Raw genomic sequence first — 72,089 nt, 5'->3', positions numbered from 1 at the left:
TCATTCATAAAATGGATCAAATGAAATAATACAGGTTAATTACCGAGCATACTAATATGTTTGATAAGTACTCAATAAATATTTGTTAAGTCATGAATGTCTCTTCCCTTATCCTTAGCCTAGTTTCAAAGCAGCAGCTCTCCATGTTGAAAGACTGTATTTTCGGGTGCCTGGGTGGCTCAGTGGGTTAAAGCCTCTGCCTTCAGCTCAAGTCATGATCCCAGGGTCCTGGGATCAAGCCCCATGTCGGGCTCTCTGCTCAGCAGGGAGCCTGCTTCCTCCTCTCTCTCTCTGCCTGCCTCTCTGCCTACTTGTGATCTCTGTCAAATAAATAAATAAAATCTTTTAAAAAGAAAAAGAAAGACTGTATTTTCAATAATAAAAACTGCTTAATTTGGTGCAGTAAACAGAAACAGATGGCTTTCTTCTTAGGAACATAATCTTAAAGCAGTCTGGTTGACCAGCACACCCACATCAATCTGGTTGACCAGCTCACCCGCATCAGGTAGGAATATGATATGGCAGAAATGCTGTCACTCTGCAAACTGAATCATGCAAATCAAACTTTTGCATCAGGTAGTAAGAAGCATTATTTCAAGGTGCATCCGATTCCTCATCTTGCAACTAAAGCATAAATTGTAAGCCTTCCTGGAATAAATCTTGACAAATCAGGATACAAAAACAGAGACATTCTGAAGAGTTGTTGTGTAGAAGGTGGAAGAGGGTGGGGGTGTTCCAGGTAAGTAGAGCTTGGCCAAGTTTCTATCAAAGAAAGTGACTGACTTCTACTGAAGCCACTTCAGATTCAAGAAGTCTGTCATTCTAATGAGCAAACCACACCACAATGACGAGTCCTTGAATACATCCCCTGGGGAGGTTAACCTATCATTTCATCCACCCTTGATCATTGGTTCCATTTGCTTAAGTCCCAGGAGACTACAGCAAACGCGTGTATCAAGGCGTACGAGTGAAGCACACAGTCAAAGATCTACTGGCAGAAAAACGATCCAGGCAGACAAGTAACTCAAGATTTAATGTAAGTCTCGATTTAATTCATTCTGAAGTCTTTGCAAGCCGAAGTCCTCTTTCAAGATTAGTTATTCCCCTCTCCGTTCTCTAGACACCGGGTCTCACTTCTCCAGTCTGATGTTAAGGGTCATCGACATGTTATTCTAAATCTGGTAGAGACAGCTTAGAAAAGCCTCTCTGTAGCATGCAAAATCGGATTAAAACATCCTAGTTGCAGACGTCTTCCATCTGAAGCCTCTGCCTGCCCTCCATGTCTTCCTAAATAGCTCCGCCCTGCTTCAGATGTTTCAGGAGTTGCACCCAGATCTCCCAAATTGATTCTAGAATGGGAGTAGTGGTTGGCTACCAAGATGGGTTTGTGATTGCTTAGTCTGTTGATAACACGTAGCCACATGAATGTCCTGTGTCGTCACATGTTGCTGGGTGCAGGACACAAGAGCAAACATGGTAAGCATGTACAGCATCGAGAACAGGGGCTGACATAGAAGGCAATGGTTCTTGGGGGCGGGCGGCTCTGCTCAGAATGTGGGCTCAGGGTTCAACACCGCTCCACAATCAAACTGCCGGGATGCATTTCAAGTGAACCAACTCCAGATTCTATTTCCTCCCACCCAAGAACTTTTATTGCACATCTTCTGTCTTCCTTTATTTTAAAGCACCTCCTCTCTTCTAGTTCAACAAATGGAGCTTAGTTGATAAAAATACAATTGGAGTAATTTGCTCCTTGTCTGTTCCTAGCGCAGTGTTTCTTACTGTCCGCTCAGAAGTCATGGGGTGTGCGTTTCAAATATCCATACCAATTTAGTCTCTTGAGGGAGAGAAAGGAGGGGATTCAAACTTATTTTTTTAGATTTTATTTATTTATTTGAGAGAGAGAGCATGAGCAGAGGGGGGAAGGGCAGAGGCAGAGGGAGAAGGAGACTCCCTGCTGAGCAGGGAGCCCATTGCAGGGATTGATCCCAGGACCCTGAGGTCGTGACCCAAGCCAAAGGCAGATGCTTAACCACCTGAGCCACCCAGGCACCTGAGAGAGGGAATTCAGAGGCTATTCCAAAGGAACCACAGCTTTGTGGAAGTAACGTGGATTGGCCACAGCTACAGCCAAACCTGTGAGATCTAAGGACGTTCTAGTCATGTTGCAATGGGGAAGGCAAGAATCAGAGATCAAAGTCATAGTCAAGGAACAGATGTTGTATCTGCCCAGTGTGAGTGAGCTCTCACTCAGCCCTTGGCATCATTGTCAATACGTCATTCAGTGACAAGGCACAAGGCCAAACAGAATTACAGAAAAAGACAAGAAAGCATAGTATTTCCAAATGGGAGCTATAACTATATTCTTCTTTGAAAAATTACCTAACATTTTTTGCTTAAGATCTGTGACTATCACACAATATGTTTACATTATTTTTTTTGACATTTCACTCTTTCAGAGATGTAACAATATAAACATAATTCATAATGGGCCATATTGTTTGATTTTTTTTAAATTGCAGGTTCCAGGTCTCTGTCCCATGTTTTACTAATGTAGAGATTTTGAACGGCAGCCAGAGAATGGTCATTTTTAACTTGCTCCTTGGGTGATTCCTTTGCACATCTGAGTTTGAGAACTTGACCAGAGAGCAAAGAACAGAGGTTTAAGCCTCACACAGCCAACGTTCTTATCTCCACCCAGATCACAGTTTGTTGAGCTACTGTTGTGGGCCTAGTGACACTGACAATGTTATAGTGAAAAGGAGACAAAATCTGTGTTCAAAAAATACAAGACCGCATAACAAACTCTAGACTAAAGACAAAGAACCAGACAGCACAGTCATGTGATGTGGGGAGTACGGTACTATTTGCATAAAGACAGTTTAAAGTGCACTTCCCTGTGTTGTCTCATTGGATGGACACACTAGTCCTGTGAAATTGATATTTACACGGTTTCCCATTTTACAGATGGAAACATTGAGAAGAAGAAGAGGCAGGAAGTGATGGTTCTCAGGTTGCACAGTTAGCAGGTGGCAGGTCTTCTGGCTCCCAATTCAATATTCCTTTGAAAGGGACAGATTGATGCGGACTGTGTAGAACAATCTGTGATTCATGCTGCCTTAGTCCCTTTGGGCTGCTATAACAAAATACCACAGATAGGGTGGCTTCTAAGAAGTGAGCATTTATCTCTCACAGCTCTGGAAGCTGGAAGTCTAAGTTCTGGGGGCCAGCATGGCCAGATTCTGGTGAGGACCCTCTTCTGGGTTGCAGACTGCTGTCTTCTGATTACACCCCCACTTGGAGGAAGGGCCTAAGGAGCTCTCTCAGGGCTCTTTCATAAGCACGCTAATACCATTCATGATGGTTCCCCCTCATGACCTACTCAGCTCCCAGAGTCTCCAGCTCCTAATATCATCATGCTCGGGGTCTGGATTTCAACATGGATTTTGGAAAGATACGAACATTCAGACCATAGCCCATGCAAACAAGGGAAATTAAAACACAGGAAAATATATCATGTGGAAAGAACTTCCAGAATAAGAAAGGTACAAACCCACTCTAACTATGGTACTCATTCTCGGGAACTGAGTGCATGGGCAGCATGAACTTAGCCTTGTCTACAGGTTCATATATATTACCTGAGATCTCAACACTCATGTCTTACTCTCAGCCTTGCTCCAATGCCCTGTTAAATTTAGGTAATTAAATACATATTTTCCCAAAATATGGTTATTTGGGCTTACAGTGTCTCCATTATAAATTGATTTTACCGTCCACCTGTTAACCATTATTCTAGAAGATCTATATGTCTTAAGAAGGACACCATATTCCTAGGAAGACCTGTTTCCGTCCTTGTGCAAGTGCAACCTGGTGAGCAGAAATCATGGAGAATCAGGTTGCTAGGGGGCACTCAGGGTTCTAATCACATGGGTAATACTGAACCTCCCTTCTCTTTTTCATGCCAGTGTCCAGGCAACAGTGAGTTGAATGTCTTAAACAAGTTCAGATGGGAAGCCATCCTTAGGCATTCAAACTTTTCTACTGACAGCACAGGTAATAACAAATGAGAGGCCAGCTTGAGGAGACTGGAGACCCAGAGTTGTATGGTAATACAGTTCTGTCATATAGAGCATTCTAGGCCAAGGGCCCAAATCCCGGAACCTGTACATGTTCCTTTCTATGGCAAAGTCAGTGATTCCGCTAAGGAACTTCAGAGGAGGGACCTACCCTAATTTATCCAAGGAGATACTGCCTTGTCTTATGTTGAATGCTAGCACCTGCCCCTCATGAGAGAGGCTTTGAGAGAGAGACATACATGGCACAGAGGAGAAGACACACAAAACAGCAAGGGGCAGGGCAGTCAGGAGGCAGAGGTTGGAGTCACGCAGACACAAGCCCAGGAATGCGGGCAGCCACAGAAAGCCGGAAGATGCAAAGGGTAGACACTGCCCTTAAGTCCCACAGAGAGCACAGCCCTGCCAACACGGTGATTTGGGCTCCCGGCTCCCAGAACCATACAGATAGATATTTCAGTTTCTTTAAGCCACGTGGGTTGTGACAATGTCTCACAGGAGACCTAGCAAGTCAACACACATATATGATGGAAAGTAAGTCCCTCCGGATACGTCTCCTTCAGGAAGTATCTACTGATGCCCAAGTTGGTGCTCTACTCTCTGTGACAGCACTTCGACAAGCTTACACAGGCTGTGCTAATGCATCTTTACCACACTTTCCTTCCAGAACATCTGTTTTTGATACCATGAAATATTTTTCACATCTTTGCAGTAGGAATCAAAAGGAGAAAAATCCCTTTCACCAAAGAGATTTTCACCAAAGACGGGACTTAAAACCACTTCTGTACATCCTCACCATGAGCCTGTGGTTTCACACTATTACTGTGGACATCTGGTTTTAAATCGTGGTTTTTCTCTTTCTCAGTTTTTTCTGTGTTATTCTTTACCATACTACTCGATCTTCAATCAGGATATTTAAAATATGAGCTATTCACCCACAGCTAGTACCAAAAATATGTGTGTGTATTTACCTAATTAGACTTTTGATGTAGATTTTTGTTACATGCTTTTTTCAATTACATGACTTCAGTTGGGCTTCATAAAAGCAAATCATTGAAAAAGTCTAATAACATCACAAAATTCAGTGAGCTCTCAGTTATCTATAGTAAAGAACAAAAAGGGATAACAAGAGGAAGCAATAAGGCTAATAGCCACAATTTTTTCATTTAGCTTTGAAATTGAGTGAATGATTTGCAGGCTCTTGAGCTTTCTAATCAAGGTTTTCTTAAGCTATCGTAAAGATTCGTTTAAAATCATTGAGTACACAACAACTGGCATGAGGGTAGAAATTTTAACTTACAAAGTAGGAAATGGAGATCAGTCTGGAGTAAAAATTATTAGCAGCACAGGGGTTTACAGGGCACTGTGGAGGACATACCGATGAGCCTGGGATCAGCGTCCGTTGTTCAGTTTCTTTTATTGGTTTATGGGCATGCTAATAATTATCTTGCCCATTCATCAAAATGCTGTAGTGAGGAACAATAAGGAAATAGACAGGAAAGTTATTTTAGATTAATATTCTACATAAACATGAAGGAAAATACATGAAGTTTTCTAGGTTGTTTGGGAAGGCCTGAACTGAAGAACATGTTAAGACGAGACAGCCCAAGTGGGAAATATGTTTGGATTATATCAGTCTTAAATTATAAATATTATATACACGTACAGACCAAAAGTTAGCCATTTCCGTTGTCACGATTCTTTTACATCAACCTCGATTGTTTGCTTTCCAAGTCATAACGACTTTCCTCTTCTGTATTTTCCTAAATCATTACACTTAAATTAGCTGCTGAATTCTCCATGCCAAGAACACATAAGATAGAGCCATATTGTCAGCTGGGTGTCTTGGTTAATAATATTTCCTAATTATTTCTGGAAGGAAAATGTTGTAAACACAGAAAGAAGTACAACAACAGTAACTATTGATGGAAGAATTTGGAGTAACAGAAGGTAAATGGGTGCCATATAGTGCATTTATGGCCTAGAGTAATTGAAAGTGTTTGATCTTTGTTGAGAGATGGCGAAACTCTGTGAGACAGATGTGTATTGCCTAGCTCCGTCCGTAACTGTCTGCCTCTCTATCAACACTGCTGGTTACAGGTTTGTTTGGTTACATACCCAGCTGCTGTTTTGCAGCTCCAATCACAGGCACACGTCAGTCACCACCGAATGCAAACATGGTGATGTCTGTATCTGCAATTTGCATTTGGATTTCTCGTGAAGCATTTAAAAGAAGTAAGGCAATTGGCAACTGTATATTATAGCAGCTCAAGGTGTCTCTGATTCCTCTGAAGCTTTGAAAAACACATGCAAGACATCTCTTCTGCACCAAAAGTAAAGGCTCCTTTCTCAGTCTGTTTCAACCCTTCCTTCTGGCTCGAAGTGATCATGGGCAGCTCCTTTCTTCTCACTGGACCTCAGAGCCCTTGTGAATAGAAGCAGAGAGTTAGGTTCTTCCCATCTCAGGGTTCAGTTTGCCTTGATAGCTCTTCCTGACCTCAGAACATGTCCCACCCACTGCCAACACTATCCCCAACTTCCAAGGCCAAGCTGAAGCCCTTTCTGTTCTGAGAAAGATGAGTCGCCTTTCCACTAGTTCAAGTAGAACTTTGCAGATTGAGTTTTCAAGGGAAATGAGGAGCAGAGAAATCACAGAAAGCACGAGACTGATTATGTAGAGCACAAATGTTCTGACACTAACTTAATGTCTAGTCGAAGACAGTATGGGTGGCACCACAGAGATGACTTTGAAGCCTAGGTCTCCTCTTGTCACCTCAGTTCTCTCTGGGATAGATAAGAATTCTTACTAATGATAGTTATCATTTATCGTTAGGCTCTGATAGAGGGACTTACGAATTTTCATTTATATACTTTACAACATATGCCATTTGTCAACAGGAAGCACACGGACTTGAGAGGATGGCACTTATAGCTATTTTTCAGATCAGGAAAATAAATATCAGGTAGAAAGTAGTGGAGTGTAGATTTGACCCAGGTTTGCTGGATTGCCTTTGTTTTGCCTTCTTAATTTACATCTCTGGTCCAAGGAAGGACTAGCACTGGAATAACCACTTTATCTCAGGCCCTCCACTCAGTGCTCTTGTGATCCTTCAGGTTCCAGGCATGATGGTGGGTCATGACCTTTGACCTCAGCCCTCCTGTCCCTGCAGTGGTTCTTGTAGGTTGTTTACGTGATGCCACACCCAGTCTCAGTTAGAACCATTACCCTCCGTGTCTGTGATGCCCAGACATCCTCAGAAGAACTAGACACAAAAAGTTCTTGATCTCCTTCTAGAGCCTATCTCTAGCTCTGTCCTAGAACTTGCTTCCAGACTGTTGTTCCTCTCTGTCATTCCCCACCACTCCTGGACCTCTGATCTCTTGGGCTCACCATGGCACCTGGCCTCTCTATCAAAAGAGGAAAACACTTCCTGAACCAGAGTCATACCACACCACACTGACCTTACAGACTCTTCTCTGCTGCTCTCCTAGAGATCTCAAGGACCTCCCTCACCCAGCCTACTGCTCACTGCCCTTTTCCTCTTGCCTGTAGCTTCCTCTCCTGCTGTGCCTTTTGATAAAGTGTGGTTTCATTTTTTAATATTACCTAAATACCTGAGAAGCTGGTATCCCATGGCTCACTCCATGGGAATGGATGTAGAATGTCACTTCGCCCTTGAGAAGGCAGAGAGCATATCGGCTCCTCCCTTTCGAGGGCTGGAAGAGACAGAACCCTGAGCCCAGGGAATGCAGAGTTGATCAGCTCAGGTGACCTGCTGTCTCTGGTGATTCACCTCTTATATGCTCTCCAAGTCTCCATGGTGTCCAGCATTCTCTCATAATTTCACACACTATAAGACTCATATGTATATTCCTGATGCATATAACAGCCACTAAGGAAAGGAAGAGTAGTTTCCTTATGCTCTTAACTTCTCATGAAATGTTGGGAAAAGATGAAACAAGCTAGACCACCAATGGTCTCATTTCCTATACACTAAGCCGATTTTTAGTGTTCAATGCTAATTCTGATGCTAATGCTAATGCTGATATCAAAATCAGTCTTTACTGATTTTAATCAAGATATTACCCCCCAAAACCTGCTGAAACTTGGACAATGTATAGGTTGTGCTACTTCTCTTTGGTATTCTAATGGTGGTGCCTTAATAATGAAGAGGCTAAAAGAAGAAGACTATAAAATGATTATCCATGCTTTAAATTTAGGGAGTCAGCCATACCTTCCTTTTTCAAGGAAGAAATCCCAGCCATTGTAGCCATGACTGTCTTGTCAAATCAAAGAACAAAGCACTTGTAAGTGAAATTGAATCCACAGTTAGAAGAAGGATAAGATTTGGGCAGTGGTCCCAAGCTCTGAAGATATACGAGTGCAAAAATGCCTGTACAACTAGTACAAGAAATACCCACGCTCTTCTCTGATCTCTTAAAATTTGCTATAAAAAATCACTTTTTTGCCTCAACTCTCATAAACTGAATCCACCCTACCATGTGATTTGGCTTTATGAAGATTTTCCTGGTTGCCTGGACTCAACAGATGGTCATCAATTGACCCAGTGTGTGTCTTCCTGCTTTGCTAGTGTTTTGTTTTTCTTATTTTTTTAGAAGTAACTGTCCCTCTGTGTTTGATTGCTAAATCTCTTAGGAAAACTGTTATTTTTCTTTAATAAGTGCATGATACTTTTTTTTTCTGAATTGCCAGCAGAAGGACCCTACTTATTTGTAATGTTTTCAAGGGAATCAGTGTCTACCCTGGGAGTGTCTCCCCCACACCTTTTGCTCCCTCTTATATTTCAGGGCTTTGCATATCCTTTTTAAGGTTGCCAGCTAACCCCCTTTATGAGCCCAGAAAGAATTAAAAAAGAAAAAAAAAATGTTTTCTGAGCAGGCAATGCCTTGTCAACTCAAAATGCCCATGTTTGAATACAGAGGTACATATTATGTCCTTGGCATTCATTTGAATGGACGCTTTATCTATGCCTTTCAAAATAGCCCATTGTCTGACTTTAATTAGCCCACTATCCTGCCTTGTTTATAGAATTGAACCACATTTCCAGGGCTCTTTCCACGTTCCCCACCCAACCACCTGCTCTTTCACAATTCCAGAAAATTTTTAAAATAATAACAATAAAGGCGAACCTTTTGCAAGCAACTTATTTTTTCAGCTGTTCTAGTAGTTCTGTAGGTTTTTTTTTTTAATACCACGAAATCTAAAATATTTCCTGGTGGTGAATTCCTTCCCGCAGCTTGCAAAAATCATCATGCTCTGCGGTGAAACAGCCACGGCGAGTCCACGTGGCCAGGCTGAACTTTCTGCATATTCTGTTCCAGCTGCGGTACACAGGACCATTTGTCCCCAAGTAGCTGGTGGCTCCTGTTGTCCTTACTTAGCTACAGAAATACAGATAGCACTCCAAAGGCACACCGGGGTAAAAGAAATGCATTTCACTTTGTAACTTAGGCAACAGAAATCACTTTCTCACAGAGACAGCCTGGACGTCATTTCGTGCCAAGCAGGAGAGTTTTAACAGTAAAATGTCAAGAAACTGTCAGAAAGTGGGAATTCTGTAATCGTGTTAGCTTTCCAAAGGACATAAAATAGTTCATACACCAGAAATGTAAGACACTTGAAATCATAGTTTGTTTTTTTTTAATTTTGAGATTTACCATAAAGATATGCCTTAAATTCTATTTTTTTAACTTTTATTAAGGAGCTGTTTTAATTACCAAAGAATGCATAGTAAAATTCCAAACAGAATAAAGGGTATAGAGTAAAAAATAGAAGTCTGCTGACCTCTCCTGCTTACTCATCCCCTTGTCCTACTTTCCCAGGGTCACAACACTGAGTTCCATGTACAATCTTCCAGAATTTGGCTATGACATTTTATTAAAAAGAAATTATTTTGTTGTACCAGCAAGTCAATGAACATCAAAATCTATGTTCAATATTTACCCGCACTATTACAAACATGCATAAATTCACATTCTCGTGGTAAATTCCCTTCCCCCAAGAGAGAGTCTAAAGACTTGAGGTCTTCAGTTTTAGCTCTATACATTTGAAGGCTGTAAGCAAACGATTTAACCCTTTTATGTCTCTGTTTTATATCAACTGTGTAGTACTTACTTTGCCAGAGGCTGGTGATAATGAAAACCAAGGGCACAGAACCTGATGAGCGATGTCTTTGTGAGATAAATCCTGGGCAATCTAAGGCTTTGTAGATAAAAGGCAAATGTTTTCAAGCATAGATGTGTCAATATTCCTTCCTCACAAATGCTTATTGGACCTATACAATATACTGTTAAATCATTTCAGAATGTAGGGGTTTTTTCTTTGTAAATAGTACAGTCTGAGGGAAACATGCCAGCCCCCTCTTTACACGCAAGCATCAGCAGGGACGTTGGTGATAAAGAAGAAAAGACACAAAGAGCCCTGGGAATTGGTACATCTGGAACAGGTAGCCCCCAGCCCTCAGCGGCACTCACACAGCAAGTGTCAGCCCTTGACAGGCTCTAAAACAAAGCCACCTTGAATTTGATATAAACGTTACATGCTGACCTCCTGACACTCTGCCCCGAGGACAGCCCATCGGACCCCCTCATCACTGGATCTCTGTTCAGTTGCAACAGCCCGTACACTCATCCATCATCCATTCCTGACCCACCATGTTCAGCACCAGATTAAATTTGCTGGAATGCCAATACCGCTATGTCCACATGGCTAATGAGTTTCTAGAAGACCATTGCCTGCTATAGGGCAAAGTCCAAGCTCCTTAGCGTGGCTCATAAAAACCCTTTATAACCCAGCTCCTCCACCCTCCACCACTTCTCTTCAGCCTTCTGTCTGCATGCTTCCTGCCATTTCCATGTCCATGACACACTGGCCACACATTCCAGCCTTTGCTTTTCTCCTCAAATACAACGGCCCATATCCTGTCTGCTTCCTGATTTCCTCTCATCCTTCAAAACCAGACTCAGATCTCTCCCACAATATAGTGTGTCCAGCCTCCTTCCCCCAGTCCCTCCTCGCACCTCGGAGCCTCCTTTCTCTTGCCTGCACCCCCTCATCCTTCAGTGTCCATTTTAAGTCCTCTATACCTCAGTTCCCCCCTTGTCTGACTTCCAGAGTGTGTAGAGCGTGGGCCACGCTCTAGTGCATGGGTGCATGGACTCCAGTATCTCCCCCTGTATGAGGTGCTCAGTTGCCTCCCCCTAGGCAGCAACTCACTCCACCCCACCCCCACTATACGATCTAGCCTGCGCCTCCACTATACAATCTAGCCTGCACTGGAGTTCATGAGCTCTGCACTGTGAGAGACTTTGTCCTGGGTGCGTCTGCACCAGTTACTTGCTGCTGCGTGAGAAAGCACCCTAACCTTAGTAGGTGACAATAACTATTACCTATATTTCTCACAGTTCTGTGGGCTGGCAGGATGTTCAGCTGATGGTTTCCCCGTGGCTCAGTCGTACAGTGGCCCTTAGCTGGAGGTTCATCCATGCTGGGAGTCCAAGATGGCCTCCTTCACACGTCTGGCAGTTGGTACTCGCCGTCAGGAGGAGCACTGGAATTCACTTCCACAGTCATTCATCCTCCAGAAGTTGAGACTGACTTCCTTAAGAGATGATAAGGCAGTATGTCAAGAAGGAGAAGGTGAATGTTACACATCCTCTTGAGGCCTAGACTCTGAAGTACACACCACATCACTTCTGTTACATTCTGTTAGAGCAAGTGACAAAACCATCCTAGACTCAAGAGGTAGAGGGACAGACTCTACTTCTGGGTGGGAGAGGCTGCAAAGCAATGATGGCCATAGTTAATCTACCACAGACGTCTTGTCTCCCAAAGTAGACCCCAGTCTAAGCTCTGGAGTTGTATTTCGTCTCGAACTTGCAACACTCAGCCCCATGCCTCACCCATCAGAGGTGCCCAGGAAGTGACGTAACTTGTTTGTTACATCACTGAGGAGCAGAAATTTGGTAGTCAGAGACTCTGGGTTGAAATCTGGTTCTGGAATTTACTAGAAGGGCAATATTGAGCATAGTACTTAACTTCTCTGATGCTTGGCTTTGGTTTCCTTGTTTGTAAACCTGAGATGATAATATCTAGTTTATAATAAGATAACCTCATATAAAGGACCTGACACATGGTAGATAGATGCTTCCAACTATAGTTCCTATTCATCATGGACTGTTCTTCTTATTTATGGTTAAATTACTATGCAGCTCAGATAAGTGGCCCGTAAATCAAAACCTGCCTCAAACATTGGAAAATGAATAAAATTAGAACAGGTTTGGCATAGTTCATTCATAGTATAAGATTTCACACCAGTCAGAATGTCCCTGCTTCTACCACATACTTTAACATTAACAGAGGCATCTGATTCTCCGTGCCCATTTTCTTCTGGAAGAAGGTATTCCAACCTAACATGAATAACCATGGACTCACTGTGTTACCTCCAGCATTGACTTCATATTCATTTCAAAGTTGAAGGAAAATTACATGACCTATGGTGGGTCTAAATCCAGTTCTTAAAACCTGGTTTTAGGGGCGCCAGTGTGACTCATTGGTTAAGTGTCTGAACTCTTGGTTTTTGGCTCAGGTCATGATCTCGCACTCATGGGACCCAGACCCACGTCAGGCTCTGCACTCAGTGTGCAGTCTGCTTCAGATTCTTTCTTCTTTCCCTCCTGCTCATTCTCTCTCTCTCTCTCTCTCTCAAATAAATATATAAATCTAAAACAAACAAACATGGCTTTAGAATGTTGAGTATAGTATCACCAGCTTGACCCATCTCTCGACCATAGGTGTAATGACAATGAGATATTAAATATATAAAGTGCTATGGATTCCTTTAAAAGGGAGCCCAGCTATTCATAAGGGTCTATGATTATTATTTTAGCATTAGTAGCAAAAATTAAAGAGACGCTTTCTAAACTATGTCATTAGAATTTAAAAATACACATATACCAGGGTGAAAAACCTTACGCCAGTCAGGGATCTTTTCCTTAGTACGTTTCAAGATATTTCTTTAAATAGGCTGACACCCAAAATATTATAGGGTCATAAAAATGATGATAAATGTAGTCAAGGTGAAACTCCTAATCTTATCACTTTACTACCTCGGTGACCCATTAGTTCAAATTAACTCATTTTCATGGAGGGGATTTGGGGCAGCTGTGAGGCTGCTGTGTTAGCTACAGGAAGTTGCAGACTGGCAAATTTCATTCAAATAGAAACCTCTGAATTTGGCTACCTGGCATTGCAGGATCCTGTTGTTTGCAGTATGCAAAATAAAAATTATATACCATCTTATTGGTCAAAAGTTACGGGCTCTTCAATATTATTCCTGAAGGATTCATAGGGTAAGAGGTAAATGTATGAACATAATATTTTGAACAAGGAAGAAACGAATGTAAGTTTTCCCTTTGTATGTGCAACGACAATTAGTGACATGCTAAAGACTCATATTTTAGGCTCTTCTCTCTCAACCTATAAAATCTGAGAATGAGATGAGGGAATGAGCTCTGAAATCTTTCCAGTGAAGTCCTTCCCAGTCCTTACCCAGGGCCTTTAGAACTCAATTCTTTGTTGGTCTGTGAGGCAAACTGACATGGTGCATTATCATTGCCTTTTATATTTACCCCCCTAAATATTTCTTAGGCCACCAGAGAGAGGGCAGGATGCATTAGAGCTAGTAATTTGATGAAAATGTTTTATGTCATAATTATAGTAGTGGGCCATAGGAGTCTGTCAAAATTTGTCAAAATTCATCAAATTGTATGTTTAAAATTTGGGAATTTAATTATATGTAAATTGTACCTCAATAAAGCTGATCCCCAAAATAGTATATTCATGAATATATATATGTATGTGTGTGTGTGTGTGTGTGTGTGTGTGTGTCAGACAGGAGAGTATTAATCTCACTAAGTCTTCTTTGTGAGCTTTCATATAATTACATGCTCTCTCTGGATGTCCCTAAGTCTCATGTATACCAAAAAAAATGTTAAACTATATATGATATGTTTGTATTTTTGTTTTTGAGATATTAAAATGCGTGGGAGGCAGCATAGTGCTTTAGTTAAGAAATGAGTTCTGAAATTCCAAAGATGTTTATTGGATCTCACCCACCACTATCACTATCAGGTCCACCTACTAAATAACGTGGGTTATTTCTCTGTTCTCTAGTCCTTCATCATTAAGATGAGAATAATATTACCTGTCTTTGGGGATTGTGGTGATTATTAAAGGAGATAATATGTATAATACATGTGGGCGTGTGGTTAACAGTTTGCTTATGAAATAACAAGTATGGGTTTATGAATTATTTCTGTTATAATTTAAATCCCTATGAGAGAATTCAGAAATTATGAGAAAATAGAATCTTTTATGCTAGAAAGATATCTACATCTAGTTGCAATATTTAGCTATTCAGTTGTTTTGGTCAGACTAGATGGTCTGGAGGTGGGGAGATCTCACCCACAACAAAACTGGGTGCTGCATAAAACACATTTTAATCAGTTGTTGACCTGGCAGCAAATAAGGGAAATCTTTGAAGCAAGGGGGACACTGGGGGAGAAGTGTTGGCATGGGAGTCTGGAGAAAAGTTTGATCAGAAATTAAGCCATTGAGTGATGAGAAGGTGATCACACCAAAAAGGCAAGTTCCCCTGAGAACAGGTGTCCAAATCAGCCTTATGCATGAACTGGTCCTTGAACAGTAACCAAGGTTGGGGAGCTGAACTTGGGACTCCAGGATCAACCTGGGGAACCTGGAAAGGAACTGGCTCCCTAGAAATATAAGCATAAATCTTCTGGGGAAAGCAGTCTCAAATTAGGACCCCAGATTTTTATAGATTAAGGTTCATCAGATATAAGCTTCAACCAAAGACCACCAAATGCATAAGGAAGCAAACCACTATGAGAGTCAGCATAAACAATAAACAAATTAAAATTTCTAGAACTTTTAGATAGTAGAATTACCAAATACAAAATATACAGTAACTTAATAAATAGCAAACAGTCAACTAGAGACTATCAAAAATTACCAATCAGGTTTTTAAAAAATCAAATGGAATCTATAGAAATGAAAAAATATGTATTCATTGATCATTTTAAAAATGCAGTGTATGAGTAAACAACCAACTAACTACATTGAAGAAAGAATTAGTGAACTGGATGTAGATCTGAAGAAGTCTGTAGCCATTTATCGCAAAATACAGAACAGAGACTCATGGATATAGAGAAAAATATTGGGAAGTTTGGGATATAGAGGATAAAGGTAAAAGGTTTAACATATATCTAAACAGAGTGCCGGAAGGAGAGAATTGTGATGACACAGACAGGGCTATATCTAAAGAGAGGTAAGTTGAAAATTTGCAGAAGTAAAATGAGGTTAATTTGAAGAAAACTGAAGACAAAGGGAGTATATTAAAAAGTAGAGATTTTTAAAAATGGGCAGAAGACCTGAATAGAATCTTTTTTTCCAAAGAAAATACTAGATGGCCATTAGACACATGAAAAGATTCTCAACATCACTTATCATCAGAGAAATGTAAATCAAAACCACAATGAGATACCGGCTCACACCTGTCAGAATGGCTACAACCAAAAACACGAAACAACAAGTGTTGGCAAGGATGTGGAGAGAAAGGAACCGTCGTGCATCATTGGTGGGAATGCAAGCTGGTGCAGCCCCTGTGGAAGACAGTATGGAGTTTCCTCAAAAAGTTAAAAATAGAGCTACCCTATGGTCCAGTGATTCCATGACTGGGTCTTTATCCAAAGAATACAAAAACACTAGTTCAAAGACATACATGCTACAATACCCAGTTTATGACAGGATTATTTACAGTAGTCAACTTACGGAAGCAGCCCAAGTGTCCTTCAGTAGATGAATGGATAAAGAAGATGTGGTGTATATTATATACAGTGGACTGTTACTCAGCCATAAGAGGATAAAATCTTGCCATTTCCAGCAACATGGATGGAGCTAGAGGGTATAAAGCTAAGCGAGTAACAAACAGACTCTTAAATACCAAGAACAAACGGGTGGTTGCCATGGGGGAACCTTTAAATGGGTAAAGGAGATTTAGAGGTACAAACCTCCAGCTACAAAATAAATGTCACAGGGATGGAAAGCACAGTACAGGAAACACGGTCAACAATCTCGTAGTTACGTTGTACGATGACAGATGGTGACTGCACTCACCATGGTTGAGCACTGAGGGATGTACAGATTGACAAATCACCAGGTTGTACATCTAACCAGTAATAACATCGTGTGTCAACTACACCTCCATAATAATTTTTTTAAAAAAGCAGTCAGAAAGGAAAGAAAAATTGTCCAAAGTGTAACTGCAAGGTCAACAGCAATCTTGGAAGCTGAAAGACAGTGAGGGGGTACCTTTGAAATAGGGAAAGAGGGAGCCCCTGGGTGGCTCAGTGGGTTAAGGCTCTGCCTTTGGCTCAGGTCATGATCTCAGGGTCCTGGGATCGAGCCCCACATCGGGCTCTCTGCTCAGCGGGGAGCCTCCTTCCCCCTCTCTCTCTGCCTGCCTCTCTGCCTCCTTGTGATCTCTGTCTGTCAAATAAATAAATAAAATCTTAATTAAAAATATTAAAAAAAAAGAAATGGGGAAGGAGGAATAGCTATATAGTTACAATTGTGGACCTAGCAGTATTATCTTTCAAGTATAAGAGAAAAAGACACGATATTTTCAGACAAATGGAAACTGAAACATTTTCATCATCACCTACCAACATCACCTACAGGAAAGGAATTTTCTCAAGGATTACTTTAAGAAGATGGAAAATGAATCTTTAAAAAAAAAAAGTCTCAAAGAAGAGTAAGCGAAGAAAATGATGAACATATAAGTAAATCTAATACAGATTTACTTCATAAGATGGTGACAATTACGACATCTAACTTGGGAAGATGTAATATAAAAAAACGAGCTAAAATACAAGAGAACACATTCTCATGTAGGTTAGGAGATGCACAGTGAGGGTTAACGTTCTAAGGATTTCGTCCGTGTGAAGACTGAATGCCAGTTTAGTGCTATGAGCTGAATGCCTGTGTCCCCTCAGAATTCATATGTTAGGGACGCCTGAGTGGTTCAGTTCGGGTCATGATCCCAGGGTCCTGGGATCGAGCATCATATGGGGCTCCCTGCTCAGTGGGAAGCCCGCTTCTCCTTCTTCCTCTGCCTGCTGGTCAGCCTGCTTGTGCTCTGTCAAGTAAACAAATAAAATCTCAAAAAACAAACAAACAAACAAAAAACCTTTCTTTAAAAAAAAAAAAAAAAGCATTCATGTGTAAAGCCCTAAGGCCCAATGTGATGGTGTTTGGAAATGGGGCCTTTGGGAGGGAATTAGGTTGTGAGGTGGAGCCCTGGTGAATGGGATTAGTGCCCTCCTAGGAGAAGACACATGAGAGAGATGATCTCTCTTTCTCCCACATGAAGACAGAGTGAGAAGCCAGCCATGTGTAAAGCAGGAAGAGGGCCCCCACCCAGACCCCGACCCCACGGGCACCCTTCCAGCCTCCCGCACTGGGAGAAATGTTTCCTGTTCAAGCCACCCAGTCTACAGCATCTGGCACAGCAGCCCAAACTGATGAAGACATTTGGGGAAATAACGGGTTCTCTTCAAATATTTGAAGAGCCATATATGGAAGAAGGGATGAACCCAATTGTGTATGGACCAAAAAAGATGAGAAAGAAGAAGGTGATTCTTTTCTGCCTGCTTTGTGACAGAAGTGCCCAGAGAAGAAGTGGGCTTTCAGAGTGGGCGCTGGGCTCCGCAGCCCTGGAAGCTAGCTGCACCCAGTGTTAATAATGTGGGCTTTGGATTTTGGCCCTGGTGGGAGGTTGCACGAAGCTCTGTATAAAATCTCTTCCAACTTTTGAGAATCTATAGCTCTGTGAGGGTCAGGAGCTCAGATCCAAAGAACCAGATGTTGAGAACTCTTAATTTCTACAACAGCTTTTTTCCTTGTATCACTTTGTTCCTGGGCATTGTGGAGCTAGAATTTGCAACTGTGTATTTTAGGACTCAGCACACCTGGATACCCTTCCTCCAGAGGTCAGCATTGGCAACACCCCCGCTTCCCCGCCCCAGGATGCGTTCCCCACCCCACTGATCCTAGCTTAGGTGCCCCACTCACTCCGTCTTTCCCCAACCCCAACACTTCCCACAGGACACTGCCGTGACTGCTTCACCGTCAGCAACTTGACAGTTATAGTAGGTTTCCTAGGGCTACAGTAGCAAGTGCCACAAATGGAGGGCGGGGCTCTTAAAGTGATGGAAAGGTATTGTCGCACCATCTGGAGACTAGAAGTCCAAAATCAAGGTGTCAGCAGGGCCAGCTCCCTCCGAAGGCTCCAGGGGGGCACACCCCCCTCTTCCTGCCGCCCGTGGTTGCTGGTTCATAACTGGAGGTCGTATCCCTCAGATCTCTGCCGCTGTCTCCACGTAGCCTTCTCCCCTCTGTGTCTGTGTCTCTGTGTGTCTTTCTCCTCTGCTTAGAGGGACAGCAGTCATGTTGGATTTAGGGTCCCCCCCCCAATTCAGTATGACCTCATCTTAATGTAGTTGTATTTTCAAAGGTCCTGTATGTATTTAAATCACTTGATCTACATTTGCCATGAACAATAAAAAACAGAAGACAGATTAGTCCATTTCATATAGCCTGTGCTTTTTGGCATGTTTACCAGACTCTAACTTTGGTTTCTCTCATCTCTTGTAAAACTTGGTTCCCTGATACTTGAATTTTTTTTTTAAGATTTATTTATTTGAGAGAGTGAGCGAGCACGTTAGCAGGAGGAGATGCAGACGGAGTGGGAGAATCCCGAGCAGACTCCCCCCCGCCCTCCGCCGAGTGCCTGAGATCAGGACCTGAATGGAATTCAAGAGCTGGACCCTCAACTGAGCCCCCCAGGCACCTCCTGACACTTGAATTCTGATTCTCACTTGCCCTCCCGATTTAACCCCCAAATAATCTTAGTATCAGAAAATAAAGCAAATAAAATGTATCCCTAATCTTTTTTTTTTTTTTAATTCAAACTTAACAACTAAAGAAAACACTTGCATTCTCTCTGCCTTTTGCCTTCCAGAGCAGTGCCAGCAACCCCCAGTCTCCTTTCGCTCAGATGCCCGGTGAGTACTTGAGCTCAAGGAGCAGGTGATTAATTCCCGTTTGCGTTCAACTCAGGCTCTGGGGTTTCCATTCTTTTATAACTGCCTTATGGCACTTTGGAAATTTTACTTTTTCAAACTAGGCATTTTTAAAATGTAAAATCAGTGAAGACAGACTTAATTCAGTCATTCCTGAATTCAGAGTTCATTCTGTCTTGAAGGCAGCCTTTCCATCACTTGCCCAGCAGAAGCTTACCAAGCAGAAACATAACCATTAGGCCCTTGATACAATTTTAAAATGTATAAAATTCCAGCACTGTGTTCTGACAGATTGTGCACCTGCTTTAAAACAAGAGAGAGGCCGGTGGGCAGATGGAGGAACTACCATTTATTGGGTGCTCTCTAGAGGTCAGGCGCTTAGATAAGCATCTGGTCTTCATTTCAGTGCATATGTCTCGTTACGCCCTCCCGCAGGGATGGGAAAGGGGCATTCTCGTTCTTAGTGACAGAGTTGGGGACTCCCGTGAACATGCGTGCACACGCACACACATACACACATACTCCTTTCAGAAGTGGCGCAGGTTTTCTCAGCAATCTCAGTAAGCTTCAGAGCTGGGTAAGAAGAGGAATGAGAACCACAGGAGATGCCGCTTATCTGAGTGTCTCGTGTTGTGTTTTCCAATCATGGTTACCATCCCTGGAATCTGCTCCCTTCTATAGAAGGACATTTTTGCAGCTTTTCTTACTATCTCAAATTATCCTTCCCCTTTTTAAGGAGAAAAAAATATATGCTGGAGAGAGCACAGGGTTTTTTTTTTTTCTTGGTGGTAGTTTTTATTCGGAAATTGGAAGTGAAGACGTGAGATCCTGGAAGCCTCGTTTACCTATTCTTCATTTTCTTTTCAGCCTTAATGAGTCCCATGGATATAAATTCATGGCATGAAACAGAATTTTTTCTATTGATATTAATTTTCCACGTGCACATGTTTTTTTCTTCTGTGAAACTATGCTTATGATGAAATCCCTAACCACAGCTTTCCAATTCACGAGCAGATTAGAAGTTTGGGGTTAGGGAATTTAAGAGGAGAGTAGAGTGAGTAGAATTTGATGGAAGTTTCTACACGGAGTTTTGATTTCCTCTGAATGAATGAATAGATTTACATATAATTGTTGAACCCAGTATTATCCTCCTGGATTTACAGCAAATGTGTAAGACACAAGCTCTGCCCCATGGAGGTGACAGGTGGTTTAGAAAGAGGGTTGTAACTCTGGTGTGGGAGTAGTGAGCATAACATCCAGCACCACACCGCGTGGCAAGGGCCAAAAAGCCGTGCGGGTAGAGTGATGTGTGACTGTGTCCCAGCAACCGGTGAGAAGGGTCTTCTCTCCCTGTGGACGAGAGAGCAGAGTGGGTGGGGACAGAGTCCGCAAGTGGCCCACTCTGGGGGAAGGTCAGAGAGGCACCTGCATCCTCTCCCAGCTCAGCCTTTCTGTGACCTCGGGGTGTAGATCTCAGCGAATCAGACCACATCCACCACCAGCTGGAATAATCAAACCATTCACTTGACAGAGCTACAGTCTACGTCCCTGAACGTGTTCTAAATGGTCACGTGTTTCCTGCTACAGCCGAGCTGCTGGGCTGGAAGGCTGCGGCAAACACCCCTCTTCCTTTATGGAACATTTCCACAGGCCTTGCCATAAATGAGATTCTTCTTAGCTTCCGCTCCTTCCCCTGTTTTCACCAAGGGAAACTTTTCGTGTGAGGTATTCTCTTCCCCAACTCTCCCAGGGCCCAGGTGAACTGAGTCAGGGATTCGGCATGGACACAAGAGGGCAGCAAATAACACGAGACTCTTCGAAGCCAGAAAACACATTTTTTGAAGTCCTCTGATTCGGTGGCACAGACGCTCCACCATCCCAAAGCAGGTGAGCCATCATGCTGCCTGCCGGGTACAAGACACATGTCAGAAGGTCAGTACACAAAGGAGTAGGAGCTACTCTGATGTGGCGTGGGGTTACAGCACCACAAGGTTACAGACGCCCAGAAGCAGCCTGTTGTTAACAGTCCTGTGATATGGGGACAGAGCTCGGACACTGAGAAAAAGACATTTTCTTTTCCCTTTAGGACCAGACTTTTCCTAGAGCAGTAACTGGAACACAGGAAATGCACAGTGTGTTGAGTGAGTGGGTGAGAAGAGTGTCCGCACCACGCCCAATGAACTGCTCTCCGAAGGCAGAGTGAAGCCGAAACACATTGGTTATTTGGGCTGGACGGGTTAGAAGAGGCAATGCAGCAATATTTAATGCTTTTCAAGACCTCTCTCTGTTTCAGTGTTTGCCCTGGTATCCGGCCCGCATTAGAAGACCATTTCCCTCGTGGAGAGTCTCAGCGGCCACAGACAGGCCCAGACTTCCCATGGGGACATTTTTGACGGTTTGTTTTCCGTTTGGCAACAGGTTCACCGGTAATGGGTTACTACGGGGTCAGAAGATCGTTCCTCTCTGACTCAGACTTCCACAACACCAGACAGCTCGCAAACGAGGTCTGCAGCTCAGGCCCAGCGGCCAAGCCCTTTGCCTGCGAGGCCCCCACAGGGCAGAGCCACCCGGGCCTCCTGGATTCCTACTTCCCAGAGCCCTACGGAGACCACCGGCCCCCCAGCCTGACCCCCAGCACCGGCTCTCTGTTTGGCGCCTCGCCCCTGCCGCCGCTCCTGCCGCCACCCTTCGCTGGGGACCCCAGCACGCACTTCATGCTTGTGAGTATGCCCGTGGTTCACGGCTCGGGAGCAAGGTGAGGCCCGGGATCGCGCGCACCTGGCCAGTCCCTGCGCCTGGGAACCGGGTGGAAGCAAGCTCTGGCTCACCCTGCGCACCCCCGAGGCTGCTGGGCCAGGACGCGCTCTGAGGGGCCTCCCTCAAAGGTCCCCACCCACCGTGATGGCGAGCGGGTCCATCCTTGGGCTCGGGAGGGGACGACCACACCGCAGGATCTCTACCCACTTTGTTAGTACTCTGCTAATCTTGCCAGATGTTCGCCCATCTTCCTCCCGCACACAAGGAAAGAGCACTGAGGTCCCATCTCCCACAGACCAGGCTGTACCCCGTCAGGGCTGCACATCAGGCCGTTTTCCCTCCCAGTCCCCAGGCCGCCCCTCCCACGATCTTTCTACCCTATAGAATCTGGTTCTCCCTCAATCCTAACAAAGAGGTGAGTTCATAGAGATCTGAAGAATACTAACACCCGTCTTAGAGAAAGCTACAAAGTCTTCAACTACAGGACTGAATCTCTAAAAATGGGACTAAGGGGGGGGGTAATTAACACGATCATGGAGTACCCGCCCCAAGCAGAACTTCCGTGTGCCTCTGTTCACTGAACACGTGCAACAGCTCCGGATAGACTTACTGAAGCCCCGTTTTACAGATGGACAAAGTGAGGTACTCAAAGTCAGGAACGGAGTACCGGGCACAGTCAGGGACTGAACCCAAACCTTTCTAGCTCCAAGCCTACGGAAGCTCCTACCTCTTGGCTCACGGAGGGCAAAAGCCCACTACATGGTTCAGAGACCCCCTCCCTCGTGGAGGAGCCGGAGCTGCCGTCCCCAGGGTGGAAAGGGCACTAGGAGCCCATGTATTGTGAGGCTCAAAAGGAAAGCAAGACATGGAATGTTGGAAATGGTAAAATGCTGTATAAATGTCCATTCTGTTGTTCTCTCATTTTACTCATTTAATGTTGTTTTCTGGGAAAAGGGACTGTAATAGATCTAGGGGGTCCAATGCTAGAGTCAGACACTGCTGGTGTCAAACCCCAGAGGGAGAGCTGCCTGGGAAGGAGGCTGGAACAGCAGAGGGGGGACACCGAGTCCGCCCTGGAAGCCGCGTCTACCAGCAGCCGGTGTTGGTGAGGAAATCTGTCTGCATCCAAGTGTCCCCTCGTGACTAACCCCAGGCACCTTTCCATTCTCCTCAGAGGGACTCATGGGAGCAAACAGTACCTGATGGTCTCAGCCAGCCCGACCCCGTGCTCACCGACACCCAGCAGACCCTGTCGCCCAGCGTGAGTTGTCTCTCCCAGCTGGAGTCGGGGAGCGCCACCCCGCACAGGAGCTCCAGCTGGGGGCCCCCCCTGGCCGGGGCTCAGCCCTACTCACTGCACGCGCTAGAGGATCTGTACCACGTGCCGGGGTACCCCACGCCACCCCCCTATCCCTTCACCCCTCTCATGACCATGTCCAACGACTTACCACACAAGGTGGTGCCCCTCTCCCTGGATGAGGGGGCAGACACGTCTGGACTTCAAGACCCTTCTTCATGGACCAAGGAAGACGGGAGCATGGCCTGGGGGTCGTACGAATGCCGTAGAGCTTACTGACGCGTGTGCCACGGGACTCCGGCCATGCTGGCCTCTGAGCTGGCTTCTGGATTTGGCAGATTGTTTTCAGGGTCTTTCCAGCTCATTTGGAACTGGACGTCCAGAACAGGCCATCGTGCCACCCTTTGTAGAGGGACCGCGGCATTTATTCGTAATCCTCCCTCCCACAGCCCCACTGAAATACAGCCGCACGTGAATTCAGGATATCAGGGACTATATTCTAGTGAGACACAGGCTACGCGTGTGGCATTGGAACTGTAGTAACCCATCACATTTCCGAATTTCTGTTACCTTTGAAATATCATCATTAGCACTCATATTTTTCTCAAATTACATTAAAAAGTTTGTGCAGATCATGAAATAAACTGTTCAGTTTTTCTTAGTTATAAACTAAGTGTGTTCTATAGTAAGAGAGAAAGCATAGGACATAATATAGATTAGGGCACATATAACAAAACTCATTTTATGCCATGTGATTTTTAAAGAGGAAAGTATTGGGGCACTTGGGTGGCTCAGTCAGTTGAGCAACTAACTCTTGATTTTGGCTCAGGTAGTGATCTCAAGGTCGTGGAATCGAGCCCCACATCAGGCTCTGTACTCAGTTCTCTCCCTCCTCCTCTGCCCCTCCCCCCTTTCTAAATAAATAAATGATAATAAATAAATGATAAATAATAAATAATCTTTTTTAAAATTTTAAAGAGAAAAATATTATATACATTTCTTCCTTAGTGACTTGTGAAGGCCCTGTAAAAATATAGCACCACATACAAATGTTTTATTGTCTTTAAAACAGGATGAGGGCAGGAGACTATGGCTTCATAAATACATAGCTTTGATTCTGCCCTAAAGTCTGGGATGTCCAAAAATGAGTCTTATCCAAAAAATGATATGAGCCCAAACTTTCTTTGATCCGTGGTAGCCTTAATCATGCCAGACATAGTTTCTCTGGTGGAAAACCTATAGTCATCAGAGTGGATTCATAAAATGGATATCCTGTAATGAAGTAAGAATAAATAAGGAAAATAGTGAGAGCAGAACTGGGCTGCTGGCCAGAAACAGCAGACCACAAAACACCAAGACGTACAGGGGCCTTGGAGCAGGACCTATGGCCAGGTGTGCACCAACAGCATGATACACAACACATACCATTTGAAGGAAGACCTTGCTGATGGCTCATTGGTTCAAAATGTACAGCTCTTACCATATATAAATGAAGAAATACATCTGACGCCTCCCTCTGTCTCATGTAAGTGTGATCGGGGTACATTCCTTCGCCAGTTGAGTTCACAAAGTAATTCCCATCAAGCCGTGGGCCTGGCTACAGGCCAAGCCAGTCATAAAAGCCTCACACACACTCTGACTTTGCAAAGTGAGAGTCGAGGCCCACAGGTCCCACCCCCACTCCTTCTACTACTTTCCTGACACCTTCCTTTCTATCTTCTCTTATCACATTTTCCTGGCCCTTCTGGTGCCTCTTGGCCCAACACTTTTTTTCTTCCATTTCTTGGGGGCCCTTTGCTCTCATTTCCACTGGTTGTCTAAAGCCACTCAATACAGTTTCCATCACACCCTCTGTTATAGTGTCCCATGCTCTACCATCAAACAAGGACATTAATTCACATTTAGAAGCGACTGATACTCTACCTTCTCCGTGCCTTCATGTCTATTTTCTGGTTAAGCAATTACACTTCCAATTTATGGAGTGCCCACAGAAATGCTGGGTACGGAGCCTCCCACGAGAGAGCATCCCCGAAGGAGCAGATCAGGAAGGAGCACTGACAGTCCCCACATGCTGGGCTCCCCTCTCCTGGGTCCCCTGCCCCTACTTCCTCCCTCCCGCCACATGGTGTCACAGCCTGATCTTTACTTCTCTCCGTATTAGCTCTTCACTAGAAAGGGGCAACTCCTACTGTGGCCAAGAAAGTTGGACTTTCTTAGGTCCAGTGAGACTTGAGGCCTCAGTCCTGGTCCTGGGATCTTCAGCAGAGCCATTGGTCACCCAGGTCCCTACACCTGAAAGAAGAGATCAGGGTCTCAAGAGTCATTTTTCTACATGGGTTGCATACACTTCATAATACAGCCACCTGCTTCTGATCGTTGTTACAGAGTAGCACACCGCACAATACCAGTGTGTAGACCATCAGACTGTCTTTATTGGCTTTAACTTGGGTTTGGTCGTAAAGCTAAATGTTAGACATGCTCGCTTCCCTTGGTCTGCACTTGTCTTCTCACAGATTATGTTCCTCTCACAACCTAAGGGCACGCTGGCCCTCAGGTAAGGAAAGCTTAGCAGCCAGACCTCAGAATGGAGGGAAATGCAGGAAATGCACTGCCATGCACATTCTTCTTAAAGCATCTCAGCCCTTTCACGATGCTTCGCAAAACTGATTTACAAGAATGGAGACATACACAGGCCTGTATGGCGTCTAGTACCCATTTCAGCCACCTGGTCTAAAGGGGATGGAGGTGTGGGAAGTGATGTTAGTAATTCCAAGTAGTAAATGATTTTTAGGCCTTCTAGTTAGTTTGACAATGTGTTTCTATATTATTACATATATTTCGATTTGGTTCTGGTTTACTCTTCTGGGGATTGACAATACTTTGTCAAAAAGTGAAACCAAGCTACAAAATTATGACACGGAAATGAATCCCATTACTCTACCCCATTTCCCACTCGAGTGTGCTCCCTGTCCCTCTGCACGTCGGAGACTTACTGCATCTGGGCACAATAATCCACAATGTCAGCATCAGAAAAAAAATATATATACATCCTCCTCTCCCCTCTGCTTCTTTAAACCTGCTATCCTCAAGCTCGTAACTTTGCTGGGGAAAGCGGGGAAAATCAGAGAACTCAGGTTCACAACACTATCTCTTTTAGGTCCTTTAAGGGTGAAAGTAAGCAGAGATGGTGACGGCAAGTTCAAGTCACCCAAGAAAGCTAGCTAGATAATAATGTCAAGAAGAACCAGAAAGTGAATTTTCTCCCTGCAAAAACTGTGATACACAGTCCTCCCCAAAATCACTGGAAACGGACATTAACAGCGCGTAGCTGAGAATGTTTGTGTTCCTCTTGTAATGTTATGCAAACCCCAAAGAATGAAAGAAAACCACATCTTTACTTTGTTTGTTTTATAAATGCTCTTACATGAGCAGTATGATTTGCTACAGCTCAGTTAATAATGGGATATAATGGTACTCTTGTGGGAGGGGAGGAAATACTCTAGTACTCTGAAGTACTAGCATTCTCAACATGAAACTCCACAAAGGGAGAAGAATTCCTAACCCTTAAAGTAATATACACATGTGCCCACGTACAGATGTGTACACACACACTCACGCACATACATAAATATGTATTACTATTTGAGCACCTGGGTGGCTCAGTCAGTTAAGCGCCTGCCTTTGGCTCAGGTCAGGATCCCAGGGTCCTAGGATAGAGCCCTGCATCTGGCTTCCTGTTTCTCCCTCTACCCTTCCTCCTGCTCGTGTTTGTGCTCTCTCAAGCTCGCCCTCCCTTTCTCTCTCACACACAAAAATAAAATATTTTTTAAAAGGAGTATTACTAGCATCTTTGTGCTCCTTTCTTTAATATGTAAATCTAAATAATATAGTCACAAGAAATAAAACATCAGTAACCCTTTAAAAACTGAAATGAGGGACGCCTGGGTGGCTCAGTTGGTTGGACGACTGCTTTCGGCTCAGGTCATGATCCCGGAGTCCCCGGATCGAGTCCCGCATCCGGCTCCCAGCTCACGGGAAGTCCGCTTCTCCCTCTGACCTTCTCCTCGCTCATGCTCTCTCTCACTGCCTCTCTTTCAAATAAATAAATAAAATCTTTTAAAAAAAAATGAAAACTGAAATGACTACAATGGATGGATCCAAGGTTGAAGTCGCCTCAACATTATAGTGATTCTACCAACCCTACACCAAAATCATACTTTCTTTAGGTCCTATCTTTGGGTTCTGTCTCAAGTATCCTTTGTATTAAAAAAACTACACTGTTCCTTTACAGGCCATATTCAGTAAGTACTGACTCTAGAGAGCCTAAATGTGAAATCAGCCACTGTAGCTAAAAAGTGAGTCTCTGACCAGACTCATCCAGCCAGGACTCATAAATGGCTCAGCCATGTGTCCCCAGCACCCAGCTTAGTTAGTGCCCAGCATGTTCTAGGTGCTCAGCAAAATCTTTGTTAAATTGAACTTAAAATTATACTACAAAAAAGATTCACTCTTTAGACCCTGACTCTATGGGTGACATCTCTCTGGGACTGATATGTGGGAAAACCCTACCACGTTTAGTATTTCACATTAGACATCGTCTCTGCAAAAGCTGATAGTAGCAGTGGTAATATATTTAAGATGATTGGCTTAGTATTTTTAAGTATCTCCAAAAAGGAATACTACTGAACTTCGACGTAGGTTATCTATAACCATAAAAAAATGGTTATATATTCATTTAGTAGCTACATGAACTATAATAGGTTGTTAAGAAATCTTACAAATAAAAGATATTCAAAGTTGGGTGTTATCTCTGCTGGAATTAAAACAAATAGGACAAACAGATACGGAGCCAGAATCCCTAAAGATCAGGTTAAGGAAATCTTCTAATATTATCTGTAAATGATAACACGATGTTATCTTTGATCTTTGCTACAGAAATATCCTCTGCTCTCAACCTCTGATTAATAAGATGTGTGGGTCTGCAATTGGCGCTATCATTGTTAGCGTATTACAGGCCGAAAGCGGGGGACAGTAAGAAATCTTCACAAGTTCCCAAGGGAAGAAAATGTGGACAAAACAAATAATATTTAAGAATGAACTCTTCTGCATTAGGAAAAGTGATAAATATCCCTACTGACCTTCTTCCTAATGAAATATCTTGAGTGGAATCATCTAAACGTTTAATGCTCAATAAATTAATTTAGTCTTAAATGAAAGGTCACTCGATTTTCTTTTCTTTCTTAACCTTGGTAATATATTCATAGGCTTCGAGCCCCGCACCGGGCTCTCTGCTCGGCGGGAAGCCTGCTTCCTCCTCTCTCTCTCTGTCTGCTTCTCTGTCTACTTGTGATTTCTGTCTGTCAAATAAATAAATAAATAATCTTATATTCATAGGCTTTTATCACAGTCATCTTTATAAATTTTTGTATGTCTCAAATATTGCACAAGAAAATATTTTAAGTACAAGGTGAACTTGTCAAGCAGTATCTGACAGTATCTTCCTTATTTGAATGATAAATTATCAAATGCTTCTTCCCTACAGAAGCTTCTTGAGGGAAAGTTAAAACTTCAGATGTTTTATGGGAAGAGACTGAGTTACCACAAATCATTAAACAACCTCCAGCTGTGAGACTTCCTGGTCATTTTCCTACGGACCAAACATTCACTTTGGGCCCAGGAAGGACTTGCTTCTGCCATGTTTCTGGAACTTGATATTCTCCTCAAGGTTTGGTAACAGTGTCCTAAAGTTAAAATGACAAAGGAACTTTGCATTAATAAAGAGAATTTTAGAGTCGTAGTCAAATTTGGAGGAAATAAACTCCCCCTTTCTCCTTATACTGAAAATCTTTTCATATTCATGAAATCTCCTACTTCGGGGAGGGGGGGACATAATGCTCTGCGGTGTCACTTGCATAGGAAAGCCTGCCCCCAAAATTCAGTTAAATATTCCATTTAAAACTTTCAAAATAAATGTATTCTCTTCCCATTATTCTGGGTGCTCGGTAACTCTAAGAAGGTCAGTGACAAACTAGAGGGTTTCTGAGCTCAGTGGTTCAGAGACCTGAAAAACTATAATAAGTGAAAAATTAGAGAATGATACAGATAATGAGCTTCAAAAAGAAATGGCTCAGGGCAGAGGCGGGCTTGGGCATGACCTCTTTAGGCTCAGCACGGAGCCTGGCCAGAGCAGGTGATCGGTATATGCTGTTAAAAGAGTGAATCAGTGAATGAACCGGACAAACCCATAGTGGAGAAAGAGTGGAATGGAAGGGGGAAGACAGGTATCCCATGTTATTTACAGAGCAGTTGATGGCAGAAGCCAGGATGCTTGATATCATTCTCAATACGTAGTAGTTGCACAATTAATACCTCATTGGGTTTTGACTCAATCAGTGGTCATTATATTTAAATGGCAGAATGGGGTCCCTTACGAAGACAGAGCTCCCATTTCCTCCATGGGCCAGGAGCTCAGCCAAGCAGTGAGGGAGCCAGAGGCTAGAATGTTGGGAGAAGAATCGAAGTCTCTCTTACACCTCAAAGGTCCCTTTCAACATCCAAACATCAGGACCCTGTGTTGTGTTTTGAAGCAAGTGAGCCTGTTAAGACCTGTTGAAAGCTCATAATATTTTTCTTTTTTCTGTCTTTTATTAAAACCCCAGATTGATTATCAGGATTTCAGGGCAGACACCTTGGAGGTGACAGTGCCCTCAGCGAGAGGGAAGAGTCCCTAGTCTGAGAAGCACAAACTGTAATTAATTACCTTAACGAGCAGCTCACCCTCTCCTCCAGCCGGGCTCCCCTTCAGGGGTTCTGGTGCTCCCCGTCTCTACAGAATCCTTCCACGTCAGTACACCGCCCTGCCTTGGTCTCCTCGCACACCCTGACAGGAATACAAAAAACACTTCGAAACACTTCCACATGCACCGTGGGGGCAAGTGTTCTTGCCTGTCTCACAGAATTTTTCCAGTGCTGGTCACAACTCATTCGTGGCTCAGCAAATGATCTTCCTGACTCCCAGTATATATTTCTCAAATACATTTTTCACAAATAGAATGAAATGGAAAAGATAGGATAGAGGATGTCAGAATACCTCATATACGTAGGTGTACCTTGTTGCATGAAGAATCTGTTAAATAAACCTGTGAATGTTGTTACATAGTATGTGAACATGTAAAATGGATTTATTATTGTGGGTTGAAGTCAAAAAAGTTTGCAAGCCTCTGTTATAAAGGATCAGGAAGACAACCCTGAGAGTTAAGAGAGACAGTGTTAGCATCAGATTTACCAGAGTTTAAGACCCAATCCTGACATTTATGTGCTCAAGAATCTTGGGCACATCGCTTAACCCTCTGAGCCTCATCTGTGAAATATGGAGACTGTACAAGACAGCGCCTCATGTCCAATAAACACTCACTAAATGACACCTTTAAAAAAAAATAGTCTCCTGGGAGGACCATCCAACTCTATGGGGTCCCGGGGTAGACCTGGTTCCTCCAGGCCTCGTGACCCACGAGGATCTGGAGGTAAGACTGATGGGACTTTCTAGAAAGGACTCTCCCTTTCACCCACAAGTGTGATGATTGGATCTTAAATATCTGTGCTGGGGTTTTGCAATTATACAAATTATAGCAACCCAAACTCCTTTATATAGAGGTAAAAACTGGGAGATGCATTTCTCAAAACAGGGCTGAGGTGTGAGGAAACCAGTTTTCTGAAATTGCTGGCTAGTGCAGGTGCTGGAACATCCCTCCCAACACAGAAACCCCCAGAAAGGCTGCCATGGTCCAGGCAGAGGCTTCTCAAGGAAGGGGCAGCGTTCCTCTCTGTCTCTACAGACCCTGTGACTTCCAAGGATCTCGTGTCTTGCGGCCCCCAACCTCCGCCTGCCTTCAGCAAATACCACGTAGCCGAACCTCAGCCTCAGCCTCAGGGATGTCGCTGAGGGAACTCAGGTGCCTCCCAGCATCACTGCCCATCTCCACGCAAAACGAGAGGTTAGCGAGGAAAGGAAGCCCGAAAACATGAGAAAGCTCCCCAAATAGACTCAGGGGGCCAGGGAGAAAAACAGCAATGCAGGCAAGAAATGGAGGAAGGCAGTGACAAGAAGTGAGAAAGAAAAAAGGAAGGAAGAGGGGAAGGGAGGAAGTTGGAAAAAATAGGAAGTCCAAAAGAAAGATCTTAAAAAGCAAACAAAAAATAAGTGGAAAACAAAAAGGAGGAAGACAAAAGAGAAAAGAAAAAAATGAACGAAACTTTGAGGACAAGAGACCCTCCCACGTCCCCAGGTTTGTTCACTATTCCATCAGAAGGAGCAGTGCCCACACCGGGCAGGGCAGGGAGACAGGAAACAGGGGCTCTCTGAACTCCCAGGGCCCTTCCCTCCTCACGAGTCTGTTCCCCAGGCCCGACGCCCATCAGGGAGATACGATCCAGGCTCAAAGGCCTCTGTGGAAAGAGACTGCAGAGGCTGACAGAGTCCAGAGGGACTAGAGACAGACACACCCCATCCTGCCCTCCAGGGCCAGGTGCCATCTCAAGTGTTCCCAGCCCAGATCCCCTGCCAAGCCTAGCTCCTCCCCATCCCAGACTCCCGGTGCCTTGTCACCTCGGAGACCCCAATTCCTACCCTCCAGTGGACACACTCAAGGGAATTCAGATAATTTTTCTGGTGGCCTACGGGGCTCAGCCCCACTTCTGGCATTGCAGAGAACTCAGGGAACAGGGCCCGTAACCATCGTCTGGACTAGCATCCTGGGAGTGTCTTGGCTCATTTGCAAAGGGAACCCCCTCCTGCCTCTCTGTCTTCTGGGGCTTCCCTCTTCCCCCAGAGGCTAGAAGGGGATCTGGCCTGGCACTGACTTCCTCTCTGGACACCACTCCTGTTTCCCTGAGCTTCCAAATCACACACAAGAGACACAACACGTGCTTGAAGAATATTACCCAGCACAGTTATGTCATTTGGGAGGGGCTCAGCTTCCCCAGCCCCGCAGCCCCGTGTCCGGAATCTCCGACCTCTCACGCAGAGTGTGAAGGCCTGAACACAAAGCCATGTCCTTTCAGCTAAAATGAGCAAGAACCAAGATCAAGGTTTCTCAACCCATACTCGTGCAGCAAAAAGGGCAGGGATGGCTCGAGCCAGAGCGAGAGGAGAGCAGGGGGAGCTTCCCAGGGCAAGAAACTCCAGCCTCAGAAAATCTCAAGGGTGAGGCCCCACAGACATCCCAGCTCCTGGTGGACAAGCAAAGGGTCTTACTGGGCAGGCATTCTGTCTGGAACCTGCAGGGTCTGGGGCCCAGTCAGAGAGCCGGCCAAAGGCAGGCAAGCAAGCCGCTGGTGGCCAGGCAGGGCCAGGAGGAGATGAGGCACAAGGCAGAGGCCTCTGCGGGGCCTGCGGCCTGCAACCTGGGGCCAGAGGGACTCCCTGCTGTGTGGTACCTACTGGCTGCCAAGGTCACTCCCCAAAACCTGAGATTTTCCCTTAAATTGAAGACTAGGGATCCAGGAATCAGTCCGGTGGGCCAGCCTGGCCCCAGGGGTCAGGAAGGGCCCCCTAAGTCACTCGGGTCTCCCAGAGCTGCCTTTGAGGCAGAAATACAGAGCATCTTTGAGGACTCCTGCTCTGTCTGTGGAAAGGTGGGCAAAATGTTTAAAATACAATAAAAGCAAGGCCCGGGACGCAAAGGGGTCTCACTCCCTGTTTCTTTGGGCTGTCTGTGGGGTGTCTGTGTGCAGGATTTCTGCAGAAGATAGTCCATTTTGTTAAGCCTTTGAATATTCAAATTGAAAGTATCGCGCAATCATTGATTGTCAAATCATGGGTTTCTAGAGGTTTTAAATACTTGGCATGAGGGGGGGAAAACTCAAACCTATACCCGAAGGTATAAAACATTAATTCTGTTTGTCTCCTGCTCCGGGAACCTGGGTGCAGCTGGATGCTTTGTGAAACTTTAAAAATGTTGCATCTCTGCTTCTCTCCCTGCACAGGGGCCCTGGGAGGCGCCGAGTGCCTGGAGCTCCAGCACCCAGCCAGCGCCCCAGCTGCTGCTGACCACGATGTCGGGTAACTGGGCTGCTTCTCCTGGGGTCGGGTCACGCGAGCCAGGGGCCTTGCGATCCGGGTGCCTTTCCACAGCTTTTCCTGCATAGAACAGAGAGGCACAAAGTCAGGTATTGCCAAGTAGGAGCCGGGGATCCCGAGAGGGCACGGGCCACGCTGTGGCCGCTCCCAGCTCGCGGCCTGCTCCCCAGGGCAGAGGCCCAGAGGCCGGCTTGGCCGCTGTGGACGTCGCGTACCCCGATCCCCCAGCCGCTCTTCCCTTGGCCACGGTTGTGACCCTGGGATGTGGCGCTGCGGACTCGGCGTGCCCAGAAGCGGCGGCGGGGGGAGCTAGAGGCTCACGGAGAGCCCGGGACGCGGGCCGCACGCGCCGCCGGCCGCGCAGGGGTGGGCGGTGGCAGCCTCTCTGCGGCCCCCGGGCCGCACCCCCTGCCCCCCGAGCCGCGAGGCGCTCGGCGAGCGCGTGTGGGCAAGACGGCACCGCCATGAGGGCGTGAGCCCAGGCCTGGCGGGCCAGGCGCGGGGCTCCCCGGGTCTGCGCGGCGAACAGCGCCGCCTCCTTTCCCCGGGAGACCCCCTCGCTCCCCGGACCCGGCGCGGGGCCTCCCTGCCGCGCGGCTGCGCTCTCCGCAGTGGCCAGACGCGGCGCTGGCGGCCCTGCATTGGAGCCAGGCGCCGGGGCAACCCGCCCGGCCGCCGGGAGCCGCGGGGCCCGGCCCCTCCCGCGCGATCGCCCCGGCGCTCACTCCAGGGTCGAGGTCAGGGCCGGAGCTGCCGGCGCTCCCGCGGCCACCCCAGATGGCGAAAGCTCGCCGGCCCGGCCTCGCGTGGCCCAAAGCCCGCCGAGTCTCACCTGCTCACTGCGGCTCCGCCTGGTCGGCCCGGGACTGCGGCCGCCTCGCTCCCGGCGCGCCCGGACTCCCTCCCCGCCGACCCTCCCGCGCCGCTCGGCTCCCCGCGAGCCGGGCAGTGAGGCCAAGCCCCGCCAGCCCCGAGGGCGGCATCCCCGCCGGCTGCTCTGTCCCCGGAGGCTCGGTGCGCCGCCTGCACCAGAAAGGGAGGGGGTGGGGAGCGGCGGGAAGGGAGAGCAGGAGCGGGGGCCCGAGGAGGGAGGAGGAAAAAGATGGAGAGCGGGAAAGGCGGAGAAAGGGGGCGAGGGTGACAGGGCAGAAGAAAAGTTCGGACGGTGGGGGTGCCCCGGGCCTGGTCCTTTCCCTGTGGTCGGTCTAGCAAGTTCCTCAGCGGCCCGAGAACAGGGCTCTCCAACGCGCACCCCCGCCCACCCTGTCCGCCGCTGTCCCCGGGGCTGGCTTCCAGACCAAGGGCATGTAGAGGTTAGAGCCTCCTCAGAAGCCTGCTTGGCCTGGTGAAGCCGGGACGCAGAGCTTCTTCCGCAAGGTGGGGGCATCACGGTGGGGTGGGCTGTCAGCGGCTCCTGCTTGCGCGGTGGACCCCTCCCAGGCACGTAATACCTGCTGCCGCGGCAGAGGGTCCCAGAGTCCGAGGTTCCCCTAATTGAGCCAAGGTGGTGAGCTTCCCTAGGCTGCTGTCCACATTCCTGAGCAGAAAAACCTGTGTGCTATTGGTCTAGGGATAGGGCCTAGCCTGGGACGGGTGGCCCCACAGATACCCATAGGTTCCCTTCCCACAAAGGCCCTGAAACCTGCCCAGATTCTCCTCATCCTTTGAAGTTGGAGGAATGTGGGGTTCCTTCCCACCTGTCTTTCAGCATTCTCTTTGCATTCTTCAAACCTAGAAACCTGGTCTCCTGCGTCATAGCCTATAACGAGGACCCCTCCCCCACATCCCAGTCTGACATCCAAACCTCCCGTTGGACCACTGACTCAGTCGCTTTTCCCCCAGAAAAACCGAAGGTGTATCAAGGTGTCCGGGTCAAGATCACGGTGAAGGAGCTGCTGCAGCAGAGAAGGGCGCACCAGGTGGCCTCAGGGGGAACCGTAAGCATCAACCCTTCCCGGGCTCCCCACCTTGCCTTTGGCCTCATTTAACCCTGCGTCTGGAAAGGTGTTGGAGGCCACACTAAGCACAGTCACCGTCCCCAGACCTGGCCTTCCTCAGCATCTTTATAACTTTTCTGCCCCTTATCCCCCCCCCCCACTGGAAGCCCCAAAGAACAGGTAGAGAATGTCGTGGGGTTCAGGATTTGGGGGGGAGCTCGTCCCTCACTGATCATAGTTGAATATAAACAGCTTGTTGGCCTGGTGCTGGAAGAGGAGCCCCCAGCAGCTAAGTAGGTTGTTATGCTGGTAGGAAAACGGTGTGTGGGCCCTCACACGTGCAAAGAAAGTCTCTCCCAGAAACTCATGTCATTTTAGCGAGCCCTTCAAGGAGAGAATCTTGGTGCAAATGCCCCCTGCTTCTCATTCGTATGAAACCCAGCCTCTGAGGTCATTTATCTGTAAGTCACCAGGCATAGAAGGTTCCCAGCAGAAATGGGCCATGTGAATGCAGAAGAGACAGCTCGGGGTATAGAATCACCTCCTTCGAATGAAGCCTTAAGCCGGTCCTGGTTATCAGGAGGTGATGTGGGCAGTCCTAAGGGTACCCTGCCACTTTTTGTACTTTCTCAAGCAGACGGTGCTGCCACGAGTGCTCAGGGCAGCAGCAGAACCAAATAAACTAGGCGGGGTTCTCCTCCAACAGAGCGTAATTCATTGCTGAAAGCCCTTGATCGTACCTCTGCCGGTGGGTTGCTTGTGCGCCTGCGCGATATGACAGCGGAGCCCGTATCACCAGCGTTAGGACCCGTCGGGTCTCTAGCTTCTGGCGTCCTCCCTGCAATGGTTTTGGAGCCTGGCGCTGTTTGTGCGCAATGTTCGACTTTCTTGAAATGGGTCTTTGTGGGAAGAGGCAAATGTTATAGGAGTGGGGAGCACAGGCTCTAGAACCAGTGGCCTGGGTTCAGATCTCAGCTCCTCCATGGTACATTTGGATCCTGGAGCAATTACTCGGGGTCATCACCTGTGTCTGCATCTTTAAGCTGGAGACGATAGGATTTTAGGAGGGTTAGATGAATTATGGCACATAAAGCACTTGGACGAGTGCTTTCCATTTAGCAAGTGCTCCCTAAATGAGAGTTGTCATTATCATGATGTGTGAAAAGCAACTAAAATTACAACCAGGAACTGAAAGCCAGCTCCCCAGTGATGTCCATTCACTCCCTTTGCTCAGAGTTTCAAGTTCAGGTGCAAGCGTGCTGTGGTTCAGCCTGTACAGCACAACTTTTACATTCATTGGAGAAGTTAGTATGTAACTTTAGCTAACATAAAGCTTCCTTCCATTTGCAGAAGGTTTGTACAGTGGTTAAAAGATAGCACTTTTGCACACTCCTTATCTCATTTAGTTCTTATAACAACCAGGTGAGGTAGATAGATGGGGACCTGCATGCTTCTAGTCCAGCTGAAGTTCATAGTCTTACAGTCAGTTTAAAGGCAGAGCTAAAAACATGGCCAGGTTCTTCTTAACTCTTCATGTAAAAACAAAAACACATTCCCACCTATTGGTTCCCTAAATTCATCCTTCTGGTAGTCTCAACCATCAATTCCTTCAGTTCAGAGATGGTTATAAAATTAATAAAACCAGGAACAAGAGATCTGGGAAATGCCTCTGATGCAAAAAAAAAAAAAAAAAAAAAAAAAAATCAGGATGTTCAAAACAAAGTGTAATCTTTCATTAAGGAGCTTTGGTACATGGTAGAATTCTGCTTCAATGCACCTGGAGAAGTCCCACTTGGGCATGATGATTTTATGGCTGTTGGCCTCCCGCAGGTTTGGCCACCGTCCCCCTGCGAGCTAACTACAGGATTGAAAGCAAAGGATAAAACATTTCACTTGTGTATCTGACCAGTATCCGTTTCCTGGAGCTGTATGATTTATCTAAGTTTTTTCTGAGAGCTACTCGCCCCCCCACCACCACCCCCAAGAAATAATAAAGCAGTCCTTCTGAACCAATGCCTTTTGGGGACACGTACAGCAACGCTCACCCTTCTTGGCTTCCTGGAAGATTATATCGGCCCAAGCGCCCTCACAGGCACAGGGAAGTAACACTGATGATTGAACCATGAGAACCAGCTGTAAAACCCCTCACTCGGAACCATCGGAAGGATCTGGGATTCTAGGAAAGCGGTAAGGGTATACGCAGCAGGCAAGGACGGCGGCTGTCAGGGGACGGTGTATGCCTGCTTCTTGGTAGAGAACCCTTGGTGTAGCAGAGATGATCTCCAATTTGTTCAGTGATCAAAGGACACCTCCAGGAAGCTTCAAGGCAAGGAGAGGGTTAATGCTATCAACTATATAAAGCAGGAAAGTATTTATCTTGATTTGTTATACACAGTTGTACCCACCATTTGAAATCTTGAAGGCAATCATGAATGGAAGTCATAGATTGAAGCAAATGTCAGGTGACAAACAGTGCCAGGAGAAAGGTGTGCATGTCAGATTTTTTAATTTGATTTTAAAAAAAACTTATTTCGGCCAGATCAGTTTGTAAACAACCCTACACACACACACACACACACACACACACACACACACACACACACACACACACACACACATCAGCAGGGAGCCTGCTTCCTCCTCTCTCTCTCTGCCTGCCTCTCTGCCTACTTGTGATCTCTGTCAAATAAATAAATAAAATCTTTTAAAAAGAAAAAGAAAGACTGTATTTTCAATAATAAAAACTGCTTAATTTGGTGCAGTAAACAGAAACAGATGGCTTTCTTCTTAGGAACATAATCTTAAAGCAGTCTGGTTGACCAGCACACCCACATCAATCTGGTTGACCAGCTCACCCGCATCAGGTAGGAATATGATATGGCAGAAATGCTGTCACTCTGCAAACTGAATCATGCAAATCAAACTTTTGCATCAGGTAGTAAGAAGCATTATTTCAAGGTGCATCCGATTCCTCATCTTGCAACTAAAGCATAAATTGTAAGCCTTCCTGGAATAAATCTTGACAAATCAGGATACAAAAACAGAGACATTCTGAAGAGTTGTTGTGTAGAAGGTGGAAGAGGGTGGGGGTGTTCCAGGTAAGTAGAGCTTGGCCAAGTTTCTATCAAAGAAAGTGACTGACTTCTACTGAAGCCACTTCAGATTCAAGAAGTCTGTCATTCTAATGAGCAAACCACACCACAATGACGAGTCCTTGAATACATCCCCTGGGGAGGTTAACCTATCATTTCATCCACCCTTGATCATTGGTTCCATTTGCTTAAGTCCCAGGAGACTACAGCAAACGCGTGTATCAAGGCGTACGAGTGAAGCACACAGTCAAAGATCTACTGGCAGAAAAACGATCCAGGCAGACAAGTAACTCAAGATTTAATGTAAGTCTCGATTTAATTCATTCTGAAGTCTTTGCAAGCCGAAGTCCTCTTTCAAGATTAGTTATTCCCCTCTCCGTTCTCTAGACACCGGGTCTCACTTCTCCAGTCTGATGTTAAGGGTCATCGACATGTTATTCTAAATCTGGTAGAGACAGCTTAGAAAAGCCTCTCTGTAGCATGCAAAATCGGATTAAAACATCCTAGTTGCAGACGTCTTCCATCTGAAGCCTCTGCCTGCCCTCCATGTCTTCCTAAATAGCTCCGCCCTGCTTCAGATGTTTCAGGAGTTGCACCCAGATCTCCCAAATTGATTCTAGAATGGGAGTAGTGGTTGGCTACCAAGATGGGTTTGTGATTGCTTAGTCTGTTGATAACACGTAGCCACATGAATGTCCTGTGTCGTCACATGTTGCTGGGTGCAGGACACAAGAGCAAACATGGTAAGCATGTACAGCATCGAGAACAGGGGCTGACATAGAAGGCAATGGTTCTTGGGGGCGGGCGGCTCTGCTCAGAATGTGGGCTCAGGGTTCAACACCGCTCCACAATCAAACTGCCGGGATGCATTTCAAGTGAACCAACTCCAGATTCTATTTCCCCCCACCCAAGAACTTTTATTGCACATCTTCTGTCTTCCTTTATTTTAAAGCACCTCCTCTCTTCTAGTTCAACAAATGGAGCTTAGTTGATAAAAATACAATTGGAGTAATTTGCTCCTTGTCTGTTCCTAGCGCAGTGTTTCTTACTGTCCGCTCAGAAGTCATGGGGTGTGCGTTTCAAATATCCATACCAATTTAGTCTCTTGAGGGAGAGAAAGGAGGGGATTCAAACTTATTTTTTTAGATTTTATTTATTTATTTGAGAGAGAGAGCATGAGCAGAGGGGGGAAGGGCAGAGGCAGAGGGAGAAGGAGACTCCCTGCTGAGCAGGGAGCCCATTGCAGGGATTGATCCCAGGACCCTGAGGTCGTGACCCAAGCCAAAGGCAGATGCTTAACCACCTGAGCCACCCAGGCACCTGAGAGAGGGAATTCAGAGGCTATTCCAAAGGAACCACAGCTTTGTGGAAGTAACGTGGATTGGCCACAGCTACAGCCAAACCTGTGAGATCTAAGGACGTTCTAGTCATGTTGCAATGGGGAAGGCAAGAATCAGAGATCAAAGTCATAGTCAAGGAACAGATGTTGTATCTGCCCAGTGTGAGTGAGCTCTCACTCAGCCCTTGGCATCATTGTCAATACGTCATTCAGTGACAAGGCACAAGGCCAAACAGAATTACAGAAAAAGACAAGAAAGCATAGTATTTCCAAATGGGAGCTATAACTATATTCTTCTTTGAAAAATTACCTAACATTTTTTGCTTAAGATCTGTGACTATCACACAATATGTTTACATTATTTTTTTTGACATTTCACTCTTTCAGAGATGTAACAATATAAACATAATTCATAATGGGCCATATTGTTTGATTTTTTTTAAATTGCAGGTTCCAGGTCTCTGTCCCATGTTTTACTAATGTAGAGATTTTGAACGGCAGCCAGAGAATGGTCATTTTTAACTTGCTCCTTGGGTGATTCCTTTGCACATCTGAGTTTGAGAACTTGACCAGAGAGCAAAGAACAGAGGTTTAAGCCTCACACAGCCAACGTTCTTATCTCCACCCAGATCACAGTTTGTTGAGCTACTGTTGTGGGCCTAGTGACACTGACAATGTTATAGTGAAAAGGAGACAAAATCTGTGTTCAAAAAATACAAGACCGCATAACAAACTCTAGACTAAAGACAAAGAACCAGACAGCACAGTCATGTGATGTGGGGAGTACGGTACTATTTGCATAAAGACAGTTTAAAGTGCACTTCCCTGTGTTGTCTCATTGGATGGACACACTAGTCCTGTGAAATTGATATTTACACGGTTTCCCATTTTACAGATGGAAACATTGAGAAGAAGAAGAGGCAGGAAGTGATGGTTCTCAGGTTGCACAGTTAGCAGGTGGCAGGTCTTCTGGCTCCCAATTCAATATTCCTTTGAAAGGGACAGATTGATGCGGACTGTGTAGAACAATCTGTGATTCATGCTGCCTTAGTCCCTTTGGGCTGCTATAACAAAATACCACAGATAGGGTGGCTTCTAAGAAGTGAGCATTTATCTCTCACAGCTCTGGAAGCTGGAAGTCTAAGTTCTGGGGGCCAGCATGGCCAGATTCTGGTGAGGACCCTCTTCTGGGTTGCAGACTGCTGTCTTCTGATTACACCCCCACTTGGAGGAAGGGCCTAAGGAGCTCTCTCAGGGCTCTTTCATAAGCACGCTAATACCATTCATGATGGTTCCCCCTCATGACCTACTCAGCTCCCAGAGTCTCCAGCTCCTAATATCATCATGCTCGGGGTCTGGATTTCAACATGGATTTTGGAAAGATACGAACATTCAGACCATAGCCCATGCAAACAAGGGAAATTAAAACACAGGAAAATATATCATGTGGAAAGAACTTCCAGAATAAGAAAGGTACAAACCCACTCTAACTATGGTACTCATTCTCGGGAACTGAGTGCATGGGCAGCATGAACTTAGCCTTGTCTACAGGTTCATATATATTACCTGAGATCTCAACACTCATGTCTTACTCTCAGCCTTGCTCCAATGCCCTGTTAAATTTAGGTAATTAAATACATATTTTCCCAAAATATGGTTATTTGGGCTTACAGTGTCTCCATTATAAATTGATTTTACCGTCCACCTGTTAACCATTATTCTAGAAGATCTATATGTCTTAAGAAGGACACCATATTCCTAGGAAGACCTGTTTCCGTCCTTGTGCAAGTGCAACCTGGTGAGCAGAAATCATGGAGAATCAGGTTGCTAGGGGGCACTCAGGGTTCTAATCACATGGGTAATACTGAACCTCCCTTCTCTTTTTCATGCCAGTGTCCAGGCAACAGTGAGTTGAATGTCTTAAACAAGTTCAGATGGGAAGCCATCCTTAGGCATTCAAACTTTTCTACTGACAGCACAGGTAATAACAAATGAGAGGCCAGCTTGAGGAGACTGGAGACCCAGAGTTGTATGGTAATACAGTTCTGTCATATAGAGCATTCTAGGCCAAGGGCCCAAATCCCGGAACCTGTACATGTTCCTTTCTATGGCAAAGTCAGTGATTCCGCTAAGGAACTTCAGAGGAGGGACCTACCCTAATTTATCCAAGGAGATACTGCCTTGTCTTATGTTGAATGCTAGCACCTGCCCCTCATGAGAGAGGCTTTGAGAGAGAGACATACATGGCACAGAGGAGAAGACACACAAAACAGCAAGGGGCAGGGCAGTCAGGAGGCAGAGGTTGGAGTCACGCAGACACAAGCCCAGGAATGCGGGCAGCCACAGAAAGCCGGAAGATGCAAAGGGTAGACACTGCCCTTAAGTCCCACAGAGAGCACAGCCCTGCCAACACGGTGATTTGGGCTCCCGGCTCCCAGAACCATACAGATAGATATTTCAGTTTCTTTAAGCCACGTGGGTTGTGACAATGTCTCACAGGAGACCTAGCAAGTCAACACACATATATGATGGAAAGTAAGTCCCTCCGGATACGTCTCCTTCAGGAAGTATCTACTGATGCCCAAGTTGGTGCTCTACTCTCTGTGACAGCACTTCGACAAGCTTACACAGGCTGTGCTAATGCATCTTTACCACACTTTCCTTCCAGAACATCTGTTTTTGATACCATGAAATATTTTTCACATCTTTGCAGTAGGAATCAAAAGGAGAAAAATCCCTTTCACCAAAGAGATTTTCACCAAAGACGGGACTTAAAACCACTTCTGTACATCCTCACCATGAGCCTGTGGTTTCACACTATTACTGTGGACATCTGGTTTTAAATCGTGGTTTTTCTCTTTCTCAGTTTTTTCTGTGTTATTCTTTACCATACTACTCGATCTTCAATCAGGATATTTAAAATATGAGCTATTCACCCACAGCTAGTACCAAAAATATGTGTGTGTATTTACCTAATTAGACTTTTGATGTAGATTTTTGTTACATGCTTTTTTCAATTACATGACTTCAGTTGGGCTTCATAAAAGCAAATCATTGAAAAAGTCTAATAACATCACAAAATTCAGTGAGCTCTCAGTTATCTATAGTAAAGAACAAAAAGGGATAACAAGAGGAAGCAATAAGGCTAATAGCCACAATTTTTTCATTTAGCTTTGAAATTGAGTGAATGATTTGCAGGCTCTTGAGCTTTCTAATCAAGGTTTTCTTAAGCTATCATAAAGATTCGTTTAAAATCATTGAGTACACAACAACTGGCATGAGGGTAGAAATTTTAACTTACAAAGTAGGAAATGGAGATCAGTCTGGAGTAAAAATTATTAGCAGCACAGGGGTTTACAGGGCACTGTGGAGGACATACCGATGAGCCTGGGATCAGCGTCCGTTGTTCAGTTTCTTTTATTGGTTTATGGGCATGCTAATAATTATCTTGCCCATTCATCAAAATGCTGTAGTGAGGAACAATAAGGAAATAGACAGGAAAGTTATTTTAGATTAATATTCTACATAAACATGAAGGAAAATACATGAAGTTTTCTAGGTTGTTTGGGAAGGCCTGAACTGAAGAACATGTTAAGACGAGACAGCCCAAGTGGGAAATATGTTTGGATTATATCAGTCTTAAATTATAAATATTATATACACGTACAGACCAAAAGTTAGCCATTTCCGTTGTCACGATTCTTTTACATCAACCTCGATTGTTTGCTTTCCAAGTCATAACGACTTTCCTCTTCTGTATTTTCCTAAATCATTACACTTAAATTAGCTGCTGAATTCTCCATGCCAAGAACACATAAGATAGAGCCATATTGTCAGCTGGGTGTCTTGGTTAATAATATTTCCTAATTATTTCTGGAAGGAAAATGTTGTAAACACAGAAAGAAGTACAACAACAGTAACTATTGATGGAAGAATTTGGAGTAACAGAAGGTAAATGGGTGCCATATAGTGCATTTATGGCCTAGAGTAATTGAAAGTGTTTGATCTTTGTTGAGAGATGGCGAAACTCTGTGAGACAGATGTGTATTGCCTAGCTCCGTCCGTAACTGTCTGCCTCTCTATCAACACTGCTGGTTACAGGTTTGTTTGGTTACATACCCAGCTGCTGTTTTGCAGCTCCAATCACAGGCACACGTCAGTCACCACCGAATGCAAACATGGTGATGTCTGTATCTGCAATTTGCATTTGGATTTCTCGTGAAGCATTTAAAAGAAGTAAGGCAATTGGCAACTGTATATTATAGCAGCTCAAGGTGTCTCTGATTCCTCTGAAGCTTTGAAAAACACATGCAAGACATCTCTTCTGCACCAAAAGTAAAGGCTCCTTTCTCAGTCTGTTTCAACCCTTCCTTCTGGCTCGAAGTGATCATGGGCAGCTCCTTTCTTCTCACTGGACCTCAGAGCCCTTGTGAATAGAAGCAGAGAGTTAGGTTCTTCCCATCTCAGGGTTCAGTTTGCCTTGATAGCTCTTCCTGACCTCAGAACATGTCCCACCCACTGCCAACACTATCCCCAACTTCCAAGGCCAAGCTGAAGCCCTTTCTGTTCTGAGAAAGATGAGTCGCCTTTCCACTAGTTCAAGTAGAACTTTGCAGATTGAGTTTTCAAGGGAAATGAGGAGCAGAGAAATCACAGAAAGCACGAGACTGATTATGTAGAGCACAAATGTTCTGACACTAACTTAATGTCTAGTCGAAGACAGTATGGGTGGCACCACAGAGATGACTTTGAAGCCTAGGTCTCCTCTTGTCACCTCAGTTCTCTCTGGGATAGATAAGAATTCTTACTAATGATAGTTATCATTTATCGTTAGGCTCTGATAGAGGGACTTACGAATTTTCATTTATATACTTTACAACATATGCCATTTGTCAACAGGAAGCACACGGACTTGAGAGGATGGCACTTATAGCTATTTTTCAGATCAGGAAAATAAATATCAGGTAGAAAGTAGTGGAGTGTAGATTTGACCCAGGTTTGCTGGATTGCCTTTGTTTTGCCTTCTTAATTTACATCTCTGGTCCAAGGAAGGACTAGCACTGGAATAACCACTTTATCTCAGGCCCTCCACTCAGTGCTCTTGTGATCCTTCAGGTTCCAGGCATGATGGTGGGTCATGACCTTTGACCTCAGCCCTCCTGTCCCTGCAGTGGTTCTTGTAGGTTGTTTACGTGATGCCACACCCAGTCTCAGTTAGAACCATTACCCTCCGTGTCTGTGATGCCCAGACATCCTCAGAAGAACTAGACACAAAAAGTTCTTGATCTCCTTCTAGAGCCTATCTCTAGCTCTGTCCTAGAACTTGCTTCCAGACTGTTGTTCCTCTCTGTCATTCCCCACCACTCCTGGACCTCTGATCTCTTGGGCTCACCATGGCACCTGGCCTCTCTATCAAAAGAGGAAAACACTTCCTGAACCAGAGTCATACCACACCACACTGACCTTACAGACTCTTCTCTGCTGCTCTCCTAGAGATCTCAAGGACCTCCCTCACCCAGCCTACTGCTCACTGCCCTTTTCCTCTTGCCTGTAGCTTCCTCTCCTGCTGTGCCTTTTGATAAAGTGTGGTTTCATTTTTTAATATTACCTAAATACCTGAGAAGCTGGTATCCCATGGCTCACTCCATGGGAATGGATGTAGAATGTCACTTCGCCCTTGAGAAGGCAGAGAGCATATCGGCTCCTCCCTTTCGAGGGCTGGAAGAGACAGAACCCTGAGCCCAGGGAATGCAGAGTTGATCAGCTCAGGTGACCTGCTGTCTCTGGTGATTCACCTCTTATATGCTCTCCAAGTCTCCATGGTGTCCAGCATTCTCTCATAATTTCACACACTATAAGACTCATATGTATATTCCTGATGCATATAACAGCCACTAAGGAAAGGAAGAGTAGTTTCCTTATGCTCTTAACTTCTCATGAAATGTTGGGAAAAGATGAAACAAGCTAGACCACCAATGGTCTCATTTCCTATACACTAAGCCGATTTTTAGTGTTCAATGCTAATTCTGATGCTAATGCTAATGCTGATATCAAAATCAGTCTTTACTGATTTTAATCAAGATATTACCCCCCAAAACCTGCTGAAACTTGGACAATGTATAGGTTGTGCTACTTCTCTTTGGTATTCTAATGGTGGTGCCTTAATAATGAAGAGGCTAAAAGAAGAAGACTATAAAATGATTATCCATGCTTTAAATTTAGGGAGTCAGCCATACCTTCCTTTTTCAAGGAAGAAATCCCAGCCATTGTAGCCATGACTGTCTTGTCAAATCAAAGAACAAAGCACTTGTAAGTGAAATTGAATCCACAGTTAGAAGAAGGATAAGATTTGGGCAGTGGTCCCAAGCTCTGAAGATATACGAGTGCAAAAATGCCTGTACAACTAGTACAAGAAATACCCACGCTCTTCTCTGATCTCTTAAAATTTGCTATAAAAAATCACTTTTTTGCCTCAACTCTCATAAACTGAATCCACCCTACCATGTGATTTGGCTTTATGAAGATTTTCCTGGTTGCCTGGACTCAACAGATGGTCATCAATTGACCCAGTGTGTGTCTTCCTGCTTTGCTAGTGTTTTGTTTTTCTTATTTTTTTAGAAGTAACTGTCCCTCTGTGTTTGATTGCTAAATCTCTTAGGAAAACTGTTATTTTTCTTTAATAAGTGCATGATACTTTTTTTTTCTGAATTGCCAGCAGAAGGACCCTACTTATTTGTAATGTTTTCAAGGGAATCAGTGTCTACCCTGGGAGTGTCTCCCCCACACCTTTTGCTCCCTCTTATATTTCAGGGCTTTGCATATCCTTTTTAAGGTTGCCAGCTAACCCCCTTTATGAGCCCAGAAAGAATTAAAAAAGAAAAAAAAAATGTTTTCTGAGCAGGCAATGCCTTGTCAACTCAAAATGCCCATGTTTGAATACAGAGGTACATATTATGTCCTTGGCATTCATTTGAATGGACGCTTTATCTATGCCTTTCAAAATAGCCCATTGTCTGACTTTAATTAGCCCACTATCCTGCCTTGTTTATAGAATTGAACCACATTTCCAGGGCTCTTTCCACGTTCCCCACCCAACCACCTGCTCTTTCACAATTCCAGAAAATTTTTAAAATAATAACAATAAAGGCGAACCTTTTGCAAGCAACTTATTTTTTCAGCTGTTCTAGTAGTTCTGTAGGTTTTTTTTTTTAATACCACGAAATCTAAAATATTTCCTGGTGGTGAATTCCTTCCCGCAGCTTGCAAAAATCATCATGCTCTGCGGTGAAACAGCCACGGCGAGTCCACGTGGCCAGGCTGAACTTTCTGCATATTCTGTTCCAGCTGCGGTACACAGGACCATTTGTCCCCAAGTAGCTGGTGGCTCCTGTTGTCCTTACTTAGCTACAGAAATACAGATAGCACTCCAAAGGCACACCGGGGTAAAAGAAATGCATTTCACTTTGTAACTTAGGCAACAGAAATCACTTTCTCACAGAGACAGCCTGGACGTCATTTCGTGCCAAGCAGGAGAGTTTTAACAGTAAAATGTCAAGAAACTGTCAGAAAGTGGGAATTCTGTAATCGTGTTAGCTTTCCAAAGGACATAAAATAGTTCATACACCAGAAATGTAAGACACTTGAAATCATAGTTTGTTTTTTTTTAATTTTGAGATTTACCATAAAGATATGCCTTAAATTCTATTTTTTTAACTTTTATTAAGGAGCTGTTTTAATTACCAAAGAATGCATAGTAAAATTCCAAACAGAATAAAGGGTATAGAGTAAAAAATAGAAGTCTGCTGACCTCTCCTGCTTACTCATCCCCTTGTCCTACTTTCCCAGGGTCACAACACTGAGTTCCATGTACAATCTTCCAGAATTTGGCTATGACATTTTATTAAAAAGAAATTATTTTGTTGTACCAGCAAGTCAATGAACATCAAAATCTATGTTCAATATTTACCCGCACTATTACAAACATGCATAAATTCACATTCTCGTGGTAAATTCCCTTCCCCCAAGAGAGAGTCTAAAGACTTGAGGTCTTCAGTTTTAGCTCTATACATTTGAAGGCTGTAAGCAAACGATTTAACCCTTTTATGTCTCTGTTTTATATCAACTGTGTAGTACTTACTTTGCCAGAGGCTGGTGATAATGAAAACCAAGGGCACAGAACCTGATGAGCGATGTCTTTGTGAGATAAATCCTGGGCAATCTAAGGCTTTGTAGATAAAAGGCAAATGTTTTCAAGCATAGATGTGTCAATATTCCTTCCTCACAAATGCTTATTGGACCTATACAATATACTGTTAAATCATTTCAGAATGTAGGGGTTTTTTCTTTGTAAATAGTACAGTCTGAGGGAAACATGCCAGCCCCCTCTTTACACGCAAGCATCAGCAGGGACGTTGGTGATAAAGAAGAAAAGACACAAAGAGCCCTGGGAATTGGTACATCTGGAACAGGTAGCCCCCAGCCCTCAGCGGCACTCACACAGCAAGTGTCAGCCCTTGACAGGCTCTAAAACAAAGCCACCTTGAATTTGATATAAACGTTACATGCTGACCTCCTGACACTCTGCCCCGAGGACAGCCCATCGGACCCCCTCATCACTGGATCTCTGTTCAGTTGCAACAGCCCGTACACTCATCCATCATCCATTCCTGACCCACCATGTTCAGCACCAGATTAAATTTGCTGGAATGCCAATACCGCTATGTCCACATGGCTAATGAGTTTCTAGAAGACCATTGCCTGCTATAGGGCAAAGTCCAAGCTCCTTAGCGTGGCTCATAAAAACCCTTTATAACCCAGCTCCTCCACCCTCCACCACTTCTCTTCAGCCTTCTGTCTGCATGCTTCCTGCCATTTCCATGTCCATGACACACTGGCCACACATTCCAGCCTTTGCTTTTCTCCTCAAATACAACGGCCCATATCCTGTCTGCTTCCTGATTTCCTCTCATCCTTCAAAACCAGACTCAGATCTCTCCCACAATATAGTGTGTCCAGCCTCCTTCCCCCAGTCCCTCCTCGCACCTCGGAGCCTCCTTTCTCTTGCCTGCACCCCCTCATCCTTCAGTGTCCATTTTAAGTCCTCTATACCTCAGTTCCCCCCTTGTCTGACTTCCAGAGTGTGTAGAGCGTGGGCCACGCTCTAGTGCATGGGTGCATGGACTCCAGTATCTCCCCCTGTATGAGGTGCTCAGTTGCCTCCCCCTAGGCAGCAACTCACTCCACCCCACCCCCACTATACGATCTAGCCTGCGCCTCCACTATACAATCTAGCCTGCACTGGAGTTCATGAGCTCTGCACTGTGAGAGACTTTGTCCTGGGTGCGTCTGCACCAGTTACTTGCTGCTGCGTGAGAAAGCACCCTAACCTTAGTAGGTGACAATAACTATTACCTATATTTCTCACAGTTCTGTGGGCTGGCAGGATGTTCAGCTGATGGTTTCCCCGTGGCTCAGTCGTACAGTGGCCCTTAGCTGGAGGTTCATCCATGCTGGGAGTCCAAGATGGCCTCCTTCACACGTCTGGCAGTTGGTACTCGCCGTCAGGAGGAGCACTGGAATTCACTTCCACAGTCATTCATCCTCCAGAAGTTGAGACTGACTTCCTTAAGAGATGATAAGGCAGTATGTCAAGAAGGAGAAGGTGAATGTTACACATCCTCTTGAGGCCTAGACTCTGAAGTACACACCACATCACTTCTGTTACATTCTGTTAGAGCAAGTGACAAAACCATCCTAGACTCAAGAGGTAGAGGGACAGACTCTACTTCTGGGTGGGAGAGGCTGCAAAGCAATGATGGCCATAGTTAATCTACCACAGACGTCTTGTCTCCCAAAGTAGACCCCAGTCTAAGCTCTGGAGTTGTATTTCGTCTCGAACTTGCAACACTCAGCCCCATGCCTCACCCATCAGAGGTGCCCAGGAAGTGACGTAACTTGTTTGTTACATCACTGAGGAGCAGAAATTTGGTAGTCAGAGACTCTGGGTTGAAATCTGGTTCTGGAATTTACTAGAAGGGCAATATTGAGCATAGTACTTAACTTCTCTGATGCTTGGCTTTGGTTTCCTTGTTTGTAAACCTGAGATGATAATATCTAGTTTATAATAAGATAACCTCATATAAAGGACCTGACACATGGTAGATAGATGCTTCCAACTATAGTTCCTATTCATCATGGACTGTTCTTCTTATTTATGGTTAAATTACTATGCAGCTCAGATAAGTGGCCCGTAAATCAAAACCTGCCTCAAACATTGGAAAATGAATAAAATTAGAACAGGTTTGGCATAGTTCATTCATAGTATAAGATTTCACACCAGTCAGAATGTCCCTGCTTCTACCACATACTTTAACATTAACAGAGGCATCTGATTCTCCGTGCCCATTTTCTTCTGGAAGAAGGTATTCCAACCTAACATGAATAACCATGGACTCACTGTGTTACCTCCAGCATTGACTTCATATTCATTTCAAAGTTGAAGGAAAATTACATGACCTATGGTGGGTCTAAATCCAGTTCTTAAAACCTGGTTTTAGGGGCGCCAGTGTGACTCATTGGTTAAGTGTCTGAACTCTTGGTTTTTGGCTCAGGTCATGATCTCGCACTCATGGGACCCAGACCCACGTCAGGCTCTGCACTCAGTGTGCAGTCTGCTTCAGATTCTTTCTTCTTTCCCTCCTGCTCATTCTCTCTCTCTCTCTCTCTCAAATAAATATATAAATCTAAAACAAACAAACATGGCTTTAGAATGTTGAGTATAGTATCACCAGCTTGACCCATCTCTCGACCATAGGTGTAATGACAATGAGATATTAAATATATAAAGTGCTATGGATTCCTTTAAAAGGGAGCCCAGCTATTCATAAGGGTCTATGATTATTATTTTAGCATTAGTAGCAAAAATTAAAGAGACGCTTTCTAAACTATGTCATTAGAATTTAAAAATACACATATACCAGGGTGAAAAACCTTACGCCAGTCAGGGATCTTTTCCTTAGTACGTTTCAAGATATTTCTTTAAATAGGCTGACACCCAAAATATTATAGGGTCATAAAAATGATGATAAATGTAGTCAAGGTGAAACTCCTAATCTTATCACTTTACTACCTCGGTGACCCATTAGTTCAAATTAACTCATTTTCATGGAGGGGATTTGGGGCAGCTGTGAGGCTGCTGTGTTAGCTACAGGAAGTTGCAGACTGGCAAATTTCATTCAAATAGAAACCTCTGAATTTGGCTACCTGGCATTGCAGGATCCTGTTGTTTGCAGTATGCAAAATAAAAATTATATACCATCTTATTGGTCAAAAGTTACGGGCTCTTCAATATTATTCCTGAAGGATTCATAGGGTAAGAGGTAAATGTATGAACATAATATTTTGAACAAGGAAGAAACGAATGTAAGTTTTCCCTTTGTATGTGCAACGACAATTAGTGACATGCTAAAGACTCATATTTTAGGCTCTTCTCTCTCAACCTATAAAATCTGAGAATGAGATGAGGGAATGAGCTCTGAAATCTTTCCAGTGAAGTCCTTCCCAGTCCTTACCCAGGGCCTTTAGAACTCAATTCTTTGTTGGTCTGTGAGGCAAACTGACATGGTGCATTATCATTGCCTTTTATATTTACCCCCCTAAATATTTCTTAGGCCACCAGAGAGAGGGCAGGATGCATTAGAGCTAGTAATTTGATGAAAATGTTTTATGTCATAATTATAGTAGTGGGCCATAGGAGTCTGTCAAAATTTGTCAAAATTCATCAAATTGTATGTTTAAAATTTGGGAATTTAATTATATGTAAATTGTACCTCAATAAAGCTGATCCCCAAAATAGTATATTCATGAATATATATATGTATGTGTGTGTGTGTGTGTGTGTGTGTGTGTGTCAGACAGGAGAGTATTAATCTCACTAAGTCTTCTTTGTGAGCTTTCATATAATTACATGCTCTCTCTGGATGTCCCTAAGTCTCATGTATACCAAAAAAAATGTTAAACTATATATGATATGTTTGTATTTTTGTTTTTGAGATATTAAAATGCGTGGGAGGCAGCATAGTGCTTTAGTTAAGAAATGAGTTCTGAAATTCCAAAGATGTTTATTGGATCTCACCCACCACTATCACTATCAGGTCCACCTACTAAATAACGTGGGTTATTTCTCTGTTCTCTAGTCCTTCATCATTAAGATGAGAATAATATTACCTGTCTTTGGGGATTGTGGTGATTATTAAAGGAGATAATATGTATAATACATGTGGGCGTGTGGTTAACAGTTTGCTTATGAAATAACAAGTATGGGTTTATGAATTATTTCTGTTATAATTTAAATCCCTATGAGAGAATTCAGAAATTATGAGAAAATAGAATCTTTTATGCTAGAAAGATATCTACATCTAGTTGCAATATTTAGCTATTCAGTTGTTTTGGTCAGACTAGATGGTCTGGAGGTGGGGAGATCTCACCCACAACAAAACTGGGTGCTGCATAAAACACATTTTAATCAGTTGTTGACCTGGCAGCAAATAAGGGAAATCTTTGAAGCAAGGGGGACACTGGGGGAGAAGTGTTGGCATGGGAGTCTGGAGAAAAGTTTGATCAGAAATTAAGCCATTGAGTGATGAGAAGGTGATCACACCAAAAAGGCAAGTTCCCCTGAGAACAGGTGTCCAAATCAGCCTTATGCATGAACTGGTCCTTGAACAGTAACCAAGGTTGGGGAGCTGAACTTGGGACTCCAGGATCAACCTGGGGAACCTGGAAAGGAACTGGCTCCCTAGAAATATAAGCATAAATCTTCTGGGGAAAGCAGTCTCAAATTAGGACCCCAGATTTTTATAGATTAAGGTTCATCAGATATAAGCTTCAACCAAAGACCACCAAATGCATAAGGAAGCAAACCACTATGAGAGTCAGCATAAACAATAAACAAATTAAAATTTCTAGAACTTTTAGATAGTAGAATTACCAAATACAAAATATACAGTAACTTAATAAATAGCAAACAGTCAACTAGAGACTATCAAAAATTACCAATCAGGTTTTTAAAAAATCAAATGGAATCTATAGAAATGAAAAAATATGTATTCATTGATCATTTTAAAAATGCAGTGTATGAGTAAACAACCAACTAACTACATTGAAGAAAGAATTAGTGAACTGGATGTAGATCTGAAGAAGTCTGTAGCCATTTATCGCAAAATACAGAACAGAGACTCATGGATATAGAGAAAAATATTGGGAAGTTTGGGATATAGAGGATAAAGGTAAAAGGTTTAACATATATCTAAACAGAGTGCCGGAAGGAGAGAATTGTGATGACACAGACAGGGCTATATCTAAAGAGAGGTAAGTTGAAAATTTGCAGAAGTAAAATGAGGTTAATTTGAAGAAAACTGAAGACAAAGGGAGTATATTAAAAAGTAGAGATTTTTAAAAATGGGCAGAAGACCTGAATAGAATCTTTTTTTCCAAAGAAAATACTAGATGGCCATTAGACACATGAAAAGATTCTCAACATCACTTATCATCAGAGAAATGTAAATCAAAACCACAATGAGATACCGGCTCACACCTGTCAGAATGGCTACAACCAAAAACACGAAACAACAAGTGTTGGCAAGGATGTGGAGAGAAAGGAACCGTCGTGCATCATTGGTGGGAATGCAAGCTGGTGCAGCCCCTGTGGAAGACAGTATGGAGTTTCCTCAAAAAGTTAAAAATAGAGCTACCCTATGGTCCAGTGATTCCATGACTGGGTCTTTATCCAAAGAATACAAAAACACTAGTTCAAAGACATACATGCTACAATACCCAGTTTATGACAGGATTATTTACAGTAGTCAACTTACGGAAGCAGCCCAAGTGTCCTTCAGTAGATGAATGGATAAAGAAGATGTGGTGTATATTATATACAGTGGACTGTTACTCAGCCATAAGAGGATAAAATCTTGCCATTTCCAGCAACATGGATGGAGCTAGAGGGTATAAAGCTAAGCGAGTAACAAACAGACTCTTAAATACCAAGAACAAACGGGTGGTTGCCATGGGGGAACCTTTAAATGGGTAAAGGAGATTTAGAGGTACAAACCTCCAGCTACAAAATAAATGTCACAGGGATGGAAAGCACAGTACAGGAAACACGGTCAACAATCTCGTAGTTACGTTGTACGATGACAGATGGTGACTGCACTCACCATGGTTGAGCACTGAGGGATGTACAGATTGACAAATCACCAGGTTGTACATCTAACCAGTAATAACATCGTGTGTCAACTACACCTCCATAATAATTTTTTTAAAAAAGCAGTCAGAAAGGAAAGAAAAATTGTCCAAAGTGTAACTGCAAGGTCAACAGCAATCTTGGAAGCTGAAAGACAGTGAGGGGGTACCTTTGAAATAGGGAAAGAGGGAGCCCCTGGGTGGCTCAGTGGGTTAAGGCTCTGCCTTTGGCTCAGGTCATGATCTCAGGGTCCTGGGATCGAGCCCCACATCGGGCTCTCTGCTCAGCGGGGAGCCTCCTTCCCCCTCTCTCTCTGCCTGCCTCTCTGCCTCCTTGTGATCTCTGTCTGTCAAATAAATAAATAAAATCTTAATTAAAAATATTAAAAAAAAAGAAATGGGGAAGGAGGAATAGCTATATAGTTACAATTGTGGACCTAGCAGTATTATCTTTCAAGTATAAGAGAAAAAGACACGATATTTTCAGACAAATGGAAACTGAAACATTTTCATCATCACCTACCAACATCACCTACAGGAAAGGAATTTTCTCAAGGATTACTTTAAGAAGATGGAAAATGAATCTTTAAAAAAAAAAAGTCTCAAAGAAGAGTAAGCGAAGAAAATGATGAACATATAAGTAAATCTAATACAGATTTACTTCATAAGATGGTGACAATTACGACATCTAACTTGGGAAGATGTAATATAAAAAAACGAGCTAAAATACAAGAGAACACATTCTCATGTAGGTTAGGAGATGCACAGTGAGGGTTAACGTTCTAAGGATTTCGTCCGTGTGAAGACTGAATGCCAGTTTAGTGCTATGAGCTGAATGCCTGTGTCCCCTCAGAATTCATATGTTAGGGACGCCTGAGTGGTTCAGTTCGGGTCATGATCCCAGGGTCCTGGGATCGAGCATCATATGGGGCTCCCTGCTCAGTGGGAAGCCCGCTTCTCCTTCTTCCTCTGCCTGCTGGTCAGCCTGCTTGTGCTCTGTCAAGTAAACAAATAAAATCTCAAAAAACAAACAAACAAACAAAAAACCTTTCTTTAAAAAAAAAAAAAAAAGCATTCATGTGTAAAGCCCTAAGGCCCAATGTGATGGTGTTTGGAAATGGGGCCTTTGGGAGGGAATTAGGTTGTGAGGTGGAGCCCTGGTGAATGGGATTAGTGCCCTCCTAGGAGAAGACACATGAGAGAGATGATCTCTCTTTCTCCCACATGAAGACAGAGTGAGAAGCCAGCCATGTGTAAAGCAGGAAGAGGGCCCCCACCCAGACCCCGACCCCACGGGCACCCTTCCAGCCTCCCGCACTGGGAGAAATGTTTCCTGTTCAAGCCACCCAGTCTACAGCATCTGGCACAGCAGCCCAAACTGATGAAGACATTTGGGGAAATAACGGGTTCTCTTCAAATATTTGAAGAGCCATATATGGAAGAAGGGATGAACCCAATTGTGTATGGACCAAAAAAGATGAGAAAGAAGAAGGTGATTCTTTTCTGCCTGCTTTGTGACAGAAGTGCCCAGAGAAGAAGTGGGCTTTCAGAGTGGGCGCTGGGCTCCGCAGCCCTGGAAGCTAGCTGCACCCAGTGTTAATAATGTGGGCTTTGGATTTTGGCCCTGGTGGGAGGTTGCACGAAGCTCTGTATAAAATCTCTTCCAACTTTTGAGAATCTATAGCTCTGTGAGGGTCAGGAGCTCAGATCCAAAGAACCAGATGTTGAGAACTCTTAATTTCTACAACAGCTTTTTTCCTTGTATCACTTTGTTCCTGGGCATTGTGGAGCTAGAATTTGCAACTGTGTATTTTAGGACTCAGCACACCTGGATACCCTTCCTCCAGAGGTCAGCATTGGCAACACCCCCGCTTCCCCGCCCCAGGATGCGTTCCCCACCCCACTGATCCTAGCTTAGGTGCCCCACTCACTCCGTCTTTCCCCAACCCCAACACTTCCCACAGGACACTGCCGTGACTGCTTCACCGTCAGCAACTTGACAGTTATAGTAGGTTTCCTAGGGCTACAGTAGCAAGTGCCACAAATGGAGGGCGGGGCTCTTAAAGTGATGGAAAGGTATTGTCGCACCATCTGGAGACTAGAAGTCCAAAATCAAGGTGTCAGCAGGGCCAGCTCCCTCCGAAGGCTCCAGGGGGGCACACCCCCCTCTTCCTGCCGCCCGTGGTTGCTGGTTCATAACTGGAGGTCGTATCCCTCAGATCTCTGCCGCTGTCTCCACGTAGCCTTCTCCCCTCTGTGTCTGTGTCTCTGTGTGTCTTTCTCCTCTGCTTAGAGGGACAGCAGTCATGTTGGATTTAGGGTCCCCCCCCCAATTCAGTATGACCTCATCTTAATGTAGTTGTATTTTCAAAGGTCCTGTATGTATTTAAATCACTTGATCTACATTTGCCATGAACAATAAAAAACAGAAGACAGATTAGTCCATTTCATATAGCCTGTGCTTTTTGGCATGTTTACCAGACTCTAACTTTGGTTTCTCTCATCTCTTGTAAAACTTGGTTCCCTGATACTTGAATTTTTTTTTTAAGATTTATTTATTTGAGAGAGTGAGCGAGCACGTTAGCAGGAGGAGATGCAGACGGAGTGGGAGAATCCCGAGCAGACTCCCCCCGCCCTCCGCCGAGTGCCTGAGATCAGGACCTGAATGGAATTCAAGAGCTGGACCCTCAACTGAGCCCCCCAGGCACCTCCTGACACTTGAATTCTGATTCTCACTTGCCCTCCCGATTTAACCCCCAAATAATCTTAGTATCAGAAAATAAAGCAAATAAAATGTATCCCTAATCTTTTTTTTTTTTTTAATTCAAACTTAACAACTAAAGAAAACACTTGCATTCTCTCTGCCTTTTGCCTTCCAGAGCAGTGCCAGCAACCCCCAGTCTCCTTTCGCTCAGATGCCCGGTGAGTACTTGAGCTCAAGGAGCAGGTGATTAATTCCCGTTTGCGTTCAACTCAGGCTCTGGGGTTTCCATTCTTTTATAACTGCCTTATGGCACTTTGGAAATTTTACTTTTTCAAACTAGGCATTTTTAAAATGTAAAATCAGTGAAGACAGACTTAATTCAGTCATTCCTGAATTCAGAGTTCATTCTGTCTTGAAGGCAGCCTTTCCATCACTTGCCCAGCAGAAGCTTACCAAGCAGAAACATAACCATTAGGCCCTTGATACAATTTTAAAATGTATAAAATTCCAGCACTGTGTTCTGACAGATTGTGCACCTGCTTTAAAACAAGAGAGAGGCCGGTGGGCAGATGGAGGAACTACCATTTATTGGGTGCTCTCTAGAGGTCAGGCGCTTAGATAAGCATCTGGTCTTCATTTCAGTGCATATGTCTCGTTACGCCCTCCCGCAGGGATGGGAAAGGGGCATTCTCGTTCTTAGTGACAGAGTTGGGGACTCCCGTGAACATGCGTGCACACGCACACACATACACACATACTCCTTTCAGAAGTGGCGCAGGTTTTCTCAGCAATCTCAGTAAGCTTCAGAGCTGGGTAAGAAGAGGAATGAGAACCACAGGAGATGCCGCTTATCTGAGTGTCTCGTGTTGTGTTTTCCAATCATGGTTACCATCCCTGGAATCTGCTCCCTTCTATAGAAGGACATTTTTGCAGCTTTTCTTACTATCTCAAATTATCCTTCCCCTTTTTAAGGAGAAAAAAATATATGCTGGAGAGAGCACAGGGTTTTTTTTTTTTCTTGGTGGTAGTTTTTATTCGGAAATTGGAAGTGAAGACGTGAGATCCTGGAAGCCTCGTTTACCTATTCTTCATTTTCTTTTCAGCCTTAATGAGTCCCATGGATATAAATTCATGGCATGAAACAGAATTTTTTCTATTGATATTAATTTTCCACGTGCACATGTTTTTTTCTTCTGTGAAACTATGCTTATGATGAAATCCCTAACCACAGCTTTCCAATTCACGAGCAGATTAGAAGTTTGGGGTTAGGGAATTTAAGAGGAGAGTAGAGTGAGTAGAATTTGATGGAAGTTTCTACACGGAGTTTTGATTTCCTCTGAATGAATGAATAGATTTACATATAATTGTTGAACCCAGTATTATCCTCCTGGATTTACAGCAAATGTGTAAGACACAAGCTCTGCCCCATGGAGGTGACAGGTGGTTTAGAAAGAGGGTTGTAACTCTGGTGTGGGAGTAGTGAGCATAACATCCAGCACCACACCGCGTGGCAAGGGCCAAAAAGCCGTGCGGGTAGAGTGATGTGTGACTGTGTCCCAGCAACCGGTGAGAAGGGTCTTCTCTCCCTGTGGACGAGAGAGCAGAGTGGGTGGGGACAGAGTCCGCAAGTGGCCCACTCTGGGGGAAGGTCAGAGAGGCACCTGCATCCTCTCCCAGCTCAGCCTTTCTGTGACCTCGGGGTGTAGATCTCAGCGAATCAGACCACATCCACCACCAGCTGGAATAATCAAACCATTCACTTGACAGAGCTACAGTCTACGTCCCTGAACGTGTTCTAAATGGTCACGTGTTTCCTGCTACAGCCGAGCTGCTGGGCTGGAAGGCTGCGGCAAACACCCCTCTTCCTTTATGGAACATTTCCACAGGCCTTGCCATAAATGAGATTCTTCTTAGCTTCCGCTCCTTCCCCTGTTTTCACCAAGGGAAACTTTTCGTGTGAGGTATTCTCTTCCCCAACTCTCCCAGGGCCCAGGTGAACTGAGTCAGGGATTCGGCATGGACACAAGAGGGCAGCAAATAACACGAGACTCTTCGAAGCCAGAAAACACATTTTTTGAAGTCCTCTGATTCGGTGGCACAGACGCTCCACCATCCCAAAGCAGGTGAGCCATCATGCTGCCTGCCGGGTACAAGACACATGTCAGAAGGTCAGTACACAAAGGAGTAGGAGCTACTCTGATGTGGCGTGGGGTTACAGCACCACAAGGTTACAGACGCCCAGAAGCAGCCTGTTGTTAACAGTCCTGTGATATGGGGACAGAGCTCGGACACTGAGAAAAAGACATTTTCTTTTCCCTTTAGGACCAGACTTTTCCTAGAGCAGTAACTGGAACACAGGAAATGCACAGTGTGTTGAGTGAGTGGGTGAGAAGAGTGTCCGCACCACGCCCAATGAACTGCTCTCCGAAGGCAGAGTGAAGCCGAAACACATTGGTTATTTGGGCTGGACGGGTTAGAAGAGGCAATGCAGCAATATTTAATGCTTTTCAAGACCTCTCTCTGTTTCAGTGTTTGCCCTGGTATCCGGCCCGCATTAGAAGACCATTTCCCTCGTGGAGAGTCTCAGCGGCCACAGACAGGCCCAGACTTCCCATGGGGACATTTTTGACGGTTTGTTTTCCGTTTGGCAACAGGTTCACCGGTAATGGGTTACTACGGGGTCAGAAGATCGTTCCTCTCTGACTCAGACTTCCACAACACCAGACAGCTCGCAAACGAGGTCTGCAGCTCAGGCCCAGCGGCCAAGCCCTTTGCCTGCGAGGCCCCCACAGGGCAGAGCCACCCGGGCCTCCTGGATTCCTACTTCCCAGAGCCCTACGGAGACCACCGGCCCCCCAGCCTGACCCCCAGCACCGGCTCTCTGTTTGGCGCCTCGCCCCTGCCGCCGCTCCTGCCGCCACCCTTCGCTGGGGACCCCAGCACGCACTTCATGCTTGTGAGTATGCCCGTGGTTCACGGCTCGGGAGCAAGGTGAGGCCCGGGATCGCGCGCACCTGGCCAGTCCCTGCGCCTGGGAACCGGGTGGAAGCAAGCTCTGGCTCACCCTGCGCACCCCCGAGGCTGCTGGGCCAGGACGCGCTCTGAGGGGCCTCCCTCAAAGGTCCCCACCCACCGTGATGGCGAGCGGGTCCATCCTTGGGCTCGGGAGGGGACGACCACACCGCAGGATCTCTACCCACTTTGTTAGTACTCTGCTAATCTTGCCAGATGTTCGCCCATCTTCCTCCCGCACACAAGGAAAGAGCACTGAGGTCCCATCTCCCACAGACCAGGCTGTACCCCGTCAGGGCTGCACATCAGGCCGTTTTCCCTCCCAGTCCCCAGGCCGCCCCTCCCACGATCTTTCTACCCTATAGAATCTGGTTCTCCCTCAATCCTAACAAAGAGGTGAGTTCATAGAGATCTGAAGAATACTAACACCCGTCTTAGAGAAAGCTACAAAGTCTTCAACTACAGGACTGAATCTCTAAAAATGGGACTAAGGGGGGGGGGTAATTAACACGATCATGGAGTACCCGCCCCAAGCAGAACTTCCGTGTGCCTCTGTTCACTGAACACGTGCAACAGCTCCGGATAGACTTACTGAAGCCCCGTTTTACAGATGGACAAAGTGAGGTACTCAAAGTCAGGAACGGAGTACCGGGCACAGTCAGGGACTGAACCCAAACCTTTCTAGCTCCAAGCCTACGGAAGCTCCTACCTCTTGGCTCACGGAGGGCAAAAGCCCACTACATGGTTCAGAGACCCCCTCCCTCGTGGAGGAGCCGGAGCTGCCGTCCCCAGGGTGGAAAGGGCACTAGGAGCCCATGTATTGTGAGGCTCAAAAGGAAAGCAAGACATGGAATGTTGGAAATGGTAAAATGCTGTATAAATGTCCATTCTGTTGTTCTCTCATTTTACTCATTTAATGTTGTTTTCTGGGAAAAGGGACTGTAATAGATCTAGGGGGTCCAATGCTAGAGTCAGACACTGCTGGTGTCAAACCCCAGAGGGAGAGCTGCCTGGGAAGGAGGCTGGAACAGCAGAGGGGGGACACCGAGTCCGCCCTGGAAGCCGCGTCTACCAGCAGCCGGTGTTGGTGAGGAAATCTGTCTGCATCCAAGTGTCCCCTCGTGACTAACCCCAGGCACCTTTCCATTCTCCTCAGAGGGACTCATGGGAGCAAACAGTACCTGATGGTCTCAGCCAGCCCGACCCCGTGCTCACCGACACCCAGCAGACCCTGTCGCCCAGCGTGAGTTGTCTCTCCCAGCTGGAGTCGGGGAGCGCCACCCCGCACAGGAGCTCCAGCTGGGGGCCCCCCCTGGCCGGGGCTCAGCCCTACTCACTGCACGCGCTAGAGGATCTGTACCACGTGCCGGGGTACCCCACGCCACCCCCCTATCCCTTCACCCCTCTCATGACCATGTCCAACGACTTACCACACAAGGTGGTGCCCCTCTCCCTGGATGAGGGGGCAGACACGTCTGGACTTCAAGACCCTTCTTCATGGACCAAGGAAGACGGGAGCATGGCCTGGGGGTCGTACGAATGCCGTAGAGCTTACTGACGCGTGTGCCACGGGACTCCGGCCATGCTGGCCTCTGAGCTGGCTTCTGGATTTGGCAGATTGTTTTCAGGGTCTTTCCAGCTCATTTGGAACTGGACGTCCAGAACAGGCCATCGTGCCACCCTTTGTAGAGGGACCGCGGCATTTATTCGTAATCCTCCCTCCCACAGCCCCACTGAAATACAGCCGCACGTGAATTCAGGATATCAGGGACTATATTCTAGTGAGACACAGGCTACGCGTGTGGCATTGGAACTGTAGTAACCCATCACATTTCCGAATTTCTGTTACCTTTGAAATATCATCATTAGCACTCATATTTTTCTCAAATTACATTAAAAAGTTTGTGCAGATCATGAAATAAACTGTTCAGTTTTTCTTAGTTATAAACTAAGTGTGTTCTATAGTAAGAGAGAAAGCATAGGACATAATATAGATTAGGGCACATATAACAAAACTCATTTTATGCCATGTGATTTTTAAAGAGGAAAGTATTGGGGCACTTGGGTGGCTCAGTCAGTTGAGCAACTAACTCTTGATTTTGGCTCAGGTAGTGATCTCAAGGTCGTGGAATCGAGCCCCACATCAGGCTCTGTACTCAGTTCTCTCCCTCCTCCTCTGCCCCTCCCCCCTTTCTAAATAAATAAATGATAATAAATAAATGATAAATAATAAATAATCTTTTTTAAAATTTTAAAGAGAAAAATATTATATACATTTCTTCCTTAGTGACTTGTGAAGGCCCTGTAAAAATATAGCACCACATACAAATGTTTTATTGTCTTTAAAACAGGATGAGGGCAGGAGACTATGGCTTCATAAATACATAGCTTTGATTCTGCCCTAAAGTCTGGGATGTCCAAAAATGAGTCTTATCCAAAAAATGATATGAGCCCAAACTTTCTTTGATCCGTGGTAGCCTTAATCATGCCAGACATAGTTTCTCTGGTGGAAAACCTATAGTCATCAGAGTGGATTCATAAAATGGATATCCTGTAATGAAGTAAGAATAAATAAGGAAAATAGTGAGAGCAGAACTGGGCTGCTGGCCAGAAACAGCAGACCACAAAACACCAAGACGTACAGGGGCCTTGGAGCAGGACCTATGGCCAGGTGTGCACCAACAGCATGATACACAACACATACCATTTGAAGGAAGACCTTGCTGATGGCTCATTGGTTCAAAATGTACAGCTCTTACCATATATAAATGAAGAAATACATCTGACGCCTCCCTCTGTCTCATGTAAGTGTGATCGGGGTACATTCCTTCGCCAGTTGAGTTCACAAAGTAATTCCCATCAAGCCGTGGGCCTGGCTACAGGCCAAGCCAGTCATAAAAGCCTCACACACACTCTGACTTTGCAAAGTGAGAGTCGAGGCCCACAGGTCCCACCCCCACTCCTTCTACTACTTTCCTGACACCTTCCTTTCTATCTTCTCTTATCACATTTTCCTGGCCCTTCTGGTGCCTCTTGGCCCAACACTTTTTTTCTTCCATTTCTTGGGGGCCCTTTGCTCTCATTTCCACTGGTTGTCTAAAGCCACTCAATACAGTTTCCATCACACCCTCTGTTATAGTGTCCCATGCTCTACCATCAAACAAGGACATTAATTCACATTTAGAAGCGACTGATACTCTACCTTCTCCGTGCCTTCATGTCTATTTTCTGGTTAAGCAATTACACTTCCAATTTATGGAGTGCCCACAGAAATGCTGGGTACGGAGCCTCCCACGAGAGAGCATCCCCGAAGGAGCAGATCAGGAAGGAGCACTGACAGTCCCCACATGCTGGGCTCCCCTCTCCTGGGTCCCCTGCCCCTACTTCCTCCCTCCCGCCACATGGTGTCACAGCCTGATCTTTACTTCTCTCCGTATTAGCTCTTCACTAGAAAGGGGCAACTCCTACTGTGGCCAAGAAAGTTGGACTTTCTTAGGTCCAGTGAGACTTGAGGCCTCAGTCCTGGTCCTGGGATCTTCAGCAGAGCCATTGGTCACCCAGGTCCCTACACCTGAAAGAAGAGATCAGGGTCTCAAGAGTCATTTTTCTACATGGGTTGCATACACTTCATAATACAGCCACCTGCTTCTGATCGTTGTTACAGAGTAGCACACCGCACAATACCAGTGTGTAGACCATCAGACTGTCTTTATTGGCTTTAACTTGGGTTTGGTCGTAAAGCTAAATGTTAGACATGCTCGCTTCCCTTGGTCTGCACTTGTCTTCTCACAGATTATGTTCCTCTCACAACCTAAGGGCACGCTGGCCCTCAGGTAAGGAAAGCTTAGCAGCCAGACCTCAGAATGGAGGGAAATGCAGGAAATGCACTGCCATGCACATTCTTCTTAAAGCATCTCAGCCCTTTCACGATGCTTCGCAAAACTGATTTACAAGAATGGAGACATACACAGGCCTGTATGGCGTCTAGTACCCATTTCAGCCACCTGGTCTAAAGGGGATGGAGGTGTGGGAAGTGATGTTAGTAATTCCAAGTAGTAAATGATTTTTAGGCCTTCTAGTTAGTTTGACAATGTGTTTCTATATTATTACATATATTTCGATTTGGTTCTGGTTTACTCTTCTGGGGATTGACAATACTTTGTCAAAAAGTGAAACCAAGCTACAAAATTATGACACGGAAATGAATCCCATTACTCTACCCCATTTCCCACTCGAGTGTGCTCCCTGTCCCTCTGCACGTCGGAGACTTACTGCATCTGGGCACAATAATCCACAATGTCAGCATCAGAAAAAAAATATATATACATCCTCCTCTCCCCTCTGCTTCTTTAAACCTGCTATCCTCAAGCTCGTAACTTTGCTGGGGAAAGCGGGGAAAATCAGAGAACTCAGGTTCACAACACTATCTCTTTTAGGTCCTTTAAGGGTGAAAGTAAGCAGAGATGGTGACGGCAAGTTCAAGTCACCCAAGAAAGCTAGCTAGATAATAATGTCAAGAAGAACCAGAAAGTGAATTTTCTCCCTGCAAAAACTGTGATACACAGTCCTCCCCAAAATCACTGGAAACGGACATTAACAGCGCGTAGCTGAGAATGTTTGTGTTCCTCTTGTAATGTTATGCAAACCCCAAAGAATGAAAGAAAACCACATCTTTACTTTGTTTGTTTTATAAATGCTCTTACATGAGCAGTATGATTTGCTACAGCTCAGTTAATAATGGGATATAATGGTACTCTTGTGGGAGGGGAGGAAATACTCTAGTACTCTGAAGTACTAGCATTCTCAACATGAAACTCCACAAAGGGAGAAGAATTCCTAACCCTTAAAGTAATATACACATGTGCCCACGTACAGATGTGTACACACACACTCACGCACATACATAAATATGTATTACTATTTGAGCACCTGGGTGGCTCAGTCAGTTAAGCGCCTGCCTTTGGCTCAGGTCAGGATCCCAGGGTCCTAGGATAGAGCCCTGCATCTGGCTTCCTGTTTCTCCCTCTACCCTTCCTCCTGCTCGTGTTTGTGCTCTCTCAAGCTCGCCCTCCCTTTCTCTCTCACACACAAAAATAAAATATTTTTTAAAAGGAGTATTACTAGCATCTTTGTGCTCCTTTCTTTAATATGTAAATCTAAATAATATAGTCACAAGAAATAAAACATCAGTAACCCTTTAAAAACTGAAATGAGGGACGCCTGGGTGGCTCAGTTGGTTGGACGACTGCTTTCGGCTCAGGTCATGATCCCGGAGTCCCCGGATCGAGTCCCGCATCCGGCTCCCAGCTCACGGGAAGTCCGCTTCTCCCTCTGACCTTCTCCTCGCTCATGCTCTCTCTCACTGCCTCTCTTTCAAATAAATAAATAAAATCTTTTAAAAAAAAATGAAAACTGAAATGACTACAATGGATGGATCCAAGGTTGAAGTCGCCTCAACATTATAGTGATTCTACCAACCCTACACCAAAATCATACTTTCTTTAGGTCCTATCTTTGGGTTCTGTCTCAAGTATCCTTTGTATTAAAAAAACTACACTGTTCCTTTACAGGCCATATTCAGTAAGTACTGACTCTAGAGAGCCTAAATGTGAAATCAGCCACTGTAGCTAAAAAGTGAGTCTCTGACCAGACTCATCCAGCCAGGACTCATAAATGGCTCAGCCATGTGTCCCCAGCACCCAGCTTAGTTAGTGCCCAGCATGTTCTAGGTGCTCAGCAAAATCTTTGTTAAATTGAACTTAAAATTATACTACAAAAAAGATTCACTCTTTAGACCCTGACTCTATGGGTGACATCTCTCTGGGACTGATATGTGGGAAAACCCTACCACGTTTAGTATTTCACATTAGACATCGTCTCTGCAAAAGCTGATAGTAGCAGTGGTAATATATTTAAGATGATTGGCTTAGTATTTTTAAGTATCTCCAAAAAGGAATACTACTGAACTTCGACGTAGGTTATCTATAACCATAAAAAAATGGTTATATATTCATTTAGTAGCTACATGAACTATAATAGGTTGTTAAGAAATCTTACAAATAAAAGATATTCAAAGTTGGGTGTTATCTCTGCTGGAATTAAAACAAATAGGACAAACAGATACGGAGCCAGAATCCCTAAAGATCAGGTTAAGGAAATCTTCTAATATTATCTGTAAATGATAACACGATGTTATCTTTGATCTTTGCTACAGAAATATCCTCTGCTCTCAACCTCTGATTAATAAGATGTGTGGGTCTGCAATTGGCGCTATCATTGTTAGCGTATTACAGGCCGAAAGCGGGGGACAGTAAGAAATCTTCACAAGTTCCCAAGGGAAGAAAATGTGGACAAAACAAATAATATTTAAGAATGAACTCTTCTGCATTAGGAAAAGTGATAAATATCCCTACTGACCTTCTTCCTAATGAAATATCTTGAGTGGAATCATCTAAACGTTTAATGCTCAATAAATTAATTTAGTCTTAAATGAAAGGTCACTCGATTTTCTTTTCTTTCTTAACCTTGGTAATATATTCATAGGCTTCGAGCCCCGCACCGGGCTCTCTGCTCGGCGGGAAGCCTGCTTCCTCCTCTCTCTCTCTGTCTGCTTCTCTGTCTACTTGTGATTTCTGTCTGTCAAATAAATAAATAAATAATCTTATATTCATAGGCTTTTATCACAGTCATCTTTATAAATTTTTGTATGTCTCAAATATTGCACAAGAAAATATTTTAAGTACAAGGTGAACTTGTCAAGCAGTATCTGACAGTATCTTCCTTATTTGAATGATAAATTATCAAATGCTTCTTCCCTACAGAAGCTTCTTGAGGGAAAGTTAAAACTTCAGATGTTTTATGGGAAGAGACTGAGTTACCACAAATCATTAAACAACCTCCAGCTGTGAGACTTCCTGGTCATTTTCCTACGGACCAAACATTCACTTTGGGCCCAGGAAGGACTTGCTTCTGCCATGTTTCTGGAACTTGATATTCTCCTCAAGGTTTGGTAACAGTGTCCTAAAGTTAAAATGACAAAGGAACTTTGCATTAATAAAGAGAATTTTAGAGTCGTAGTCAAATTTGGAGGAAATAAACTCCCCCTTTCTCCTTATACTGAAAATCTTTTCATATTCATGAAATCTCCTACTTCGGGGAGGGGGGGACATAATGCTCTGCGGTGTCACTTGCATAGGAAAGCCTGCCCCCAAAATTCAGTTAAATATTCCATTTAAAACTTTCAAAATAAATGTATTCTCTTCCCATTATTCTGGGTGCTCGGTAACTCTAAGAAGGTCAGTGACAAACTAGAGGGTTTCTGAGCTCAGTGGTTCAGAGACCTGAAAAACTATAATAAGTGAAAAATTAGAGAATGATACAGATAATGAGCTTCAAAAAGAAATGGCTCAGGGCAGAGGCGGGCTTGGGCATGACCTCTTTAGGCTCAGCACGGAGCCTGGCCAGAGCAGGTGATCGGTATATGCTGTTAAAAGAGTGAATCAGTGAATGAACCGGACAAACCCATAGTGGAGAAAGAGTGGAATGGAAGGGGGAAGACAGGTATCCCATGTTATTTACAGAGCAGTTGATGGCAGAAGCCAGGATGCTTGATATCATTCTCAATACGTAGTAGTTGCACAATTAATACCTCATTGGGTTTTGACTCAATCAGTGGTCATTATATTTAAATGGCAGAATGGGGTCCCTTACGAAGACAGAGCTCCCATTTCCTCCATGGGCCAGGAGCTCAGCCAAGCAGTGAGGGAGCCAGAGGCTAGAATGTTGGGAGAAGAATCGAAGTCTCTCTTACACCTCAAAGGTCCCTTTCAACATCCAAACATCAGGACCCTGTGTTGTGTTTTGAAGCAAGTGAGCCTGTTAAGACCTGTTGAAAGCTCATAATATTTTTCTTTTTTCTGTCTTTTATTAAAACCCCAGATTGATTATCAGGATTTCAGGGCAGACACCTTGGAGGTGACAGTGCCCTCAGCGAGAGGGAAGAGTCCCTAGTCTGAGAAGCACAAACTGTAATTAATTACCTTAACGAGCAGCTCACCCTCTCCTCCAGCCGGGCTCCCCTTCAGGGGTTCTGGTGCTCCCCGTCTCTACAGAATCCTTCCACGTCAGTACACCGCCCTGCCTTGGTCTCCTCGCACACCCTGACAGGAATACAAAAAAACACTTCGAAACACTTCCACATGCACCGTGGGGGCAAGTGTTCTTGCCTGTCTCACAGAATTTTTCCAGTGCTGGTCACAACTCATTCGTGGCTCAGCAAATGATCTTCCTGACTCCCAGTATATATTTCTCAAATACATTTTTCACAAATAGAATGAAATGGAAAAGATAGGATAGAGGATGTCAGAATACCTCATATACGTAGGTGTACCTTGTTGCATGAAGAATCTGTTAAATAAACCTGTGAATGTTGTTACATAGTATGTGAACATGTAAAATGGATTTATTATTGTGGGTTGAAGTCAAAAAAGTTTGCAAGCCTCTGTTATAAAGGATCAGGAAGACAACCCTGAGAGTTAAGAGAGACAGTGTTAGCATCAGATTTACCAGAGTTTAAGACCCAATCCTGACATTTATGTGCTCAAGAATCTTGGGCACATCGCTTAACCCTCTGAGCCTCATCTGTGAAATATGGAGACTGTACAAGACAGCGCCTCATGTCCAATAAACACTCACTAAATGACACCTTTAAAAAAAAATAGTCTCCTGGGAGGACCATCCAACTCTATGGGGTCCCGGGGTAGACCTGGTTCCTCCAGGCCTCGTGACCCACGAGGATCTGGAGGTAAGACTGATGGGACTTTCTAGAAAGGACTCTCCCTTTCACCCACAAGTGTGATGATTGGATCTTAAATATCTGTGCTGGGGTTTTGCAATTATACAAATTATAGCAACCCAAACTCCTTTATATAGAGGTAAAAACTGGGAGATGCATTTCTCAAAACAGGGCTGAGGTGTGAGGAAACCAGTTTTCTGAAATTGCTGGCTAGTGCAGGTGCTGGAACATCCCTCCCAACACAGAAACCCCCAGAAAGGCTGCCATGGTCCAGGCAGAGGCTTCTCAAGGAAGGGGCAGCGTTCCTCTCTGTCTCTACAGACCCTGTGACTTCCAAGGATCTCGTGTCTTGCGGCCCCCAACCTCCGCCTGCCTTCAGCAAATACCACGTAGCCGAACCTCAGCCTCAGCCTCAGGGATGTCGCTGAGGGAACTCAGGTGCCTCCCAGCATCACTGCCCATCTCCACGCAAAACGAGAGGTTAGCGAGGAAAGGAAGCCCGAAAACATGAGAAAGCTCCCCAAATAGACTCAGGGGGCCAGGGAGAAAAACAGCAATGCAGGCAAGAAATGGAGGAAGGCAGTGACAAGAAGTGAGAAAGAAAAAAGGAAGGAAGAGGGGAAGGGAGGAAGGGAGGAAGTTGGAAAAAATAGGAAGTCCAAAAGAAAGATCTTAAAAAGCAAACAAAAAATAAGTGGAAAACAAAAAGGAGGAAGACAAAAGAGAAAAGAAAAAAATGAACGAAACTTTGAGGACAAGAGACCCTCCCACGTCCCCAGGTTTGTTCACTATTCCATCAGAAGGAGCAGTGCCCACACCGGGCAGGGCAGGGAGACAGGAAACAGGGGCTCTCTGAACTCCCAGGGCCCTTCCCTCCTCACGAGTCTGTTCCCCAGGCCCGACGCCCATCAGGGAGATACGATCCAGGCTCAAAGGCCTCTGTGGAAAGAGACTGCAGAGGCTGACAGAGTCCAGAGGGACTAGAGACAGACACACCCCATCCTGCCCTCCAGGGCCAGGTGCCATCTCAAGTGTTCCCAGCCCAGATCCCCTGCCAAGCCTAGCTCCTCCCCATCCCAGACTCCCGGTGCCTTGTCACCTCGGAGACCCCAATTCCTACCCTCCAGTGGACACACTCAAGGGAATTCAGATAATTTTTCTGGTGGCCTACGGGGCTCAGCCCCACTTCTGGCATTGCAGAGAACTCAGGGAACAGGGCCCGTAACCATCGTCTGGACTAGCATCCTGGGAGTGTCTTGGCTCATTTGCAAAGGGAACCCCCTCCTGCCTCTCTGTCTTCTGGGGCTTCCCTCTTCCCCCAGAGGCTAGAAGGGGATCTGGCCTGGCACTGACTTCCTCTCTGGACACCACTCCTGTTTCCCTGAGCTTCCAAATCACACACAAGAGACACAACACGTGCTTGAAGAATATTACCCAGCACAGTTATGTCATTTGGGAGGGGCTCAGCTTCCCCAGCCCCGCAGCCCCGTGTCCGGAATCTCCGACCTCTCACGCAGAGTGTGAAGGCCTGAACACAAAGCCATGTCCTTTCAGCTAAAATGAGCAAGAACCAAGATCAAGGTTTCTCAACCCATACTCGTGCAGCAAAAAGGGCAGGGATGGCTCGAGCCAGAGCGAGAGGAGAGCAGGGGGAGCTTCCCAGGGCAAGAAACTCCAGCCTCAGAAAATCTCAAGGGTGAGGCCCCACAGACATCCCAGCTCCTGGTGGACAAGCAAAGGGTCTTACTGGGCAGGCATTCTGTCTGGAACCTGCAGGGTCTGGGGCCCAGTCAGAGAGCCGGCCAAAGGCAGGCAAGCAAGCCGCTGGTGGCCAGGCAGGGCCAGGAGGAGATGAGGCACAAGGCAGAGGCCTCTGCGGGGCCTGCGGCCTGCAACCTGGGGCCAGAGGGACTCCCTGCTGTGTGGTACCTACTGGCTGCCAAGGTCACTCCCCAAAACCTGAGATTTTCCCTTAAATTGAAGACTAGGGATCCAGGAATCAGTCCGGTGGGCCAGCCTGGCCCCAGGGGTCAGGAAGGGCCCCCTAAGTCACTCGGGTCTCCCAGAGCTGCCTTTGAGGCAGAAATACAGAGCATCTTTGAGGACTCCTGCTCTGTCTGTGGAAAGGTGGGCAAAATGTTTAAAATACAATAAAAGCAAGGCCCGGGACGCAAAGGGGTCTCACTCCCTGTTTCTTTGGGCTGTCTGTGGGGTGTCTGTGTGCAGGATTTCTGCAGAAGATAGTCCATTTTGTTAAGCCTTTGAATATTCAAATTGAAAGTATCGCGCAATCATTGATTGTCAAATCATGGGTTTCTAGAGGTTTTAAATACTTGGCATGAGGGGGGGAAAACTCAAACCTATACCCGAAGGTATAAAACATTAATTCTGTTTGTCTCCTGCTCCGGGAACCTGGGTGCAGCTGGATGCTTTGTGAAACTTTAAAAATGTTGCATCTCTGCTTCTCTCCCTGCACAGGGGCCCTGGGAGGCGCCGAGTGCCTGGAGCTCCAGCACCCAGCCAGCGCCCCAGCTGCTGCTGACCACGATGTCGGGTAACTGGGCTGCTTCTCCTGGGGTCGGGTCACGCGAGCCAGGGGCCTTGCGATCCGGGTGCCTTTCCACAGCTTTTCCTGCATAGAACAGAGAGGCACAAAGTCAGGTATTGCCAAGTAGGAGCCGGGGATCCCGAGAGGGCACGGGCCACGCTGTGGCCGCTCCCAGCTCGCGGCCTGCTCCCCAGGGCAGAGGCCCAGAGGCCGGCTTGGCCGCTGTGGACGTCGCGTACCCCGATCCCCCAGCCGCTCTTCCCTTGGCCACGGTTGTGACCCTGGGATGTGGCGCTGCGGACTCGGCGTGCCCAGAAGCGGCGGCGGGGGGAGCTAGAGGCTCACGGAGAGCCCGGGACGCGGGCCGCACGCGCCGCCGGCCGCGCAGGGGTGGGCGGTGGCAGCCTCTCTGCGGCCCCCGGGCCGCACCCCCTGCCCCCCGAGCCGCGAGGCGCTCGGCGAGCGCGTGTGGGCAAGACGGCACCGCCATGAGGGCGTGAGCCCAGGCCTGGCGGGCCAGGCGCGGGGCTCCCCGGGTCTGCGCGGCGAACAGCGCCGCCTCCTTTCCCCGGGAGACCCCCTCGCTCCCCGGACCCGGCGCGGGGCCTCCCTGCCGCGCGGCTGCGCTCTCCGCAGTGGCCAGACGCGGCGCTGGCGGCCCTGCATTGGAGCCAGGCGCCGGGGCAACCCGCCCGGCCGCCGGGAGCCGCGGGGCCCGGCCCCTCCCGCGCGATCGCCCCGGCGCTCACTCCAGGGTCGAGGTCAGGGCCGGAGCTGCCGGCGCTCCCGCGGCCACCCCAGATGGCGAAAGCTCGCCGGCCCGGCCTCGCGTGGCCCAAAGCCCGCCGAGTCTCACCTGCTCACTGCGGCTCCGCCTGGTCGGCCCGGGACTGCGGCCGCCTCGCTCCCGGCGCGCCCGGACTCCCTCCCCGCCGACCCTCCCGCGCCGCTCGGCTCCCCGCGAGCCGGGCAGTGAGGCCAAGCCCCGCCAGCCCCGAGGGCGGCATCCCCGCCGGCTGCTCTGTCCCCGGAGG

The 72,089-nt window shown here is 45.5% G+C and overlaps 2 protein-coding genes across 2 annotated transcripts in view; both read left to right on the top strand.

Moving 5' to 3' along the window:
- Positions 1–23,589, top strand: part of LOC111153679 (uncharacterized protein C11orf53-like) — a 32,976-nt gene extending 9,387 nt beyond the window's left edge. The window contains 4 exon segments of the mRNA XM_022512833.1: positions 927–1,036; positions 19,196–19,238; positions 21,675–21,976; positions 23,188–23,589. Of these exon segments, the coding sequence (XP_022368541.1) occupies positions 927–1,036; positions 19,196–19,238; positions 21,675–21,976; positions 23,188–23,589 (857 nt within the window).
- Positions 23,590–37,447: 13,858 nt separating this feature from the next.
- On the top strand, positions 37,448–61,271 carry LOC111154020 (chromosome unknown C11orf53 homolog). Its single transcript, XM_022513367.1, has 5 exons — positions 37,448–37,460; positions 38,611–38,720; positions 56,877–56,919; positions 59,356–59,657; positions 60,870–61,271. The coding sequence occupies exons 1-5, from the start codon at positions 37,448–37,450 to the stop codon at positions 61,269–61,271; spliced, it is 870 nt and encodes a 289-aa protein (XP_022369075.1).
- Positions 61,272–72,089: the final 10,818 nt, after the last annotated feature.

The sequence above is a fragment of the Enhydra lutris genome, unplaced genomic scaffold (genome assembly GCF_002288905.1).
Source record: "Enhydra lutris kenyoni isolate GAN:26980312 unplaced genomic scaffold, ASM228890v2 scaffoldscaffold34, whole genome shotgun sequence".
NCBI lineage: Eukaryota > Metazoa > Chordata > Mammalia > Carnivora > Mustelidae > Enhydra > Enhydra lutris.
Note: the sequence above shows the minus strand (reverse complement) of the source record. Positions and strands in the feature narration are given on the sequence as shown.

Bases quoted from the DNA above. Each gene is read 5' to 3' on its own strand.
- LOC111154020 (XM_022513367.1), top strand. The intron at 38,721-56,876 runs GTAAGTCTCGAT...TTTGCCTTCCAG, and splicing joins CAAGTAACTCAAGATTTAAT to AGCAGTGCCAGCAACCCCCA. The intron at 56,920-59,355 runs GTGAGTACTTGA...GTTTGGCAACAG, and splicing joins TCCTTTCGCTCAGATGCCCG to GTTCACCGGTAATGGGTTAC.